A 72089-nucleotide genomic window follows, 5' to 3' on the forward strand; every position below is an offset into this window, starting at 1 on the left:
TAAAAGGGTTTGAGGTTTTTTTGACATGATATGACTGAAAATATTTTTTTCCAGATAAATGTACCATTTGATGTAGGTTTAGACCACTAATCTTTGTGCAAAATTTCAGATCATTCGCGCACCTTGTTTTTTCCAGAAAAAAAAAATTCTTATTGCAAAAAATGACCCAAAATGAAAAGCGTTTAAACACTTTTCACTCAAATCGGGCTAAGAAAAGCATAAAAATACGATTTTTAATTTATTTCAAAGTATATTTCTTAACTATCTTTGCATGTATTTCTGTTTAACGTGTCCCAGCACATTTATGTTAGAAATTAAAATGTAATGTTTTTAGGCTTTAAAACCTCAGTGGAGTCCTAAGTACTTTGAAAATATATTCTTTATAGATGTATCCACGGAGACTGAAAATTCTAAAATAAAACTGGATTAACTTAAAGAAACATCTTCCATTTTATTAATAAATAAATATGTGGTTTCGTGTATTTTTGTTTCAATTTTTACTCATTTCGCACTTGTTAATTTACATTTACCTTTATGCTACTAAGCTCCACTCAGGTGAAAAACTGAGTATGAAAAATAACAAAGGGCAATAACTCAAACATTATGAAAGGTAGAGTTATTATTCTTGTGCACTGCACACCTCCTGAGTGAGATATATCCGCCAAGAAGTTTCATGTTGCTATCTCAAAGGCTTTTCGAGTTATGCTCTGGACAAAAATTAAGTTTGAAAAATAACAAAGGACAATAACTGAAAAATTATGCAGGGTAGAGTTATCATTCTTGTGCGCTGCACTCAGCCTCAATATGATTTATCCACCAATGAAGTTTCAAGTTGATACCTCAAACACTTTTTGAGATATGCTCCGGACAAAAAGTATGAAAAATAACAAAGGGAAATACTTCAAAAATTATAAAGGGTAGAGTTATTATTCTTGCACACGGCATTCCTTCTCAATAAGACTTACCCACCTATGAAGTTTCATGTTTCATGTTGACATCTCAAAGAGATTTTATTCTTATGCACTGCACACCTCCTGAGTGAGATCTATCCACCTATGAAGTTTCATGTTGCTATCTCAAAGGCTTTTTGGGTTATGCTCTGGACAAAAAATAAGTTTGACAAATAACAAAGGGCAACAACTGAAAAATTATGCAGGATAGAGTCATTATTCTTGTGCACTGCACTCCTCCTCATTATGATCTATCCATCTATGAAGTTTCAAGTTGATACCTCAAATACTTTTTGAGATATGCTCCGGATGAAAATGTTGGACGGAAGGATTGACGTCCGTTCTGACGGACGGACGGAAGGATGGACGGACGGACGGACGGACGGAGACTATTACTATAAAAGGGCCATTAAGTAGAACTAGTTGGTTAAAAGCCTTTCTACAACGGACGAAAATTATGTCAAAACCACGCTAGATTGTTTAATGTTGGATATATAATTTTTTGTAATGATATATCATTTCCAATAATTATACATATTTTTTCTGTATGAGCTTCTGCGATTTATTTTATGCAATATTGCAAAACCTGTATCAGTTTCTGTGATAATCTTTTATGATTTAGTTCTAATTATATTGTCGTAAATTGGCTTTTCAAAGTCTTAATAAGATACTTTGTCCTAAACAGGAATTACTGTATCAAAATAAGGCTTTGTCTACTAAAAACGTGTTTCCGTGCGAATTCAACAAAAGAGAGAGAGAGAGAGAGAGAGAGGGGGGGAGAGGGAGAGGGAGAGAGAGAGAGAGAGAGAGAGAGAGACTGTGTATGCAGTCGGTCACAACTTCCGTTTGTTTGTCGCCCATACATAAAATGACTCCCTGCACATGATGTATCTTTTTGAACACGTGTTTTATCGTGCTCACCACTTAATCACGTTTTCATGACGTTTTCATGACGTTGAAAGGCCCCTGTTTAGTGCCAATTCCGTCAGAGAGACTACTCTTGGAGGTACTTGAAAATACGAGCAAAATTGTCAGTACTTCTAATGATATTGAACACGCCGTGTGAATAATGTAATAACATTTGGTGGTGTAGGTTTATCAAGTTTTTAATTATAGCTCAATCAGTGTTTGTTGTACTGTCAAGGTCGGGTTGTGTTATATAAGCTGCTCACAACTATTACTGATAAACTTAAATGTGCTTTTATAAAAAACCGAAAGTCTTGGAAATATGAAAAATCCCCTTATTCCCTTATTCGAAATTTCCATAACTGATACAGTTAACTGATACAAACAGATCAAAGAAATCATACATATATAATGTACATTTGTGTTCAGAAGTTTCTATAAATCTTGCTTTCATTGCTTTCTGTCAAATAACAACAATTCAGTCGTCTTAATCGGTAAATTATTCGCAGGCCTACATTTTGTTCTTATGATATACCATATCATACATATGATAACTATACGATACCGTTACATGTTATAAACACGGACTTTCGAAAAGCATTTGTGTTCACACATCACAATGTCTGATAATTTCCTGCAAGTAGGTCATTATTCTGGCAAGTAATAGGAGAAGTGCACTTACTAGTATCACATAACGCTCATTCTCAATAAAACACAGCATTTGGTGTTCCACTGGGTAGCTCTTATACGACGGTTTTCCTGAGGTCAAAATGTCTTTAGAAGGGCGGCTACCACTTTGTCTAATAGGGACCTTCTCAGTTTTACACTTTTATCTGGCATTTTTCTTTTACAAGTGCCATTAATGCATACATTACTGTCGCCACCTAGAATTTTCAACTTTGAAATTGTGTTTCAGAAAAATAAGTTCTAGTAAAAACGAAACATGTGTTATAAGTCATTGCTGCAGGAATATGCACTTTGATTATTAGTAAAATTATATTTGACTGTTAAAACCTCATTAATATCATGGATGATCAAATGTCGCCAAATGCGTATAAATAAATAGTAACAAACTTCAAACAATTAGGAGCGAAACAGAAATTACACAATTTAGGTTGATGTACCAGCAGAAATGTTAAAATATATAACAAGATATTGAAGTTCTCAACAACAACTAATTCGTTTCTGCAAAGAGCTTACTCGCCGTATTTCATTCTATAGATAATTATGATAAAATAATATCCAAAAATATAAATTAATTTACAAAAACTAAATTGTTTTCTTAATATTTACTTGAATTTGAATACAATGAAACATACGTGACATGTTACATGTGGATACATATAGAACTGCTTAGCAATAAATTTTCCGAATGTGAAGAAAGTGGAAAGTTGATTATTTTGAAAAAAAGGTTGCTATATACAACATTTGTATATGCATTCGACATCTCATATATTATATATGATATATATCCTTTGAATGAAGACATAAAATAATCATTTCCAAAATTGACTCCTTTTGCTTTACTGTGAAGAAATAAACAGAAAATTAGCGAGGTACCCAACTTTCTTGAATTTTCCTGGGTTAGAAAGTCACTCCAGATAGAGAATTTACAGATTTTGATATATTTTACAGACAGATGTTATTAATAGGCAGCCAATATGTTACATTATTAGATCTGAAATCTACGTTACCGAGGAAATACAGTTTCATTGCCGAAATAAATGTCATCCTGTTATATTATAGTTTCTTGTTGAAAATATTTCTGGCAAACTTGCAAAATACCCTCAACTTTTACTTCAGTGACATAACAATATTTTAACGCTGATTACTCGTATGCTAAAACTAAAGAAGTGAAAGAAATTTACATGTTTTCCTTTCACCACCGTCTGCATAATCATCGAGTGAATTCAATCACGTCACAATATCCGTTATGATACAGATTCACTTGTTTATTTTGCATTTCGTTTGATTCAGCAATGTTTTGAGAAAGCCCCCAACCTGAATGCAAATTGGGGAAGGAAAGCATGTACCCCTCCCCCTTCTATACCACGGTATAACAAATTTATGGTCATTCAAAGGTCAGACATTTTACATTGGTCACTTTGACATGGCAGATGCTATAGGTACTGCATTTGAGTGAAGCAGAGATATGGAGGTTATGGTGGTGCAAAAGCGAGTGGTCAACAAACACCGTGAGGTTGCTGTGGCGCTTGGTGTACACTTCGACATTATCATGAGAGCCTGGACAAGATACCAGCAGTGTGATACACCCGTCAGAAGGCATGGTGGAGGCAGACAAAGGGTGACGTTAGCTGCTTAAGACCAATTCTTGATTATCCAGACTCATCCAGATCAAGGACGATTTGCAACAGTAAAACATCATTGTAATGACCTTAATCCTTCTGGAGTCAATGTTTGTACATGTATTAAGATGTAGCGTAAAAGGTCATCTGCGTCAAGAAGACCCTGTATAAGAATTCCATTGACTCGTCGTCACTACAAGTCGCACTTGGAATGGGCAAGGGAACATGTTTGGTACACCAGAGAGGCCAGAAACTCGCTCTCTTCACTGAAAGTCAAGGTTTTGCATAGAATTAACGGACAGACGTGCGAGAGTCTGGAAATACCTGCCAAGCGGTTGTCTTTAGCAATGTGTCACACACACGCTACAGGTCCTGTGTTCACTAAGAAAAGATCAGAATGAGGATGAAGTGATCCTGATTTTTTCCATTGTTTTATGTTACTAAAATTAATCGTGTTTTGCTAGAATTAAATGGTAAATATTCAAAATTAAAAAAAATTGCTGATTTGCAAAGAAACCATTTTGGGATAAAATCAACAAATAACAAAAGAGTGCCTTTAAGTGAATGCTTGCAGCTACTGATAAATTACAAAATATATTCATAGATATTTCCTTAGGTCATGTGAGTTATTAATTTATTTTTAGGTCATGCGAGTTATTAATTTATTTTTGCACAGGAAAACAATAACAACAAAATGTTTAGCTCTATTAATTTTTATCTACAAACACTCAACAGGTACACTTATAATTTACACTTGGAAGGGCATAATATCACTTTAAAATGTTTGTTTAAGCCCAACTAAAGAAATTGCACCATAATTTGAAATGGATTGAAATTTATACAGGTTTAGATTTATTAACAAAGTTAAATTGGTCAGTCTAAATTTAATTTTGTAAATACATGTACATACTAATAAATTTTAACCACTTAAAAAAAACAAATAACAAAACAAATACAAAATAACCGGATCAAAATAAGGATTATTTTTAGAATCAGGATCAATATTTGGTTCAACTGTAAAATGCCGGTATCTTGCAAATATAACAATAAATTTATTCTAAAATTTTATAAAATTGCTATTGGACAAGTCCAGTTTTATCAAATTAAGATTAGATATTTAATCTATGAGGATAAAAATGAAGAATATTAGAGTTTTTAAATTTTATCCTGATCTTGATCCTGATCCTTAAATCTTTGTGAATATCGGGCCTGAGTAACTTGTAAATCATGAATGAGCTTGTGAAACTTTGGAACACAAGTTGCGTGACCAAAAATCTTAGATGTAGAGGTCTTCTCTTACACATACCTAATGCAAATCTGTAAAAAAATGTTTAATTGTCCTTCATTTAAATTGATTAAACATGAAATTTATATCAAAAATCTTTTTGTACGACGGTTATCAAATTATTGCCGTAAATATTCACACCAAAAACAGTTGGTGCGGTAAAGGTTGAATAGTATACATGTATTTTGTTATTATAACAATGTGTTATACAATGTAATTTACAAACAGTCGCAGAGGTACAGTGCGAATGACCATAGAGAGGATTTCATGATCAATCACAACGAAAATTGTTGTTTTTCCACTTTATATTTACCCCCCACCTTGACCCCTCTCCCATACAAACATGCAGGTACATGGAAATTACAATTTTAAAGTAAATCTATAATTTCTATACAATTTCAGCAAATATCAACCAGGAAGTGAAAGTACATTAATCCATTTATATCTTAACGATCAAATTACGGATGAAAAGTTTGGTTAAGGCTAACGGAAAATATCTAATCCTAACAAACGGGTATAATTGTTGTATTGAAGAAAAAAAATCAGAGTAATATGATACTAGTTTATGTTAAAGGCCCATTATGCACAATAAATGCTTTTATAATTATTTCTAAAACCAACCTTAAAAGTAAAAAGCTTTTTATTTTTGGAGTACTTGTATAGTTTCCAAAAAGATACTCATTGGCCAATTACCTGACCTTACTTTATCTTCTTTTGCTATTTGGCAATTGGTCTTGTTACAGTGATTTAGTATCTTGTATGGAAGTCAAAATACTACTTTGTTTACATTTTGCTACTTTTATGGCAAATAATTTTACATTTACTTCTACTTTCTTCAAGTACATGTATCAAGCATGTATAACAGCTCTAAATTCATTATATAAATGTTGAAACACTCATGTTTGCCCTTTCCAGGGAAGTAAAACTTTGTTTGTTTCTGAGGCATAATGTGCCTTTAAGGTATTTGAATGTTTTTTAAGTGCAAGATGAGCTCCTGTGATTGCAATTCTTTCTGTATATATTGTCAATACTCTATGCGGCAAGAGATGTTTTAATCGCTATTAAATATCTTCATAAATTAATTTGATTTGATCTATCTTTGATAATATAAAATCACATTTTCACATCCATTAAAAACTGAATTAGCTTTATAGTAAACATACTTTCTTTAATATATAATAAGAAATATTTCAATTATCTTCAAAGTAGATAAGAACATCATTTTAAATATAAATTACATGTACTAGTATATACAATTTTAATCTTTAGCCCCACTTGTCGAAGGCGTCGGGAATGGCGTCGGCGTCGGTTAACATTTTGATAAGGTCTAATTTCTCAGCAAATGTTAAAACTATTAACTTTAAACTAAGTATGCATTTTTATTGAAATTCATGTTAAGACACGTTTAAATAATTTAAACCGGCCCGTTTCATTATCATAATATATTTAGAAAGCTATACATCTATTGCAAAAATTATTGTTCGAATTATAAAGAAGAATACTATGAAAGAAATATGGTTGTAAAATGCCTTAAAATAACTAAATATTATTTCCGTGACGTTTTATTTCGTTTACGTACAATATACATGTGTGTTAAATGACGGAAACATTCTTTCTTACTACACTTTCAAGAATCAACCATAAGATAATTGAAGTAAAATTGTTTTACTGTTGATATTTAAAGATCATGTAACACATATTTTATGGTTTTAAATCATAAATATGATGCTCAAATTTAGATTTATCAATATTGTAGGTTCCAAAAAGCATTATTTATAAAGATATTATCGAATTTAAAATTTCATGTAAATAAAGGGAGGTAATAAAAACTTTATTTTCTATCAAGTTTAAGTCAAATTTTACAATAAGAAATGAATGCGTATATTTCAATGTTTACATATAATATGCACAAATATTTGCAGTAGTACATATTTTACACATTCTTCAATGTTTAAAAATTGTTTTATTTGCATAATTATGTGCACATATATAATTTCACTTAATGTGGTTTACCACATTGATCAAAACTTACAGGATTTTTTTTATACAAAAATGTAATAAGATATAGCGTTATACCCTTTAACATAAATAAATTAACATGGTAAGTGAAATTCAATCAAAGCAATGATAAATACTTCAGAGTATAGTCCTCACTTATTTTTGAATTCAATCAGGTCAAGTATAGACCTGCTCACATGCTCCCAAGACGTTTTAAGAACTGGTTCCCCATTTTCTAAGCTCCAAAGAATTCTAGCGTTTCTCTTGAACAAAGTTTTCATAACCGGAACCTTTTCCATGTCCCCTTCTTCTACATCCCATGCCTATAAGCTTGGTTGACCTCACTACAACTGTAATTGCTATTGATGAAGTTGTTAGATACGACAACTGTCATCACCGAAGCTTCCTCTATCAGTTTGTCTATTTCGTCATGAAGATGGAACCCAGGACGAAAATTGAAATCTCCTGTACATACCAATTGTCTATCTATCCCCGTCATTAACTTCAAGTTTTCGTCCAGTTGTTGAAGAATATTTGTTTTAACAAATTCCTCGTCGTCACTAGAATACGATAAAAACAAAGCGAATTTAGACCGACCATCCCCTTCCCATAAATTATTTATCACTTTGGCTGTTTTTCTTTCCTTTTGGCTTCTTTTGTATCGTTTGTACATTACCGATACGATAACAAGACCCAAAAGAAGCAATGTGGCTGTCGCGGTGCAGGAAGAAATAATAATTGTTCTCCTTTTACATATATTTTGTACCATTTCCAAAGTATTTTTATTTATGTCGTATTGTTTGTCATTTTCACCTTCACATTTCAGTTGTTGTAATGTTATATTGATCAGACTTGTTGTCAAAATCCATTGAAGGGAAGCTTTTGCGTTACAGACTGAGCAGGAAATTGGATTCGACTGCAAAAGTACGTTTGTTTTAGACTCGCGAACGTTTCTGCTCCATGATATTGTATTTAAAAGATTAATCGAATCAAAATTCAAAACATGAATGTTGTTATTTTTCAGATTAAGGATTTTAAGTTTATCGAGGCTTCTTAAATCAAAGTTTATCTGTTCTAATATATTATAGGAAAGATCAATTTCTTCAATCAATGGATTGTCCTTGAAGACGTCACGAGGAATACTATGGAAACCGTTTTCTGAAATCCGAACTATCCTAAGATATTCTAGTTGTGAAAACAGGTTTTGGAACATAGATTCATTTTCAGTTACCATTTTAAACAGCTGATTTTTTGACAAGTCTACACTAGTTATGTTTCCAAGACAAGATAAGATTGTTGGATGTAAAAACTCAAGTCCATTGCCAGATAGGTCAATCGTCTGAACTGATGAAAAACAAAATTGTTCACAAAATATTCGAACATCAAGTCTCTTTATTTTATTTTGCCCAAGTCTAATGTTTTTTACAGATAACATAGGGTCTTCATCTACTATCAATGTAGAATTATAGAGCCACAAAGAGCCTATATGGTGTAGGACATCGCTTAGGTTTACAGTTTCAATTGCTAAGAAACTCCTTAGGTCTTTCAAAGCTCGACTGTTAGAGAAAAATAATTTCTGGTTTCTGCTTACGAATCTTCCTGGAACAAATGGTACTGCTTTCAAAGGTAAAGTTGTATGTGATACATCAAGAATCTTAACGAGCTTAGTGTCATCGCGTGTTAGACTGTAGTCAGCCCAATCACTTATTATCGCATATGAGGCATTAACTTCTCTCAAATGCTTGAGTTTTTTAAAAACCTCATTCCAGTCGATAAAGTACAGCTGCGATTTACTTACATCTATGGAACTGATCTTCCTCGGAAGAAGAGTGTCTACGAAGTCGCTATCAAATGCGAAACCACCTTCATACAAATTCCAGTTCGAAAGAATAATATTCTCCAATTTTGGTAAAATATCTAGCCCTTTTAAAGCCAATTTTAAACTGTCTATGTTCAATTTGATGCAACCACTTAGATCAAGGGTTTTAACATTTTGTAATCCAAAAAAAGTTTGTGGGAATAATTCCGGATACCATATATGAACATGTAATGCAAGCAGGTTTTGAAGATTGGCAAAGGACTTGTCACTTAATACGACAGGAGTACGATCATTAGGATGATTATCTGTCACCTTCAAACTGTTTAATCCTCTCCAGCTGTCCGCAGCAAAGGCTGATGAATTAAATATCCATGCGCCAGGTGTCTCTATTTCTAAACGAAATTCTAAAATTCCTGTCGGGATATCTTTCGGTATATGATTACATGTTATGATTGCGTTTGTATTTTGTCTACATGACAAAGTACTCAGAGCTCCGTTTATTACAGAAACGTACAAAATCACAGTGAAAAATAAAGTTAAAACCATTTTCCTGTTTTGCATGCTTTCAAGAAACGCGAAATTTCACGATTGAATAAAATGTGACCGAGCTTACAAGTATTTCAATAGTTTAAGATTTCAGTTTTCAATGAAGTCTATAAAGCACAATATTTAAACAAGTTTACTTCCTGTTATGGTAAGTAAGGTACAAGTTAAAATATATAGACTCCCAAGTAAGGTACATGTACAGTCATTGGAAGAAATATAGGATCAAAAGACACGGTACTGTATAAATGATATAAACCACCTGATTAATTGATCGAATGAATGGAGAGATATCTATTAGAAATCGACAAATTTAAATCTTATTAATTATACAACTAAACTGAATTTTAACTACTGAATTTCAAAATGGATGGCAATGTAATAATCGATTTTGAATATTTAAAGGTACATAACTCATATGTAGTTTAAGGTGGACACTACAGTTGCATATAGCCATACGACAGATCAGAAGTTTATGTAAATTTTGTATGATAATAGATGAATATATAACTGATAATATGAACATTTTAATTGAAAAGTATTTTGATCACCTACCTCATTTTCGAGTTTTTTTTTTTGTTTTTGAGGTTTTTTTTCGTGTGCATTCATGTCATTTTAAGGGCAATCTGACAAACCTTACCTTTATTATTGGTTTTATTCGTGGCTATAACACTAAAGTCCACACATTTCCATAAAGGATTAGTGTTTGCTTTATTCTGTATAAAGACAACAAATAACAAGGGAAATCCATGTACATATAGATAGTAAGCGTGAAAGCGGCATAATATTTTGTATATAATAATAGCAAATAATAAATTGTTCTAGAGCACATTATCATTATTTATCATGTAAACGTTTAAACTAAATCACATATACCTGGTCGCAAACGCACTATGTTGGTTTTTTCGTGACGCGGCTCATATATTCTGTTGTTTTATCAATATTTTATCAATATTAAAAGGGTTTGAGGTTTTTTTAACATGATAGGACTGAAAATATTTTTTCCAGATAAATGTACCATTTGATGTAGGTTTAGACCACTAATCTTTGTGCAAAATTTCAGATCATTCGCGCACCTTGTTTTTCCAGAATAATTATTCTTATTGCAAAACAAAATTTTTCACTCAAATCGGGCTAAGAAAAGCATAAAAATACGATTTTCAATTTATTTCAAAGTATATTTCTTAACTTTCTTTGCATATATTTCTGTATAAAGTGTCCCAGCTCATTTATGTTAGAAATTAAAATGTAATGTTTATAGGCTTTTAAACCTCAGTGGAGTCCTAAGTACTTTGAAAATATATTCCTTATAGATCTATACACGGAGACTGAAAATTCTAAAATAAAATTGGATTAAACGTAAAGAAACATCTTCCATTTTCTTAAAATAAATAAATATGTGGTTTCGTGTATTTTTTTTCTTCCAATTTTACTCATTTCGCAGTTATTAATTTACATGTACCTTTATGCTACCAAAATTATCAGTCACCTTGATGAATCATACGTATACAATACATACTAAGCCGTTTCAAGAGCATTTTTTGCTTAACTTTCTAAAAAAATCAGTGATGTTCTTCGTATTCAGAAGGGCCCGAGTTAACGTTGCATAATTATTTTTGTAACTTTTCTTTAATATTATTTTTAACATTTGGTTAAAAGACAAAACTTTTATCTAATTGAAACTGTATTTTTTTTATTAACTGCATAGTTTCTATAGTGTTTATAGTTTATCCCTGCTACGAGTAAAATGAATGGATATTCGTTTTTACATATGTGCCGCGTCACGACAAAACCAACATTATGGGTTTGCGATCTAGATCAGCCTGCGCATCCGCGCAGTCTGATCAGGATCCGTGCTGTTCGCTTACAAACCCTATTACAAGTAGAGAAACTGATAGCGGAAAGTATGGATCCTGATCAGACTGCGCGGATGTGCAGGCTGGTCTGGATCCATGCTGGTCGCAAACCCATTATGTTGGTTTTGTCGTGACGCGGCTCATATATGAATTCAGATATATTTTGATTAATTCACTAATAATTTGCTCCTGAGATTTATAAAACCTTTACTTTTCAGTGTCATTTTCCGACAATTATATATACTAAAAATAATTATAGTAATTATATTGTCATATTTTCTTTCTCCCTTTGATATATCAATTTGAAACTAACACGCCTAATTGCTAATATTTACATGACTATTTATCTAAAATAAAGATATATATCTTGCGCAATATGTTTCTCTTTCATATTTGAGTTTCTGATATAATAAAAATCAGGTATTTGTCCGATATCAAATAGTAGCATTAATTATATAGTCTCTATCAATAATCAAGGACAACGGGTGTTAGGAATCGGGTGAACTCTCAGTTAATATATTTAATCTCTTGGATCAACTTCTTACTCATTGATATTATTGTAACGAATGGCCAGGGTTAAGCCTCCTTGAATAGCAAACAAAAGAATAGACGCTCGTTCAAGATAACGTACAAATAGTTCCGATTTCAGACCATGGAACTTGTAATTAATGAATTAGCCCAAAAACTAATTGAGAATGTTGTAAAACTTCATCTTAAACATCTGTAATGGAAGCTAAAGAATCAAGTAGCTTTGAACAAATAAATTATATTGGTCAAGATCGGCACAGTTGAAAAAAAAAATCAAATGATAAAGAAAAATAAAATGGTGAATAAACTGACACAGAAAGTGACTATGACGTTCTACATAATTTGTAGCTCTACTGTTCTTAAAACAAGTTAAACCTTGTAATTAAAAGTTGCCATGTTGAGCCTCGTATGATTTTTTTCTTTTCTTTTTGTGGAACAAAAGGCAAACATTAAAATAAAATTCAATCAATTCAATTGAATTAAAATAAAAAGATGTCACTAAAAGCATCATTTCATTTTAATTTATACCTTGTTTTATAATCATAATAACTTTGTATCAAACCTTCAGTATATCAGCAGGAAAACAACAACAACAACAACAACAACAACAACAACAACAAACAAACAACAACATCAAAATAACAAGAAAACAACAACAACAAAAGAAACAACATTAAAAAAGAAAGGAAAAAGAACTACATAATAAGTCAGTTTGTTGTACATGTTTTAACACTTTCAGCAGAACAGATCATAATTTATTATTCAGTTAGACTTGAACATAACAGTTCCTCGTCATTACTCAAACGTACCAAATTAAACAAAAAAACTTAAAATTGATAACTGCTTTAGTTACAGAAAACAAATTTTTTACCTAAACATAGTCCATTTTACATCTTTATAAAAGTTTACATGTCTTTAACACCCGCATGTTTTGAATTTCTTGCTACATAAGTTCAAAAAACAACAACATCATCAAAAGAAAATACAACGTTACTGTCCGTATCGTAAATATTTATATCATAAAAGCATTTCTGTCTGTGCCTTTAAGTAGAGCGGTAATGGACTATATGGTATATCTAGTAAAGAAACATAGAACTTTAACTTTCAAAGCCTAGCCTTGTCACAAAGAAATTTGACACTGTTTACAGGTCCAACAATGTTAGGCTGAAAATATTTTAATGCTTTGAATGTACACTTTATTTAAAAAAATCATTATTGTAACAAAATGTTACAGGCACGCATGATTTTTGTTTGTTTCACTTTGTGCTTTTTGAACAGTGTAACATCGGAATATGCACCGACGGGATGTGACCTAACTGGCGGGGGAACTGGTAAAGCCACTTGTGACTTTGCCAGCTGGAGTCCGCCGCTTGACGAGGGAGACTTTGGACCGGGGGATGTTTATCAAATTATTGTTGAAAATGTGGACGGAACTATACCAAATCAGGTATGAAACCTTTTATAATAATATATTCTCCGTTTTTATCAATTTGACTAAATGAATATTAATAATGTAATTGACCAACTAATTAATAAATCAATAAAGATTGATCAATTCAAACATACAAGTTAATAAATTGAGATTTATATTGTATAACAAACAAGCGTTCAGTGTTATAATGCACGTAACTAAAACAATATTTACACAGGACAAAACATACGTAATATATGCATGTAATCAAAAACACCTAACATTAATAATAATTGATATAAATAATAAAAAATGCACTTCGATTTGTTTTATAATTTCTTCAGGCGTTCAGTGGAATTGACGACAACAAAAATACAACAAAAGACACCGGGATAAAGTTTGAGTGTACTCTAGAAAATATCTTACTGTCACCGGAAGTATTTACCCCTAATCTGAGCTGGATGAAGTATCTTACTTTTAAGAATTGTTACGTTCAAGATGGTAACTGTCTATAGATAATTAAATATTGCAAATTTTTTTTCAATTGGGCATATAGTATGTTAAAGAATCGTACGTTGAATATTGCTTTAATTTATTCCTTTGTGCCTTTAGTATAATGAGAACCGTGTATTGAATAGTGCTAGAATTTTTTCCATTGCGCATGTAGTATTATTAAGACTCGTACATAAAATATTGCTGTAATTTAATAAATTAAGGTGCGAATTTAGTTTTATAAAGAACTGTACGTTGAATATTGCTAGAATTTATTCCATTGCGCATTTACATGTGTAGTTTTATAAAGACTCGTACGTTGAACATTGCTGTAATTTAATAAATTAAAGTGCGTATTTAGTTTTATAAAGGAACGTACGTTGAATATTGCTAGAATTTATTCCATTGCGCATTTACATGTGTAGTTTTATAAAGACTCGTACATTGAATATTGCTGTAATTTAATAAATTAAAGTGCGTATTTAGTTTTATAAAGAAATGTACGTTGAATATTGCTAGAATTTATTCCATTGCGCATTTACATGTGTAGTTTTATAAAGACTCGTACATTGAATATTGCTGTAATTAAATAAATTAAGGTGATAATTTAGTTCTATATAGAAACGTACGTTGAATATTGCTAGAATTTATTCCATTGCACATTTTGTGAGAACCGTGCCTGGAATGTTGCTACAACTATTTCCATTTCACATTATGTATTATATGTAATTGTTTATTGAATATTGTTATAATTTATTACATTGCGCATTATGTATAATATGTTTGAATGGTCATACATAGAATATTGTTATAATTTATTCCATTGCACATTTAGTACCATAAAGATTTGTACATTTTCTTTATAAAGGAGGCATTCCTATGTGCGTGCATTTCTAGTTTGAGAATCCTTAATCAGAGAATAAATTTTTTTCAACAGTCAGACTTGTTACAGAATACCGAAAAACTAATATAATTATTATAGAGAATGTCGTGACTGTGAGGCTATTAACTTCATAATTACTTAGGAACTGAAAACATTTCTTCGATTTCTTTTTTTTTAATTTCAAAAAAGTGTTCGAGCTATTTCCTTAATCCTTTACCGATTTTTAGTGAGTACATACATCAGAAACGTATTTATTCATTACATTTAAACATAAGCAAATTTTGAGTGATTGTTAGCGGATGAAGGTCTTTAAAACTAAGGCGGAAAGTTTTTTTCTTTATCACGCTCGTTGTATTATTATTATTTCACAGGTATTTCGAGTGGAATGCTTTCAAACATGACTGGTCTGGAAGAGTTTACAGTTGACGGAGGTATCATAGGTCCCCTCTCATCAGACGTGTTTTCTGGATTAACAAATCTTGTAAAGATAATAATAAATGCTGACTTTCTAGATGCTGATATACCTGCTGGGCTTTTCACAAGCCTTAGTGCGCTACAAGAAATAGATTTGAGATCCTCAGGCATCTCAAGTATATCAGCAGACACTTTTACCAATTTGGCACTTCTTACAAAAATTGACCTCTCGGAAAACTCGCTTACAACATTACCGGAAGGAATGTTTACGTCGCTTATATCATTGTCAACAGTGGAACTTGGCACAAACTCATGGGATTGTACATGTGATTTGGCTTGGCTATCTACGTGGTCACTTTATACAGGTATGGTATATAATATCAATATAAAGAGAGATCATTACCAGAAAAATAATAAATTAATTTTTCGAATCCGATTCAGTATGTTTGACGATTTTTCCTTATAAAATAAAAAATACGCTCATGACGTTGATTTTTTTTCAATAACATTAATTTAGAAGATCACGTAAAAGTTGCAATTTTGAAATCTCTCATTTTCGTATGTTCATGTTCATATTAATCCATTTACTATAAAGAATATATATCCATTACCTGTAAGGCTTAAATACGGTGGCTGATTTGGAACACTTTTTTGTCGTGTTGTAGCTAGCGACAGCACGAAAAAGCGCAAAACGGCACGTTGTCCCATTGTCGTCTTGTCGACCTATCGCTAACGATGGAGGCCAAACGCCGCGTTGTCGTGCGTACTTTTAGTATATATATAAGCCAAGCGACAGGACGACAACGAGCCGCCAGATAACGCGCCGTTTGGCGTGTTTCGCTTGCGACAAGATGACAGTGCGATAATGCGCCGTTTGACCCATTTCGCTAGCGACAAGACGAAGGGGATAACGATATAGGTTGTGTTGTCGCTATCGAAAAAGTAGAAATATTAATTTTCTCAGTATAATTTATATATAAAATAAACAGGTTATCAAACATTGTACAGGTACAATACGGAATACATTTGGACACTTAAACAGCTTGAGGAATCATATAAGACCCGTCTGGCGGTTCGACCATCTGTGTACTCGTTCAAATATATTCCCATATTGTACAATAAAATGTTAAATCACCGATAATTGTTATCAACACTCTAATGAATTTTGTCCACTTCGTATATATTTTCTAAAATTATATGGCATTTCGTTTATAAGGTGTTACTATTGACGTCACGTGTACAACACCAGCAGCCTACAACGGTATACCGCTAAGCAGAGTGGTCGCTTCTCTCGGGTGTATAAGCTCGGTAAGAAGTTTTATTATACTCACTTAAAACCTAGTCCACTTTTCAGAAATTGTATGCGTTAAGAGTTTCTCTTTATTCTAAAACAACACAAACGTTGCGTCACTTTTGGTGTGACAAACGGAAGGTCTTGATTGCATAAATGATAAAACTACGAAGAATCGCAGAAATTATCTTAACGCACTTGATAATTCGCTATTATATTCAAAGAAAACAAAATATATAACAAGCTGACACTATAATAGGACTGCAAGTTGGCAGAAAAAAAACATGATCTGTCGAATACATTTTACCGAGTTACTCAAACGAAAAATCTGGTTATTAATTAAATGGGTGTATGTTTGGCGCCAGACATTCAATACACTTTCTTTCATGGGCAACTCCTTCTACATTTCTCAAATGATATCAAACAAACTTTCAAAGAATTGATGATTGTCATCAAGTACCCTGGCGCATACTATCGGGATATTGTGATTTGATCTTTTTTTTGGACAGAATTAGTGCGCTTTATGGTTATTTCCTTCACATATCAAATGTAATTTTAGTGATAGAACTTGAGACAATTCCCTGTTTCTTGATTGTGATCACAGTAAATGTTAAACCAACTGATTATTACAGTAAATATTAAACCAGTTTGGCGCTTCTGACAGTTGAACTCCAACTTCACATTTATTCAATCTATATGCAGAATATTCAAAGTGAACTTTTTGTTATATGATATATTTCAACAGTCTATCGTTCATATATTTAGCATGGTAAGGTAGAAAATCTTCTTGTTTCATATAACGATAAAAAGGTATATCTCCAAATTAGAATACGTAAAACTTACAAAATCATACTCACCTAAAACCTAGTCATCTTTTTATATGAAAATTGTTTATGTTAAGAGTTTCTCTTTATTTTAAAGGAACACACACGTTGCGTCACATTTGTTTGTCGCATTTCATGTGACAAACGGAAAGTCTTGATTGCATAAATTATAAAACTACAATGAATCGCAGAAATTATCTTAACGCACTCGATAATTTGCTATTATACTCAAAGGAAACAAAATATAGCTAAAAGCTGACACTATAATAGGACTGCAAGTTGGCAGAAAAAAGACGAAAAAAAATCAAACAAAACATGATCTGCCGAGGTACTCAAACGAAAAATCTGGTTATTAATTAGATTGGTATATGTTTGGCTGGTATACATTCAATTTTCTTAGTGTAAATATTTTCTTTCATGGGCAACTCCTTCTACACTTCTCAAATGATATCAAACAAACTTTCAAAGAATTTATGACAGTCATCAAGTGCAATGGCGCATATTATCGGGATATTGTGATTTGATCTTTTTTGGGGCGCTTTTACATATTAAATATAATTTAAGCGAGAAAACTTATTTGCATCAATTCCATGTCTCTTGATTGTAATTACAGTAATTGTTAAACCAACCGATCATGACAATAGATATTACACTAGTAAAACACGATTGGCGCTTCTGATAGTTGAACGCCAACTTAATTTTTGTTCAGATTCGTCAATGTGAGTATTTTTATTATATATTTCAACAGTCTATCGTCATATTATGATGTATCCATTTATACATTTAGCATTGTAAGACAGACAATCTTCTTGCATTATATAACGATAAGGTATCTCTCCAAATAAGAATACATGTTTGCAAAATGATAATAAACTATGTAAATTATGTATTATTGTAGTCATATCTGTTGTAGATATCATCATCTAATGCGTCAGGGTCAACTTCCGATTCCAGTTCTTCCGGTTCAAGTTCAAGTTCAGGTTTGTATTTAGTACTCAATTCAATAAGTATGACATAATTTATACCGATATTCTTTGTAAAAACGGTCCAAAGTATTAAATGATAATTTAAAATTTCACGGTTATAAGGAAGTGTTTTACAGTATAACCATCCCAAAGCATTCATATTCATAATTTTCTCCATGTTTTTGTATGGGCTGTCAAAATATCTTTAAAGAAAAAAAAACTCCCCCATGCATCGTTGACAAGTGTAAATTGAATACATTCTATTGAACATTGCATTGAAATGGTTTAAAGAAAAGTTTAGTATACAAATATTAATAATGATATTTTCGGCAATTTATCAAAATTGCTGATAAAAGGAAGTTTAGTAAACGTTTAAATCGCGTTTGTTAATTAATCTTATCAGTATAATCGTTTGAAAAGTACAATGTTATGATTATTTTTTTTTAATGAATAATGAATTTAATGAATGAATGAATGAATGAATGAATGAATGAATGAATGAATGAATGAATGAATACACAATTTCATATTAAAGTTGCACGTCTCCGGGTGAGTAGAAATATTTCAAGAAAATCAAATTTGAGAAAAATGTACCAAGATTTTAAGAAAAGTAAAACGATTCAAGATTCAAAAAAGATATACATCTAATGTATGATTTTGCAGTATTTATCACCTTATATGATCTTCGTGACTAACGCTATTTTGCTTATTTTGACCTCTTTTTGGTAATTTATTTGGCTTGTAAATGCCATTAGCAATGTATATATTATTTTCTTTGTTCACTTCACAATACTTAATTAAATACATTTTCAAAATTTTAATTAAATAAAGCATTTATCTTGAGGCATGCTGCATTAAGCGCCAAATAGTTCGACCTTATCATTTAACATTTTACGTATACAATATTATTTTCACGTTTTCTGTCGTCTACATTTGTGTATCCAGTATACAGAATAGTTATTCAGCATTTAATAGCATTTCGCTGTTTCTATTTACTAGTAACAAAAATGAATCCTTAATTTATCTTTGCAGATGGTACTGACACTCTGACATATGTTGCCCTGGGCGTCGCCGGGTTCGCAGTACTTCTTGCATTTGCTCTGTCTGTCGCACTATGCTGTGTTTATAAAAAACTTAGGAACGGACGGCCAAGATTACGCGACAAATCATCTCGATTAACTTCAATATCAACGGTAAGTTTTATATGTCGCTTCTTCATCTTTAAACCAATTTAATTAATACCTACACAAGTAGCTAACTTTCTTATATGGGGTATTAATTATTTACTATTGGAACAATTTCTAATAAAATGGTTCTTATTGTATTAATGCATGCTCGTTGCATATATATTATTTTGACTTAATATGCGTTTTTGTTTCATGTAACCACAAGATGACCGAAGTCGCCGTCTATTGTGGCCGTTTTATGGTTATCAGAATGATGCTTCCATTTACTATATTCACGCCTATGAATTATATTTAAACTGTTGTTTGGGCCAATAATTTATTTAAAGCTGTTGAATGATAGATTTGATATAACTGTATAGAATAATTTGAGCCGCGTCACGACAAAACCAATATAGTGCGTTTGCGACCAGCATGGATCCAGACCAGCCTGCGCATCCGCAGTCTGATCAGGATCCATGCTGTTCGCTATCAGTTTCTCTACTTGTAAAAGAGTTGGTTAGCGAACAGTTTGGACCCTGATCAGACTGCGCGAATGCTGGTCTGTACCCATGCTGGTCGCAAACGCACTATGTTGGTTTTGTCGTGACGCGGCTCATTTTTTTTATATTTTACTATTCTGTTACCTCTGTATTGCTAGTATATATTTAGTTAAAGATTTTGATTGTTCATTAAGATTGTCAGATAATGGAAAGTCCCTCTATAGCACCGACAGCAAATTAAAAAAAAATTAGAAAATTGCAGACTCTGTCTGTACATGAGAGATATGAAAATTCAACAACTTTCACAGCCCTTAGCATCAGCTAAAATAACAGAGATCACATTCAAAACCAAATTAATTGAGCCCAATGATCCTGATAGACTATAATAATGCAACATCCTTGTATTGAGGTGCAGAACAACTTTTACAGGTCCGAACAGCACTTGACACCTGTTGTTATGGGTATAAAAATTGAATTTTGTTAATTGTTTGGAAATGTTATTTGCCTAATATAGACACAACTTTGATTACAGATTGGAGAACGACCACCTTCTTATAGAAGTCATGAATCTGAGCGCATGTTTGTAAACTCACCCGTACAATCACCAAGAGAATCCAAAGTATACCCGTTCTATGACGTGAACTATAAAAAGCCAAGAGTTACATCAGACGCCTAGATATTTCCAACCCTCAGATGATAATAAAGGGCACTACAGCGTTTAAAAAAGGGAATGTGTAACAAAAAATACAAAAATGATTTCGTGGTAAAAAAGCATCTTCAGATCGTCTGGGATTTGTGAAAAAAATCTATTTACATTCTAAAAAGAACGCCAAATACTAGTACAAGTGTTGGTTAATAGCCGCCCGTCTATTATTTAGTAATAACCCCAAACTCAGTAGTAGAAAGGTTCGATATGACTGATTTATCTTTATTTTATGTTAATACATATAAGTACGTCACGACAAAACCAACATAATGGTTTTGCGACCAGCAAGGATCCAGACCAGCCTGCGCATCCGCGCAGTCTGACCAGGATCCATGCTGTTCGCTTACAAACCCTATAATACGTAGAGAAACTAATAGCGAACAGCATGGATCCTGATCAGACTGCGCGGACACGCAGGCTGGTCTGGATCCATGCAGGTCGCAAACCCATTACGTTGGTTTTGTCATGACGCGGCTCATATATTCCTTGATTTCCCTTTTGGAGTTGAATTATCGTTAAAGTATCTCTTATTTTAACATCACATGATAAAATACATAGCCCGATATTACTATAAAATAAATGTGTTTTAACATATCTATTTAAAAAAGAAAGAAAAAAAGGGTAGTTTTAATGTTTTATCCTAAACATTTTTCATTATAAGTTATTGGTCAGTCACTAATATCACTAATAGTCAATCTCTTGAACTATATTACTAACTCACCGACAGAATGAGCATCATGTCACTTTAAGTTAATTCTATAGTGATGAAACCGTAGTGTCTTGGTTCATCAATTTAAATAAATGAGCCACGTCACGACAAAACCAACATAGTGCGTTTGCGACCAGCACGGATCCAGATCAGCCTGCGCATCCGCGCAGTCTGATCAGGATCCATGCTGTTCGCTTACCAACTCTATTACAAGTAGAGAAACTGACAGCGAACAGCATGGATCGCAAACGCATTATGTTGGTTTTGTCATGGCGCGGCTCAAATGCTTTTGCACTTCCCCGGTGCTTTTAGCTGTAATTTCATTAAAAGGAACTCGATCGCCTGTCATTTATAAAATAAGCTGAATGACTTTAAATTGAATGTTTGGTCTGTATCCAGCAAAATAATGTATGTTGTTTTTTTTCAACAAAATATTACAGAGAGACACATATTTTATCTTGCATTGAATTTCATGATAAATAAATCTAATTCAAAGTACAAATTGCATTATCAATAAGTTCTTCATCTTATTTCTTATGCAAATTATTGCGTAATTATTCAGTATATTTATTTATTTTACTAACGTACTGAAAAGGACATTGTCAAAATCAATCAAACGTGTATTTCATCCCTTTCATAAGTTGCATTTATATTAAAATTTTTAAAGCATTTATCATGTTTTAACAAAACATTTAATATTTGCTAATATGAATGTGCATTTATCATTTGCATTGTGGTATGAAAATTATAGATATATCATATTTACTCTTTTTTTTACCCCACACACTAGCTAGTATTTTTTCATGTTCAGTTTGTATTCAGTTTGTAAATTATTGTGGCAACCTTTTTCTAGGACATACATCGGGCAGTAAAAATATTTCTGTTAATAAATGATTTTCTCATTCTACACTTAAAAGCTCAGTTTTTATCTCTCTCAAATTCAAATTAATTGAGCCGCGTCACGACAAAAAAACCCAAAATTTGGGGCGTTTGCGACAGCATGGGTCCCCGCGTCTGAACAGGGGTCCCCTCTGTTTGCTTTTTTAACCCTTTTTTTAAAGTTTGGAAACTGGATAGCGAACAAAATGGATCCTGAAACAAGACTGGGCCCGGGTTGCAAAAGGGTGGTTTTGGGTCCATGCTGGTCGCACACCCATTATGTTGGTTTTGTCGTGACGCGGCTCAATTCTATACCTGATTATACTAGTATTTAAACAAAAGTAACACAATGTTAAATTATATCATATTTTTGCATAACACACTTTCACATAACACTTTGCTTAACATTTTCACATGAGCCGAATTAGAATTAAGAAATCTTCCATGGCTTGTAGCATGGCTCTTCCCGAATCATTCAGTACGCCCACTTCATTATCTAACATTGTAAGACCTTCTACAGATGCTCTCAATGGTTCAGCAAGTTTAACTGCTTTCTCCCAGTTACCAGCTCGTGCATGGAAAAGAACAAGTCCTAAAATAAAAAATACATTTACATCATTTGGATAGTGGAAACTAGAAAAAGCATTTCACTATATCTAATCGAAATATAAAAAATACAACAAAATGTAAAACATTAGGCGGCAAAGATCTTCTTCGCCTTTTTGTTAAATTATGGAAAATCTTGCTGTAGACCTTAAAAATTAGATATTTTACGTTACATGTAACTGCAAAATAAAATCTAAAAAAATAAAATATGTGTTTGTCGTGATTTATTCTTTCCTTTATAAGCAAATTCGTGTGCAATATTGTTTGATATTTTGAATTATTCTATTCATAGTCAATTAAAATTATATATTTGAAAAAAATAGATACACTTGACTGATATTTGTCCACATGAAATGCTTATCTATTCAATAAAATCATCATAATATAAAAGAAATTTTATCAGTTTAACAAATACCACTGTATTAAGTAACGCTACTATAAAATGTTAATCAGAACGTTTCTTGGAAAACAAGCACTGCTCGTATTACATTTACATGCCACTTGCTATATATTTTCAAGGTAATATAATTAAACACTAACCTGTCGAAACATAAGAAGCATGAAAGGTTTTGTCAAAATCTCGAAGTTCATGTCGTATTGGTGAATATACCTTTGCCATGGAGAGCAATCTGTAGTCAGTAAATGTTCCATGTACAAGGTCGGCAAGGAATAAAGATGTATGTATAAATTCATGGACAATTTGTTCGGCATAATGCGCCACTGTCTGTTCCTTATATGATTTAGGATCTTGCCAAATAAGCCCGAGAGCTGAACTGACACTCCCGCCTGCATAACCCGGATGCTCTGCCTTGTAAAACGCTATGCCCGCTACAACTTGGTTAATCACTTTGTGCAATTCTGGCATTGTGTCATTTATCAGTGACATCGCTGCTTCAATCTTTTCCAGTATATAAGCTTGTTCTTCTAATGTATACACATGAAGTCCCGCATCTACATATTCTTTGCTCATTTCTTGAAGACCAGAACGATTTAATGCATCGATCACAAGGGAATCATTGAAACTGTATACCATCTTATTGCGCTGAACAGGAATTTTTAGAGTTTGGAACTTTTCAAGAATTTCATAAAACATAAGCTTCTGTTTTTCTGGTGTTGCGACCAATCCGGAGAAACCAAGAAGACCAAGTTTTTGATTCATGAAACCAATGTCATAAGAAAAAGGCCAAAACAGTTTTTCAAAGACATTGGATTTTGAAATTTCACGTATTACTGCTTCTTTACCTAAAGCTGGATATTTTAGTTTAAAGTATTGTCGAGTTAAATCATCATGCCCAAAAATAGAGATAGTCTGTTTCCATTTACTGAAATACATGTTTTCTTCTAAAGGTGCCTCCTTGACGAATGTATCAGCCATTTTAAACCACTGATTTGTATTACTGTTTTTGAATTCTTTATTTAAAATCTGTATCTCCTTATTAGTCCCGTTTGTCAGTTCCTTGTTCACCGTGATAAAAGCAGAAACATTGCTCTCAGCGCAAATCATTATATGTGTTGGGTTTTTATCATCAATCTCTGCATTGTAAATCATTCCTTCTGGTGACCTTTTTGTTACCATTGACAAAGGTTCATATTTATCTGTTTCTAAAATCTCGCTAAACAGCAGTTTTGATGGCTCTTGATGTTTGACATTGTACACCATCACCTCTGGTGTTCTTTTTGTAACCATTGGCATGGGCCCATGTCTATTTTCATAAAGAATGTCGTTATATAGCATTGCAGATGGCTGCGGATCTTTGACATTGTACATCATCAATTCTGGTGTTCTTTTTGTTACCATTGACAAAGGTTCATGTCTATTTGTATCAAATATGTCGTTGAACTGCATTGTCGAGACCTGCTGATCTTTTGCATTGTACATCATTCTTTCTGGTGATCTTTTTGTTACCATTGACAAAGGTTCATGTCTATTTGTATCAAATATGTCGTTAAACTGCATTGTAGATGGATGCTGATCGTTTGCATTGTATATCATTCCTTCTAGTGATCTTTTTGTTACCATTGACAAAGGCTCATGTCTATTTGTATCAAATTTGTCGTTAAACAGCATTGCCGATAGCTGCGGATCTTTGACATTGTACATCATCACTTCTGGTGATCTCTTTGTTACCATTGACAAAGGTTCATGTCTATTTGTATCAAGTATGTCGTTAAACTGCATTGTCGATGTCTGCTCATCTTTTGCATTGTACATCATCACTTCTGGTGATCTTTTTGTTACCATTGACAAAGGTTCATGTCTATTTGTATCTGGTGTTACTGTAAACATTGACAAAGGTTCATGTCTATTTGTATCAAATATGTCGTTTAACTGCATTTCCGATGGCTGCTGATCTTTTGCATTGTACATCATTCCTTCTGGTGATCTTTTTGTTACCATTGACAAAGGTTCATGTCTATTTGTATCAAATATGTCGTTTAACTGCATTTCCGATGGCTGCTGATCTTTTGCATTGTACATCATTCCTTCTGGTGATCTTTTTGTTACCATTGACAAAGGTTCATGTCTATTTGTATCAAATATGTCGCTAAACAACATTGTCGATGACTGAGGATCTTTTGCATTGTACATCGTCACTTCTGGAGATCTTTTTGTTCCCATTGACAATGGTTCATGTCTATTTGTATCAAATATGTCGCTAAACAACATTGTCGATGACTGAGGATCTTTTGCATTGTACATCGTCACTTCTGGTGATCTTTTTGTTCCCATTGACAATGGTTCATGTATATTTGTATCAAATATGTCGCTAAAACAACATTGTCGATGACTGAGGATCTTTTGCATTGTACATCGTCACTTTCTGGTGATCTTTTTGTTCCCATTGACAAAGGTTCATGTCTATTTGTATCAAATATGTCGCTAAAACAACAATGTCGATGACTGAGGATCTTTTGCATTGTACACATCATTCCTTCTAGTGATCTTTTTGTTACCATTGACAAAGGTTCATGTCTATTTGTATCAAATTTGTCGTTAAACAGCATTGACGATAGCTGCGGATCTTTTGCATTGTACATCATCACTTCTGGTGATCTTTTTGTTACCATTGACAAAGGTTCATGTCTATTTGTATCAAATATGTCGCTAAACAACATTGTCGATGACTGAGGATCTTTTGCATTGTACATCGTCACTTCTGGTGATCTTTTTGTTCCCATTGACAAAGGTTCATGTCTATTTGTATCAAATATGTCGTTAAACTGCATTGTCGATGGCTGAGGATCTTTGTCATTGTACATCATCACTTCTGGTGATCTTTTTGTTACCATTGACAAAGGTTCATGTCTATTTGTATCAAATATGTCGTTAAACTGCATTGCCGATGACTGAGGATCTTTTGCATTGTACATCATCACTTCTGGTGATCTTTTTGTTCCCATTGACAAAGGTTCATGTCTATTTGTATCAAATATGTCGCTAAACAGCATTGTCGATGACTGAGGATCTTTTGCATTGTACATCATCTTTTCTGCTGATCGTTTTGTGACCATTGCTAAGGGTTGATTATTTTTCTTATCGAAGGTATTTTCTGTCGTAGAAGTATCGATGCTTAACTGATTGCTAAAAACCATTGATAATTTCTGCAGATCTTTTTCTGTTTGACTTTTGACATTAATTCTATTATTTGGTTCATATTGCTTTGTTTTTAGATACTCAGTAAATTCTTTGTCCTTTCTCTCCTCTATCTGTCTTAACGTAATATAATTATCTCGTACATTCCACCGGAAATTGCTTTGTTTATACTTGTGAACATTATGTACCAATTGCCGTTCCAACGGAACTGCTAACATGGCCAGAGCATCTGAAATATTCAGGTACAATATATATATACTTTATACTTTAAGATAAATTATGTATTTATGTTTTGTTGTAAACAATTGACAATCATATTCACTCCAATATATATTACAATAACCTAGTACCCTGTGTGTGTGTGTGTGTGTGTGTATGTGTGTGCGTGCGTGTGCGTGCGTGCGTGTGCATGCGTGCGTGTGTGCAACAATATAATATGAAAATTGCAGACTCGGTTTGATTGAGTCTGTTCATAATGATAATGTAAAAGTGCAAAATCCCTCACGCCCCCTATCACCGGCTTAAGCAGTATTTATTCTTCAACACTAACATGCTAAAATCAAGAATTCCGAAGGACCAGAAAACACTGAGGCGAAGTACCTGGGATGATTTTACCGATGTCACACGTGGTGTAGTGAATCTGGAAAACGGGTAATCTCTTGGAAGCAATTAAAGCAACACTATAATAAGAAAATAATTGGACTCGGTTTAATTGAGCCTGTAAATGAGAAATAATGTAAAAGTGCAACATTTCTCATGCCCCTAGTACTGGCTTAAGCGGTATTCAATCTTTGACACTAACATGTTGTAATCACATTCATAAGTTCTACATGACACGCCACTTTGAGATAAAAAAGTCAAAGTTGAATGTCATTGTGACCTGTAAAAAACATAAGATCAAAGTTCATAAACCTAGGAATATCAATATATGTACAAGAACCTTAGTTAGTCCTACTTGCGATAAGTAAAGTGGAGTGCGCTACTTTTCGGACAGCGTTTATAGATAAGGCTTGATAAAAATAGATTAGGATTAGTACGAACGAACTAACGAACGATGGATGGATATAGAGATACATTAAGTTTGCTCTGCGCATCTATTCAATCATATTTGTCGCATTTGTTTGGCTTTGCATCGGTTATATACAGAGATAGATGTATTGTTACTGCAAGACGAGAATGATCCCCGCAGTGCCACTAAAAGCTGTTGCAATATTTTTACCCCACAACGTTATGTTCCTTAAAAAAAGAATTTTGAGACTCTATTTACAGACGCTCGTTGTTGATACACTCCTGCACATCGGTCGAATGTTCCACTATCGCTCACTGTCTGAAGTAACGTGAGTGTATTTAGTGAGCTGCGAAGGGAGCGTAGTTGATAGTTATAACATTCATGCTAGTGTACAGACAAGGAAAGAAGGAAACCCATCCAATCCAGTACTTGAGTCTTATCAATTTTGCACCTCTGCTTAGATGGTGTCAAAGTAACGCACGATCGTTCATTTGAATAGAAACACATGCCGACTGGTTGAGTTATAGGCTATAAAGCTATTTCAAGTAAACTGCTTAAATGGCATCACGACTGGACAAAAAACTAAACAGATAAAACCACGATTATTGCACCATGTAAAATTGACATGAATTCGGGGTCGTTATCATAAAATCTGTAACAAATGATTATAAAGAAGAACAAAATAATTATAACAACGGTCTGATATGCATTTTTCCTTTGGGGGAGGGAGTTGTTGTGACATTACATATGCTAACGTTGTCATCATCATCATTACAATTACATTACAAGTATCATCAGATAAGCAAAACTATCGATATGTATAACAGGTCTTATAATTCTTTCTTTTTTAATTTTAATAGGCAGGTAAAGAAATATCCCAGACATAAATGCACACATATAAAATAGTAACAAGCTTTAAAAACAATATATTTTTATGCTGCCTTCGATTTTATACTGCTCCTTTAACCAGAGACATAGATAACAGAGATAGGCAACTGCCTAGCCAGTTAAAATATCACGCGTGCCTGCTAAACTTAAACCTTGTAGCAAGTAAAACTTATTAACCAGACATCAAAATCAGTAAAATAATACATTTTCTGAAAGCTTATGCATTTGTCTATGGCTGCAGGTAAAACATTTACAGTTCCCATTTAAATAAATGATACATCAATTTTTAAAGAGAACTACTTAAGGTAGAACGCGACACTTTGCGAACTTTCGAGTAGCGCCTTGAAAATTGGCATGCAAAAAGTTGATTATATTTCCGATAAGGTTCCGTTGATTTTATTTCAATAGTTTTAGCCAATTTTTGTACACACGGCGTCAAAGTTGACCATCAAAGCCCGTTTTTTAACATGACGTTGTTGCGTATCCTTGGCAACTGTTACGGGTATTTCAACGCCATTTGCGGACAAAATATCCTAAATTCTACAGCATTCGACGGAAATTATTTTTTCCTTTAAGCTGATATAAAATTTATCGTTTTACGCCAAAAAATGTTTGAAAAATGGAAAGAAAACTGTTAATTTTGTGTAAAATTTGACGTTCAGTTTTTTCGGCTTTAAAGCGGCTTATTAAAAAATTCCTGAAATAAATTTTTGATTTTTTTGCCACCAAATGCTAAGGACCACAATGGAAATAAGAGCTTGCTTGCTCTTTTTTGTGAATGTTGATGGTCAACTTTGACGCCGTGTGTACAAAAATTGGCTTAAACTATTGAAATAAAATCAACGGAATTTAATCAGAAATATGGTCAACTGTTTGCATGCCAATTTTCAAGACGCTGCTCGAAAGTTCCCAAAGTGTCGCGTTCTACCTTAATAATTTTTGTTACGAAACTATTCATATGACGGAAAAAACTGGCTCAGTGGGTATGTTCTGCTATGTTTTTCTAAGTGAAAGGTATGAAAAGTTACCAATATTTTAACATGCATCAATAGATAAAAGATTTACCTTTCAAATAGTATATAATATTAAAGGATCAAATGTACATCCATTAAGTTTTATTTGATACAAAATGCCTATTTTTTCACTTTTTGATAGGCATGATTGATATTTCAATAGAGTATATAAGAGCTGCTTATCTCTGTTATCTATGTCTCTGCTTTAACCAATTACTGCATGAGCATTTTGTGAAAATGGCTGTTTTCATTGAAAAATCTCCCGTTACAAGTTCAAATTGCTATAAAACTATAAAAAATGCTTCAATACTAATCAGACTAACAACATGCTCAGTCTTACATTTCCTGTTACATGGCAACGAGGGGACATCTCAAAATTGCCAAAAATCACTATTTTGCGTTGATTTTTTTATATTGATTTTGATCCTTTTTATTCTTTTTATAATATAGTGAGAAAATTTTGTTGCTTAGTTCCTTAGTTAGAGATTAAGAAGAATGTATATACATGTTTGTACATTTTAACAAAGTGACGAATGTTATAAGCGAAACATCGAGATTTTATTCTATTTAAGCAAAGCGGCTCATGTCTCTGTGACTGCGTTAGAAAAATGACTGGATAAGTCTTATAATCAGATGACCTGGCTAGCTGGCCAATATGTTGATGTATACCTAATCGCCCCCTCCTCCATTTTCGATTCGCTTACGGAGTACTTATTAACATTAATAATCTCTAAGCATTTAAAAAACATCAGATAAACCTTTGTGTTAAATTTTTTAAGGTCAAGACATTTATTCCAGCACCAGTCTTTTTGTTACTTATTGGGGTTGCATCGAAGATGACACATTGATCACTCCTTCGTGTTTTCGTAGAACCAGTCTTCCTCCAAGACGTCAATACAGTGTCAGAACGGATAAAGAAATGTTTTATGCACAAACGCAGATCTCATGTATTATATTTACACTAAATATCTCGCGAATTCACACTTAGTTCTGAAGAAAGTTATGTAGCCTCGAGGCCAATTCCCCCCACCCGAGAATCTCTAACCCGAACGCGTCGTTCATCATGCTTCATGTTAATTGATAGTATCGTCTATGAGTCGGCAACATTATGCATTTTCACAGTCAAATATATCTTACTTTACGAATCTAGACTAACTTAAAGATTACACAAGCTTGCAGGCGAGTTTTTACTTCCGCTTTGAACAACTCTGTTTCTCAAACAATTTTTTCTTGCAATCTTTGAATCGCTTCTCTGCCAGATTTTGTTTTTCATTGAAAGGCTAAATTTTACTTAAGATACTTCACTTTAGTTTCTGTAATTCACTTTACATTTGCGAGATTCTTATTTCGCATCATGTATGCAGACTTCATTTGTTCTGATCCCCTTTCAAAGTTCCATTTTGTTAAGTTACGCCCATCGTTTTCTCTTTTAGGGCACAGATATTTTTTCACCTGGATACCACACGCCGCTTTTCATGAAATGACACTAAAGTGTCACATTCCATGATCACCGCCGTATGAACACATCTGCTCAAAATTTTTACCATTGCACGTAAAAAAGTTGAATACTGCTTAAGCTGGTGCCAGGGGACATGGACAGTAGCTTGCACTTTCCAGTACTGTCCATGAACAGACTCAATCAAACCGAACATGCTCAATCAAACCGAGCCTGCAACACTTTCAGTTTTTTTACGTTTTTAACTTACTTTAGGGATTATTATTTCTTTCTTATACCTCGTGACACTTCTCAACTCAGTTTGAAAAAAAAATTAATGTCAGATCTATCCAAATTAAAAAAGTGTACATTAATGAATTTTAAAACTTTAAAAACTAACAACTTACCATAACAAGCCACCAAGATCACTAGACAAATTATTGTCTTCATTCCTCTTTAATACTGTAAAGGTCAGTGAATGAATAATGTGCTCATTGATGGTTCTTATATACGAGGTAGTGTCATATGTCATAGCAAATGTTATCATTGAAGCCGAAAATGATCCATCACTGCTGTTTACATTACATAGGTTCAAGTCACTATTTAGAAAAAAATGAAAAGTCCGTTTAATATCAAAGTTAATTTATTTGTAAAATTGCAAAACAAAAAACAATAAGCAAATAAAAAACAGAAAAGAAAACAAACATAATACAAAAAAAGAAAACAACAAAGCACAAAAGTTAAATGTTGCTACATGACGCATATATCTTTTGCTTCAACATCAAAAGCATGGGTATTATCCAAAATCGACAGCTTCTTTTAAAGCAGCACGCCTCCAGATTCATTCTAATTTTCATGAAATTTTTGAAAATGTATCTAAATGTGTAATACTGTGAAGTAACCAAAAAGAAGGAATTTACACATTATCAGCGGCACTTTCAATATCCATGAAAATTACCAAAAGAAAGGTCAAAATATGGTTAAATAGCCTTTACTGCGTTAGTAGCGCAGTAGAAATATAGCTGTAAATACTGTAAAATTGGTCATTAATCGCATTTAATATGTAAAATACTACTTGAATCTTGAACTTACATCTTAGTACATTTCTCTCAAGTTTGATTTAATTGAAATGTTTTGACTCATCTGGAGACATGTAGCTTTAGATAGATAGATACATAGATACATAGATAGATAGATTTCGGCATAAAGGTAAACATGTTACATGATAAACAAACACAATGTAGATTAAAACAATTACAAATAAATGAATAAATAAGTAAATAAATGAATAAATACTATATTATGTAAACTATGACATGTTCCCAAAACCAAGGATAGCACAAATAAGAGCAAGCTCTTATTTCCATTGTGGTCCTTACCATTTGGTGGCATGACAGAGAGGTATTTCATAAAGGAAAAAAAAATCTCACTAATTATAAGAAAAATCACATTAATGAAGTATATCATTTAAAATTATCACATTTTAAAATGTAAGGTAATGTAAATAAAAAGTCAGTATCACTTTAAGAAATAATCATGTACATATTAAGAAAAGATTACATTAAAAACAATTATCACAGTTGTTTTAAGTATGTAAGGAAAGGACATGCCATAGATTACGCTATTCAAAAAAAGGATAAAGTTTTTAAAGTCTTAATAAAAAATTTAAAACAAATTTCAAAAAAAAAAAAATGAAACAGTAAACCTGAGCCGAAAAATATTTCAATAAAAAAAAAATGAAAACATATAAAATTTTCTTGCAAGAAATTTTAAGAAAAACACTTACATGCTACTTAAAAAGTGACTTTTTAAGGCTTTAAACGATGAAATTTGTTAATTTCAGTTATACAAGTTGGAAAACTGTTCCATAGTTTAGCGCCAATAAAACTTAAAGACTTTGACCCGGAACCTTTAACCTTAGGAAGACAATACCCTCCATTTTTACTCAGTCTGGTGCAATAAGAATGCATAGATTCCTGAAAAACAAAACAATCACTTACGTACTCTGGGGCCATTTGGTTTTTAACTTTAAAAACATGACATAACATGATTTGTTCAACTCTTTCACAAACTGGTAACCAATGAGGGGTTTAAAATGGGAAGGGCCAATATGAACTCTGGAATCAAGGTTTAGAACAAATCTCATCATTTTATTTTGTATTGTCTGTAATTTATTTTTCAAGACCTGAGTTAAACCATTTTACCAGACACAGCAGGCATAGTCAAAGTGGCACTGAATTAAGGAATTGACAAGCAGTTTTTTTGGTATGCTGTGTAAGGAAAACTTTTCTTACGGTAAAAGGACTTTAACCAGGCGTTAGCCTTCTGAATTACTGAGTCTGCCGTGTAACCAAAGGACAGGTACTAATCAATAGTTACCCCAAGATATTTAATGGATGTGGATGCTTCTATTGCAGTGTCATTACAGTTTATGTTTAATTTGGAATGTGACCTAAGTTTTTGTTTAGACCCAAACACAATGGACTCAGTTTTACCTAAGTGCAACGATAACTTATTATCAATTTATTATTGACTTACTGAGGACAAATCTTCAGATACAGAAATTTCCACCTCAGGTAATTTTTTCCAGAAACAAGTATTCCAGAGTCATCAGCATATAGCAATAGTCTATTTTTCAATACCGCTGACATGTCATTGACGTAAATTAAATTTATTGAAATCACTGCCTAAATGTCGCCTAAAAACAGCAAATTGTTCAAAAGTGCACGTGTAACTTAAAAAGTACATAAGTTTTAAAGATTAGACTGTACAAAATTACACGTTTATTTTAGTCTTAACATTTCTTGATGGGCAGTACTTTATGTATATTTATGGTTTTAGACAGACTTGACATTTTAAATTTTTCATCAGAATATTTCATTGATAGGCGATAACCATTCATTTGTAGCAAAGATAAAACAGAAATATCGTACAATACAATAAATATAATACAATTTCGTGTGCTGATATGTTAGGAAATGCAGAGAATAAAAACAGTCTGCAAAGAAAAGTAAAGAGTAGAATTTAGTGAAGAAAAGGGTATAGAACAACAATGCAAAATAACGTTAAAAGAAACTTCAAGAAGAAAATATCGTCAAAGAAAGATACGATTGAATTTTCTTTATTTTTTTGTCAAAACATGTATTTACATTTTTACATTTCTTGATTATAAGTTTGGATTTGACTTGAAATGTCGTTAAAATATATATTTTATATAATACATCTTAGCATACAATTCTAAGCTTATATTTACGTTAAAGATATGAAATTAAGTCTTTTTTAACGTGTGTATTATAACTTTTCTTTCTTTAGCAGCAACATATTTTTTATCGTTTTTCACGTTTTGAGTACATTGACCCTTTCGTTTTCTTACATGAAAATAATCTTAAAGCTTTTTTCACGTTGTTCTTCTTCAAAGGCATCCATCTCGTCGTTTTTAGCTTTTTTTTGCAATTTATAGATAAGTTCAATGATTGAAGAGCACTTGCCATCGGCATAATAATAGAAGTTGAATGGTTTATGACTGCAATTTTGGTATATATTTTTGTCTACAAACATTGAAATAATAACCGTGCATTGATTTTTTTGTCATTTAGCTTCTGTTGAAATGTGTACACAATTGCATGATGGCTGATTGATGCCATGCCGTCGATGCATAACATGTGTCGCGTTTTCGCAAACTCCTGTCGTATCTATGCATCTTCGGGGCAAAATGCGAAACTACGGCAAAGTTAAACTTTTTTCGCTTCTTTGTGTTTTTTACATTTCCGCATCTCCATTTATTTGCGTTGTTGCGAATGAGGAAAGGCACAACAATGCGAAAAAGCAAAAATGCTGAGGCTAGACAAATAAGATGCAAAAACACGACACTTTCTATATATTGTATTTATGCCTAAATTTGTCTTTCTCTTTGTTGTTCGCCGCGAAAACAAAGTAGGAATACACGATGCGACTTACGTCAAAATGATCATTATTTGTATTTATATCAAAATATCTTTATTAGTTTATCATGATTTTGCTGAACATTCAGTATTTGTTACCTTTACTTCAGTAACTAAGAGTTTGCCTTTTCAAAACTAAAATGTTCTTTTGTATTGTGGTATGAATTAAATATAATTCCTTTTATTTCAAAAACTAGAATATTTTCTTGTTACCTTTCTTATTCCTTTTACAAATTTATGAAAATGTAACAAATACATGTAGTCGAACATAAGATAACAAATGTTATTGTGTAAGCGTTACTTGAAAACTTATTTCTTTATCAGCGAGGGATATCCCTTTATCAAGATTTTTTAAAGTTCATTTATGACACACATTGTGTAGCAAGTACAACAAAATAGATTGTCAAATACTCGTATATCTACCCTTCTCAAAATGACTGATGTTCTCATGTATTATTTTAATGCTCCATATGATCTCATTTGTATTTAGGATAAATCTCATAGATGGCTAATCGAAATTTTATTTCGATTCATAATAGCAACAAAAGTTACACAATGTAAAAAATAAACCTTTTATTATATAAAACATTTAATTATAATATTTAACTCAAAACTTTCACATAAGACGAATAACAAATAAGAAATCTTCCATGGCTTGTAACATGGCTCTTCCCGAATCATTCAGTACGCCCACTTCATTATCTAACATAGTAAGACCTTCTACAGATGCTCTCAATGGTTCAGCAAGTTTAACTGCTTTCTCCCAGTTACCAGCTCGTGCATGGAAAAGAGCAACCCCTAAAATATCAAGAAACATCCACTTAATTGAGACATTAAAAAAGAAAAAACAAATGAAATTGTTAGTGACAAAGATTCTCTTTGCCTTGTTCATTTCTTTTTAAATATGAAGTGAAAGTTTGCCTGTGAAAACTTTCTATTTTTCCTTAGATATTAACTGCATTTTTACATGTAACGACAATATGAGACTTCTTCTCAAAACTTGTGTTCGTTGTTATTTTGTTCTTGATATTACTACAAATCCACGTGTATTATTGCAAAACATGCATGTTTTATAAAACTATTCGAAGTCTATTTTTTACGAAATTTTAACATATTGAAATGTCCATAAATAAGGCTGGACCATTTGTAATTTAGGGTCGAACGCTATTCGTATTTCATCAACATGTCGCATGTTACATACTTAACTTCCAAGGTATTATAATGATATACCTACCTGTCGAAACATAAGAGGCATGAAAGGTTTTGTCAAAATCACGAAGTTCATGACGTATTGGTGAATAGACTTTTGCCATGGAGAGCAATCTGTAGTCAGAAAATGTTCCATGTACAAGGTCGGCAAGGAATAAAGATGTATGTATAAATTCATGGACTATTTGTTCGGCATAATGCGCCACTGTCTGTTCCTTATATGAATTAGGATCTTGCCAGATAAGCCCGAGAGCAGAACTTATACTTCCACCAGCAAAACCCGGATGCTCTGCCTTGTAAAACGCTATGCATGATACAATTTGATGAATAACTTTGTATAGTTCTGGCATTGTGTCATTTATAAGTGACATCGCTGCTTCAACTTTCCCTAGTATATAAGCTTGTTCTTCTAGTGTATACAAATGAAGTCCCGCATCTACATATTCTCTGCTCATTTCTTGAAGACCAGAACAATTTAATGCATCGATCACAAGGGAATCATTAAAACTGTATACTATCTTATTGCTCTGAACAGGAATTTTTAGAGTTTGGAACTTTTCAAGAATTTCATAAAACATAAGCTTCTGTTTTTCTGGTGTTGCGACCAATCCGGAGAAACCAAGAAGACCAAGTTTTTGATTCATGAAACCAATGTCGTAAGCAAAAGGCCAGAAGAGTTTTTCAAAGACATTGGATTTTGAAATTTCATGTATTACTGTTTCTTGACTCAAAGCTGGATATTTTAGTTTAAAGTATTGTCGAGTTAAATCATCATGCCCAAAAATAGAGATAGTCTGTTTCCATGTGCTAAAAAATTTGCTTTCTTCTAAAGGTGCCTCCTTGACAAGTGTATAAGTCATTTTGAACCACTGATTTATAAAACTTGAAAGCTCTATCACTTGATTGTTCTGGTTTGCCGATTCATTTCTCTCTATGGTAGTAACAGAGACATTGGTTCCAGCACAAATCATGATATGCCTAGGTTTTTTATCATTTAGCACGGCTTTGTATGCCATCACTTGTGGGGACCTTTTCTCGAACAACATTGACATTAGTTGATGATTAACTGTATCCAATGTGTTACTATATCGCATTACCGATGGCTGCATATCTTTTGCATTGTACATCATCACTTGTGGTGACCTCTTTTTGTACATCATTGACATGGGTTGATGTTTATCTTCGTCCAGTGAATTACCGAACAGCATTCCCAAAGGCTGCATCTCTTTTGCATTATACATCATCACTTGTGGCGACCTTTTTCCGTACATCATTGACAAGGGTTGATGTTTATCTGAATCCAGTGAATTACTGTACAGCATTCCCAAAGGCTGCATCTCTTTTGCATTATACATCATCACTTGTGGCGACCTTTTTCCGTACATCATTGACAAGGGTTGATGTTTATCTGAATCCAGTGAATTACTGTACAGCATTGCCGATGGCTGCATGTCTTTTGCATTATACATCATCACTTGTGGTGATCTTTTTCCGTACATCATTGACAATGGCTGAAGATTATCGATATCCAACGTGTTACTGTATAGCATTGATGATGGCTGCATATCTTTTGCATTGTACATCATCACTTGTGGTGACCTCTTTTTGTACATCATTGACATAGGTTGATGTTTCTCTGCATCAAATGAATTACTGTACAGCATTGCGGAAGGCTGCATATCTTTTGCATTGTACATCATCACTTGTGGCGACCTTTTTCCGTACATCATTGACATGGGTTGATGTTTATCTGCATCCAATGAATTACTGTACAGCATTGCGGAAGGCTGCATATCTTTTGCATTATACATCATCACTTGTGGCGACCTTTTTCCGTACATCATTGACAAGGGTTGATGTTTATCTGCATCCAATGAATTACTGTACAGCATTGCCGATGGCTGCATATCTTTTGCATTATACATCATCACTTGTGGCGACCTTTTCCCGTACATCATTGACAATGGCTGAAGATTATCGATATCCAATTTGTTACTGTATAGCATTGATGATGGCTGCATATTTTTTGCATTATACATCATAACTTGTGGTGACCCTTTTCCATACATCATAGATAATGGCTGAAGATGATCGATATCCAATATGTTACTGTATAGCATTGCTGATGGCTGCATATCTTTTGCATTATACATCATCACTTGTGGTGACCTCTTTCCGTACATCATTGATAAAGGCTGAAGGTTTTCAATATTTAATGTGTTACTATATAGCATTGACGATGGCTGCATATCTTTTGCATTGTACATCATCACTTGTGGTGACCTTTTGCCAGTAATTTCTATTGGCAGAGTACCGGTGCCTAAATTGTTCCTGTACATCATCGGTGACGGCTGCAGATCTTTTGCGTTGTACATCATTACTTGTGGTGGTTCTTTGCTGTACAACATTGACAGTGGCTCTAGATTTGTAGTTTCCAACTTGTTGCTGTACATCATGGTCATTGGTTCAACCTCTTTTAAAGTCATCATTACATTCCTTGGTGAATGTGAATTTGGACTCTTATTGTTTAATTTATTTCTGGCTTCATTCTGCTTTATTTTAAGATACTCAGTAAAGTCTCTGTCTTTTTTCTCCTCTAGTTTCCTCAACGATATGAAGCTGTCTTCGTCAAGATTTCGTACATTCCACCGGAAGTTGCTTTCTTTATACCTGTTCACATTTTCTATCAACTGCTTTTCTAATGGCACTGGTAACAAAGCCAAAGCATCTGAAATATTTAAATAGATACAAGACATCATAAACATGTGTAGATGTTTTGAATTATTAAGTTAACTATTTCCTCTGCTAATATACAATGCAATCTTTTATTTTCAGTTAGTTTTATTTTATTTTCAATTGCCGGCATAAGAAAATTATTAGTTATTTCTAACGAATATTTAATAGTTACAACTGACAATTCACGGGTTTCTTAGATTTCCTATTTTATGTGTATTTAAGTAATTAGTACTGCTACTTTAATCATTTTCTGTAGTTATTTTCAGGAAATACAATTAAATGTTAAAAGAAAAGAATTGAATCGTAACCATACAAAAGCTTTGATTAGTAGGAAATTGTCTAAATTTATTTGCTATGCAACATGAGCTAGAGATAAAACTATTAACTTCCAACTAATTTCAAACACTAATAATTATATATATATATATTTTTTATTTCATGACTGTGAAGTTATGTATGGAATATTACTTTTCTCGCATTTAGATTGTTTTTTCCCCCATTGGTTATATGTTATTAATTTGTGTACACGCCATTATAGTTTTTAGCAATAGACATGTTTGTGCCTTAATAAAATTTTGAAATAAAAATATTGAAGTGAAAAAGTGTAGTAAGAGGATTCGCTCAAAGAAACGTATTATTAAATTTTTGAGAGTATTAAAACAAAATTTATATATAGATCCTTATCACTTATATAATGCGAAAACCGTTAAAGTGGATTGGTCTACAATGGAAATATTTTGAACAAATTTTTATGAAAAACAACAAAAGAAAATATTAAATTATTTTTGAAAAAAAAAATGTTGATATTATTTTAAGTGATGTAGTATGAACATTTGTATGAATAATATTTTGTTCTAGGATCAAGCCTAACGGAAAAGAATGTGCCTAGCCAGATGATGGAACTGGCAAATAAGAATTTAAATATACGACGCTCTCCCTACTAAGAGGAAGATATTTTACGAATGACAAGAACACTCTTCTAGAAATCCGTATAATTTATTTAGCAGAATAATATTCCAAAAATCTAAACAGTTGTTTGAACACTTTTAAAACATCTCATCGTATAACATTCTATGTTTTAAATACTAAATTGAGCCGTGTCACGGCAAAACCAACATAATGCGTTTGCGACCAGCATGGATCCAGACCAGCCTGCGCATCCGCGCAGTCTGATCAGGATCCATTCTGTTCGCTATCAGTTTCTCTACTTGTAATAGAGTTGGTAAGCGAACACCATGGATCCTGATCAGACTGCGCGGATGCGCAGGCTGGTCTAGATCCATGCTGGTCGCAAACCCATTATGTTGGTTATGTCGTGACACGGCTCAATTGTTGGCGTTAGTTATAATTGACGTTTTAATTCCCAAAATGTTTGTCATAAGATAAAGTATTTGATACTGAAGTATTTAAGTTTTCTTAATAAATGAATGTCAATGATAATAACTAAGCTAGTCGCTATTTAACTATTATTGTTGCTATTTGTAAGCGCACAGTTATTTTTAACTAGGCACTTTTAAAGGGTAACGTAAATTATAGCATCGAAATAAATTTAAATATAGTCATACGTGTCCACTCATTACAAAAAACTAAATGAGCCGCGTCACGACAAACCAACATAATGGGTTTGCGACCAGCATGGATCTAGACCAGCCTGCGCATCCGCGCAGTCTGATCAGGATCCATGATGTTCGCTATCAGTTTCTCTACTTGTAATAGAGTTGGTAAGCGAACAGCATGGATCCGCGGATGCGCAGGCTGGTCTGGATCCATGCTGGTCGCAAACGCATTATGTTGGTTTTGTCGTGACACGGCTCAAATGATTCGTTTTCACCTTTAATTGAGAAGATGGCCGTCTTGTGATATTGAAATAACTGAATTCTTTATTGATTTTAAAAAGTAATGTCAGATTTGTTGTTTTTGCCGTTGTAACTTTTAACTTTGTGAATTAATGAAATGACTGTTTGGAAGAATTAAAAAAAAGGGAAAAAAGAAACCAGTAAATAAAAAATAAATCGATAAAAAACAACAAAAATTAAAAACACAAACAAAATTAAAATAAAAAATAAATCAATAAAAAAAAACAAGTAACAAACAACTTACCATTACATGCCACTACGATCACTATACAAACTATTGTCTTCATCTCTTACTATTGTTGTTTACTTCAGTTATGAAAATACCCTTAAAGGATGCTTCTTATATAGTGTAATGTGTTGATGGTCTAGTAAATAGTCGAGATGTCATGGCAAAGGTGACCATGTACGTGAATAAAGGGCAAAGGTGACGGCATTGCTGTTTCGCAATAGTATAAACACATCTATAGATCCAATGTGATGATCAGACAAAATGGAAGGTCCATCGACTATCAGATGTGTTTAAAAACAAAATGTTAATTTGTAACAATTCAAATGTAACAGTTGCTTAAAACACCAAAAGCATTTAGTACCCAAATTCGACTGCTTCTTATTTTCGAAGCTAAATCGTTTGGTATTGGCCGCTGCCAAACTATCGCCTTAAGAAATACTGCACCGAATACATCAAGTACTTGTTTTTGTTTTCAATGATTTCAACGTCAAAATGGCATGTAGTGTTTACGTTTTTAATGATAATAGAGCATATTTGTCAAAGATAAGAAATGTTACTTTTACAAGACAAATGTCATAAAGTTTAAGACGTCTATGAATTAAGTAAAGTACACCAAAGACACAGATAACGTTATCTTTATCATCGTCCTGGTTACTATTTGAAACAGCCGCCAGCTTTTCTTTCTGCCTAGCAGAAATTTTGTGAGTTCAACAAAGATTTTTACGCGCTCCAAACGAGTGGAAACTACATTAAATTGTATTATTTACTAGCAGGTTTCAATTAAATATGTATTGTAATTATCTAATCACTGGTCTTCGTTTTGTCACAATAATTTGTCCTGTGAAAGAACCTTAAAACAAAATAAGAGAAGGAAAGTATTGAACATCTAGGTGTGGTTATGTCTGTTCTGGATAAAAACATGTAACTTTTCTCGTGCATTCACAACTGTGGAGAAGCACGAGGACGCATTAAAAGGCCAAACCCACAGGGCGAGTGATTTTATAAATCCGAGCACTTCTGCACAATACGAGTACAATACACGAATAAAATGCATTCGTTTTATTATTGCACAAAAATATACGTTTGATTCTTTTTTTTTTTCATATAAAGAAACCGTCACGTGTGCTTAGGAAACCACTAGGCATCCATCGCAATTAGCTATTTTTGCATGACGCCCTAAATAAAGCATATTAAAAACGTGGAAAAAAAACACGACGCGCTCGCACGTGTGATTTTATCGTCTTCCTTGTTAATAGATACCTGCGCAGCAAGAATACACTATATTAAGCTTAAGCTATAAAATTATGATTCGAGGGGTCAGTATAGTTCTAAATGATCAGCGAAAAGTTTATAACACATAAAATATGTTTAAGATACATTGTATTTTGTTGTTAAGGGCAATCAAAACAAATAAAGTGTTTAATGTTTAGATTGTGAACGTTTCTTTATATGTGTCGTGTTTAATGTGAAGACTACAGAATGTATTAGTCTCGAACAGTCATCATGTTTTCTGTTTGCAGTCGAAAAGTTGCATCAATAGCAAGAAAGTGCATCTTCAAGTGTATTCTGTTGAAAACAATTCTGATTTGTATGCTCATTTTGTTTATATCTGCAATTATTATTTACAAACGTAAAACTGCATATACTCTTTGCTCGTTGTTTTTGTTAAGTACGCCAAGCTGAAAATTGAAATTTTAATGTAAAAGATAACAATGTTTAATCGTACAGATGTAAATAAGTGCGATTGTGTAATATCTCCTACATACTCACCTCTTGATAGATCTGTTGTTTAAACAATGTCAAAGTTTAATAATCAAGTATAACAATGTACATTTTTATAAATTTTCAAATTAAATCAAGAATTCAAGTATGCAATCAGTTAAATTTTTTATTTTTATTCCCACCATGAAGTTGAACATAAAATATAAATTGTTTAGAATGTGCCGTTATGACAAGGGTAAAAATTAGAACGATGATACCAAATAAAATGATGTAAATATACAATCTAAATTGAAACAGTGTTGAATGGATTTGTTTACATATATGTAAAATATTAACCATCATTGTTCACGGAATATCCGTTATAAGGTGTTGTAGTTTTTTGTGTTATTACGATAAAATATATAAATGTCTTGATTAGAATTGCAAATACGATTTTCAAAATGAAAGGAAATAGAATTGTTATAGATGAAAATGCACCTTTGATAGAGCCAGAAGTTGATACAGCCGTGCCTCATGAAAACGAGAAGAAACCAATTGACGGTATTACTGGGAATAATTTGATGCTCCCGCCAAATCAAATTATTACCAGACAGCATTTTCTCGTCTGGCCTGTAGCGTTTCTGTTTGTGACAGCGTATAATCTGACGTTTGCATCATTTGGACAATACGTATACATTAAACTACAGAACGAAAACTTTCCTGGAATTCGTGTCAACAAAACTACAGCTTATTGTGAAGTTAATACATCATCAGACAATTTTAGGATTCAGGAGGACGTTCAACAAAAAGCGGCAATATGGGGCATTTATTTCTACATGTCTGGAGGCTTCACGTCTATAATCGCTAACTTTATCCTAGGAGCTTACACAGACCGTTTTGGACGTAAGTTCTTGTTCATACTTCCATGTGTTGGAACAATAGTACGAACGTCTATGGCTATCGTAGGGATGCACTATGACCTCCCGCTGTATTATTACATTGCGGGCTATTTTCTTGAAGGATGTACTGGACAAATATTCAATATCTTTCAGATAACGTACCTTTATGCCGCCGACATAACAGAAAACGGTAAAGCACGATCTGTAGGAATTGTCATTGTGGAGTTGGCGTTTGGACTAGGCACTGTTGCCCCGACCTTGGCAGTCGGGTTTATCCTAGAAGAAACTGGTTCATTCCTCATACCATTTTACATCTCTTTAGGAATACTAGTTTTTACATTATTTCTGATATTCCTTTTACCCGAGACTTACCCTAAAGCTATACGCAATCAAAGAAAGTATACCTCAAAGTTTGAAAATCTTAGAGACGCGTCCGATCTTTTCTTTAGCAAGAAAAACGCTGGTCGTAGATGGATGTACTTCACCACAATTCTTGTGTTTTCGTTTACCGTATATAACTTATTTGGTCGCACCGCTATGGAAGGACTTTATCTGTTGAATTATCCTCTGTGCTGGAACCCAACGAAAATTGGAGTATTCGGAGCGTTGAGGTTGGCTCTACAGCAAATAATTGGAATGATGAGCGTGAAATTGTTTCATATTTGTATGAATGACGAGATGATAGCGATTATAGGTTGCGTATCGTACGCAGCATCATTTTTCATAGAGGCTTACGCTACAAACGATTTAATGATGTATTTAGGTAAGCGTCTTTTAACAACATATCTTGCGTTTTATGATACTATTAGATGTTAGCTCTACATATTTCAGTATGATCGCAAATAGTTTTGCAATTCTAGATTGAACTCATTAATTTTTAGTTCCCAAGTTCTAAATATAAATTGTAGTTACATATTCTCACATATATACTTATTATGATATCTTATCATGGAAGTTTTAAGCAGGAAACTTCAACGTCAGAGACTATATTGGCTGGAACTAGACTCAAGGTTATATAACTTTTTTCTGAGTTCTGTCTCAAATCTCAGCATTTTCATTGGTCAGTGATTATTCTTTGACAGTTTCTTACGAATCAAATACCTGGGATCTGAGTTTTGTATTCGTTTTTGCTGTGAATCATTAAGTTAAGACTAAAACGACATGTGCATCTGATGAAGAATATTCTAACACTAGTTATTTTGCTATATTTCCAGTTGCAATAGTTGGAACGTTTGGTTTATTGACTATACCAATGATTCGTTCTATATTATCTCAGATGACCTCTCCACAGAAACAAGGTGAGGACAATTTATACACGAAATTCACGAGGGTTCCGCTACTGTATAATAAACATGTTTTGAATAGTATTTCATTTTCATCATTCTTTTGAGTTTTGATGGGGCTGGAACATTTTTGTTTCACACTTGAAATATCTTTTGATAAATGCTCTTTAAATATGAAATATTCAAAATGATGGGAGTTTAATTAAAGTTGTGATGTTTACAAACTAGGAATTATTTTTTTGTTTGTTAAATGTGTTGGTTGATAAATTCTAGTGAAGTATTTTGAAAAGTTACACAATTACAATGAATATACAAGAATTGAGCCGCGTCACGACAAAACCAACATAATGGCATTCGGCCAGTCGGATCAGGATCAACATAATGGCATCCGCGCAGTCTGATCAGGATCCATGCTGTTCGCTTACAAACACTATAGCAAGTAGAGAAACTGACAGCGAACAGCATTGACCCTGAGCAGACTGCGCGGATGCGCAAGGTGGTCTGGATCCATGCTGGTCGCAAACCCATTATGTTGGTTATGTCATGACGCGGCTCAATTCATTTTTTTATTTGTCAAAACTGGTCTGACTAAACAGGTCTGGTGTGTTAATGATATTAACCTTATTTCTGAAGAGTTTAATTTTGTTCTGTTGTTAGCTGTACTTGGTAAAAGATCCATTTTCACCTTGATTCATCTATTTAATGATCTTTTTTTTTGTCTTCTGAAATTATTGTATGTGTAATGTGACTGATTTTATGAATTTGTTTGTTCTGTAACATATTGTTTATTTTTATGAACGTTTGTTCGAGCAGGAGCTGTGTTTGCCAGTGTTTCAGCTGTAGAGACTGCGGTTAATTGTATAGGGGCAGTGACCTCCAATTCTGTATATATAGCTACAGTAAAGATTCAGAGAGGTTTTACGTTTCTTTTGTTTGCTGTCTTCAGTGTTTTTGGCATGATTCTTATGATGTAAGTAATCATCGATAATAAATATAAGTAATAGAAAGAGCATCGAAAGACGAGGCTATCAGATTTGCACGAGGGAACGTAGTAATTGTGTCATAGTTTGGAGACCTTTTTATTGAAAATATGTCAGAATACTCGTACACTAATGCATACACTGTGTGTTAACTGGGGTGCAGGTATTAGTTACCCGTACTCCAGTTACCGCACTGTCTGTCAGGGATAAAAAAGAGCATGTTTGTTTGATTGGTTTATCCAAATTGGGGGTTACTTATTGTGACGACATGGAAAGGGTTAATGATTAAAAAATCACATTCAGATGCTCGTACATTGGTTATTTTTTCTAGGGTTTCATCTTGTGATGACAGAGAACCTGTCTATGATACAAAAGAAAAGAACATCAAGACACTCCGCAATCTGGTCTATACTCGGGGCCTACGCCATCTCGTACAAAGTAGATAGTCTCGTGTTTCGATGCTCTTTCTATTACTGCTTAACTCTTAGCTTTAGCTTGTTGGCGGTTACAGAATTTACCCAAGACAACTTTCAGCCGGCATAGTCGTGCCGTTTAATCATGGCCCGCAGTGTTCGCTAAAAGATAGACAGGTCCATTTTAATATATATGTAATGAGATATATATGTAATGAAATATATATGTAATGAGATATATATGTAATGAGATATATATGTAATGAGATATATATGTAATGAGATTAAAAAAGTAAGACTAACTTGGGTAGATGAAATATCTCAATGCGTGTGTAATGATTCTAAGTATGTCTGAAATCTACATTTGTTATGATTTTATAACTAGCATTTATGATATTCTAATAATCGGTCGACAAACTGTATTTCTTCCTCTGAATTTTGTGATTTTTGTTCAGCTCGAAACAATTCGAGTGAGATACAGTCGGTTTATGATAAAGGTTATATGTAACTATTTTATTATTTATTTATATGTAAATGAATTTAAAATTAAAGTACATGATGCAATTAGTAAATGATTATTATAATGTAAGGTAACTATATGAATAATTATTTATGAAAATTTAGGAAATTTATCATATGCAAAAAAGAGCAAAATATTTTAGAAAATATAACGACCTGTAAGACTTTATCGCCCCTCTTGAAACTTGTTTTATCTAGATAAAGTTGCTGTTTAAGGCATATTTGGTATACTATAGCCTCCTATCCATTACAGTTGTAGTACGAACTTCAACATGATAAATGTGATTTACAATGCAACCAGAAGAAAATGAAAAAAGTCTTCTTTACTTATCCATGATAGCGACTCGCTTATTAAAACATTTCATGGGACTGTAATGTATGTGAGAAGTTAGCAGTGAACAGTGAGCTAAGCAAAAAGGCATTTCAATTTATATAGGGAAGGTAATGATCTGCTGTAATGCTCAGCTGTTTTGGGCATCTAGCAGGGCATTCCTAAATATAGTGTAAAAATGCTCTGCTGCAATACTCAGCTGTCTTGGCAATCTAGCAGAGCATTCCTAGCTTTAGTGAAAAAAATGCTCTGCTGGAACGCTCAGCTGGCTAGGCAATCTAGCCGTGCATTACTAAATATAGTGTTAAAATGCTCTGCTGGAATGCTCAGCTGGCTAGCTAAGCTGGCTAGGCAATCTAGCAGGGCATTACTAAATATAGTGTAAAAAATGCTCTGCTGGAATGCTAAGCTGGCTAGGCAATCTAGCAGGACATTACTAAATATAGTGTTAAAATGCTCTGCTGGAATGCTCAGCTGGCTAGGCAATCTAGCAGGGCATTACTAAATACAGTGTAAAAATGCTCTGCTGGAATGCTAAGCTGGCTAGGCAATCTAGCAGGGCATTACTAAATATATTGAACAAATGCTTTTCTGGAATGCTAAGCTGGCTAGGCAATCTAGCAGGACATTACTAAATATAGTGTAAAAATGCTCTGCTTGAATGCTAAGCTGGCTAGGCAATCTAGCAGGGCATTACTAAATATAGTGTAAAAATGCTCTGGTGGAATGCTAAGCTGCTAGGCAATCTAGCAGGGCATTACTAAATATAGTGTAAAAATGCTCTGCTGGAATGCTAAGCTGGCTAGGCAATCGAGCAGGACATTACTAAATATAGTGTACAAATGCTATTCTGGAATGCTAAGCTGGCTAGGCAATCTAGCAGGGCATTACTAAATATAGTGTAAAAATGCTCTGCTGGAATGCTAAGCTGGCTAGGCAGTCGAGCAGGACATTACTAAATATAGTGTACAAATGCTATTCTGGAATGCTAAGCTGGCTAGGCAATCTAGCAGGGCATTACTAAATATAGTGTAAAAATGCTCTGGTTGAATGCTAAGCTGCTAGGCAATCTAGCAGAGCATTAAGAAATATAGTGTAAAAATGCTCTGCTGAAATGCTAAGCTGGCTAGGCACTATAGCAGAGCATTCCTTAATATAGTGAAAAAATGCTCTGGTGGAATGCTCAGCTGGCTAGGCAATCTAGCAGGGCATTACTAAATATGGTGTAAAAATGCTCTGGTGGAATGCTAAGCTGGCTAGGCAATCTAGCAAGGCATTCCGAAATATAGTTAAAAAATGCTCTGGTGGAATGCTCAGTTGGCAGACTGATTCTGAGTTCCAGGATTTATTGTTGCCAAAGTTTTATTGACATTTTCGACTTCTAGGCAATTCTGAGGCACTCGCAGACTTTCAGGAATTTTTGGTGCAAATAGAAATAATGATATTTTTGACTTCTAAGGACCTTTAACAGACTATTTCATTGTCCTGCGACTTTTTGAAGGACACTCGCAGACTTTCAGGAATTGTGGTGCCAATGCTGATATTGACAATTAAGACTTCTAAGGACCCTCAAGAGTCCATTTTGGTCGTCTGCGACTGATTCTTGGACACTCGCAGACTTTCAGGAATGGTTGGTGCCAATGGAAATATTCATATTTTTGACTTCTAGGGACCTTTAAGAGTACATTTCATTGGCCTGCAGCGTATTGTTGGACACTCTCAGACTTTCAGGAAAGTTTGGTGCCAATAGAGATGATGGCAATTTTTACTTCTAGGGACCCGCCAGAGTCCATTTTTATGGTCTGCGACTGAATCTGGGACATTCGCAGACTTTCAGGAATCTCTGGTGCCAATGGAGATAATGACATTTTTGACTTCTAACGACCCCCCAGAGTTCATTTCGCTGGTCTGCGACTGATTTTGGGACACTTGCAGACTTTCAGGTATTTTGATGCCAATGGAGATAATGACATTTCTGACTTTTAGGGAACCGCCAAATTACATTTCTTGGGTCTGCGACTGATTCCTTGAGACTCGCAGACTTTCAGGATGTTTAGTGCCATTGCAGATCATGACTTTTTTACTTTTAAGGACCCTTAGTCATAAGCAGAGCATTTTTACCCTAAAATGTCATTATCTGCATTAGCACCAAAAATTCCTGAAAGTCTGCAAGTGCCCTATAATCAGTCGCAGACCAACGAAAAAGACTCTGGGTGGTCAAAAATGTCATTAATTGTAATTATCTCTATTGGCACCAACAATTCCTGAAAGTCTGTGACTGTCCAAGATTAAGTCGCAGACCAAAAAAATGGACCCTGGATGGTCCCTAGAAGTAAAAAATGTCATTATCTGCCTTGACATCAAAATTCCTGAAAGTCTGTGAGTGCCTCAGAATCAGTCGCAGACCAAAAAAATGGATTCAGAAAGGTCCAGTAAGTCAGAAATATCATTTTCTGCATTGACACCAAAATTCCTGAAAGTCTGCGAGTGACTCAGAATCAGTTCGCAGACCAACGAAATAGACTCAGGAGGGTCCTTTGAAGTAAAAATGTCATTATCTCCATTGGCATCGAACATTTCTGAAAGTCTGCGAGTGTTCCAGAAACATTCGCAGACCAACGAAATGGACTCTGGATGGTCCTAAAATTCACAAATGTCATTATCTGCATTAACACCAAAAATTCCTGAAAGTCTGCGATCGTCCCAGAATCAGTCAGAGACCAAAAGAAATAGACACTTGAGGGTCCCGTAGAAGTCAAAAATGTCATTATCTGCATTGGCACTAAAATATTTCAGAAAGTCTACGACAGCCAAATAATCTGTTTGCAGACCAACGAAATTATATACTTTATTTAAGAATGCCCTGCTAGTTTGCCTAGACAGCTCAGCATTCCAGCAGAACATTTTTACACTAATTTTCAGAATGCCTTGCCGGATTGCCTAGCCAGCTGAGCATTTTTAACACTATATTTAGGAATGCCCTGCTAGATTGCTTAGCTAGCTGAGCATACCAGCACAGCATTTTTCGCACTATATTTTGGAACGCTCTGCTAGATTGCTTAGCCAGCTGAGCTTGCCAGCAGAGCATTTTTACACTATATTTAGGAATGCTCTGCTGGATTTTCTAGCCAGCTGAGCATTTTAAACACTATATTTAGGAATGCCCTTCTAGATTGCCTAGCCAGCTAAGCAACTCAGCAGAGCATTTTTACACTATTTTTGGAATGTCCCGTTAGATGCTTAGCCAGCTGAGCATAAACAGCTAAGCATTTTTACACTATATTTAGGAATGCCCTGCTAGATTGCCTAGCCAGCTGAGCATACGAGCAGATCATGTTTACACTATATTTTGGAATGCCCCGCTAGATTGCTTACCAAGCTGAACATAACAGCAGAGCATTTTTACACTATATTTTGAAATGTCCCGATAGATTTCTTAGCCTGCTGAGCATAACAGCAGAGCATTTTTACACTATATTTTGGAATGCCCCGCTAGATTGCTTAGCCAGCTGAGCATAACAGCAGAGCATTTTTACACTATATTTTGGAATGCCCGCTAGATTGCTTAGCCAGCTGAGCATAACAGCAGAGCATTTTACACTATTTTTTGGAATACCCCCGCTAGATTGCTTAGCCAGCTGAGCATAACAGCAGAGCTTTTTACACCCCTATTTTGGAATGCCCGCTAGATTGCTTAGCCAGCTGAGTATAACAGCAGAGTTTTTTTTTACACTATATTTAGGAATGCCTGCTGGATTTCCTAGCAAGCTGAGCATACCAGCAGAGCATTTTTACGCTATATTTTGGAACGCCCCGCTAGATTGCCTAGCCAGCTGAGCATACCAGCAGAGCATTTTTTACACTATATTTAGTAAATGGCCTGCTAGATTGCTTACCCAGCTGAGCATACCAGCAAAGCATTTTCTACACTTTATTTTGGAATGCTCTGCTAGATTGCTTACCCAGCTGAGCATAACAGCAGATCATTGTTTTCCCTATATAAATCGTAATGCCTTTTTGCTTAGCTCACTGTTAACTGCTAACTTCTCACATACGACTGTAATTATGTTATGTTTTTGCCATTTACATAAGTTTGTACTTAGTGCAACTTTTATTTCTTACTGACACAATAACAAACATTTTTTTAATGTTTTTCAGTATCTTCACAATAGGCTCAAGAGGGTCAAAGAAAAAGGTGTTCACCGAGTAAAACACGTTTACACGAATATGCCCTACTTAGTTGTCTCCCTTGGACTAATAATAAGCGGCAAAACGTGACGTCCGTAGTTATTTTGTACCAACGGTTTTGTTTTCTATAGGATTTTCTGAAGTTATCGTTATCTAGTGTACTTGTACTACATAGTGATATGGAGACTAGGGGAATATTCTTTTTTTTCTAAATGTTGCAGTTTTATTGTGAAAAAATAAAATAAATGAATTACATGTAAGCTTATGAATGTGGTGATAAATCATATGGAAACTTTTGGTTTTACGACAGAAATACAAAATTGAAATCGTCAGTTACAGTTGTTGAATTAAGTTGGGCACTTTTATCAGCAACTCTCATATTTTTTATTATTTTTTTATTAAAATACTTTTAAATAAATTTTAAAACATTCATAAACATCCCCAGTTGAATTCATAAATGGGGTTTTTTCATTTTCAAAACTATATTTTAAAAAATGAGAAATATATCATAAGGCCGCCAATATAACTTTAGATAACAAAAATAATTATGTCAGTTTAAAAAACCTAGTACATGCTTTGTAATAACGATTTTTTTTCCGATTAATATAAATTATTGTAAATTATATAAGCCTTATGCAAATATTATTTATTATTAAGTTTTATTTTATGCAAAAATTTTAATAATTATATGTTGTCATTTAATAAAAAGTCTTAAAGTATGTTATATTCTGTATAAAATCAAACACATGTCCGAATAATAAAAAGGTACATTATTCATCAGAAACAACTTTTTTTCCTTCTTTAGAAAGGACAAACATGTTTTTTTTAATTGTTTAAGAAATGGATTAAGAGCATAGTAGATGCTCGTTTCACAAGGAAAATAGCGCTAAATTTGAAATTATTTGCCATAAAGGTAGCAACATGTAAACAAAGAAGTATTTTGACTTCCATACAAAATACTAAATCACTATAACTGTACTTAATGCCTAATGCCAAAATGCAACAGAAGAAAAGCTCCTGCTTATTGTTCCACAATATAAATTTACCAGAGCTCATTTAAGCCACCGCATGGTTCCTGGGCAGGCTCTCAAGCAGTTTACCAGTACCAGTTGCCTTCATTTTTGCAAGGAATTGATAACTTCTGTACATTTCTCAGAAGAGGTACAATTCGAATGGCCACATAAAGGATTTCATGGTCAATTACAACGAAAGTGATCTGCACCTTCCGGGAATCGAACCCGGATCGCCTAATTCACAGTCCAAGGCTCCACCTATCGACATAAATGGACTAAAAAGACAAATAGTGCAACTGTTATTATGATAATATGACCTGATTTGAATAAAATGAATGGTACAATAAACGCCACCAAAAAAAAAGACTGTTAGAATTTTTAAAATTAATTAAGCCATTATCATTGGATGAAAAAGTAGAGCAAAGACTAACGTTCATTATTCATACCCTTTACATGCTAAATTTGTTTTGTTTAAAAGGGAATTATTTTCTTCAAGCTTAAAAAGATTTTTTGGTTTCTTCGGGGCAACTAAGTAAAATGAGTGTGAATTCCCCCGAAAAAATTTTCAGCAAATTTCCTTAAAATTTTTTTATTTTTTAGTCATTTTAAAAGGTGCAATTTTTAAAAAGACAGTTTTGTTTTTTGTTGACAAAATTAAAGATATATAAATTGGGGATTTTTCCCCTTAGCACTTGGGGAATCAACTTTATTATAAGTACAAAAACAGGCGGGCTTTTCTTTATGACAATATCTACCTTATAAAAAAAAATAATATATAAAACACTACCCAGTATGTATCATCTTTAAATGGGAGGTTTAATCTAAAAAAACAGAAAACTCAATAAAGGGCAGGGAAAAAACGTGATGAAAGAAGATAGGTTACGACAGAACAGGCGCCCCTGGTTGCGGGGGTCTTGGGCTCTTTTTACTGGGGTGTCCCTGGGAAATTTTTTGGATTGGGAAAAACTTAAAAAATTTAAATAGACACAAACCAAGTAAATTCAAACAGGTAACGATGGTCAATTCAGAAAATGCTAGTCGCGAGGATTTTACGCGATTGACGCTCGTACAAGAGCTTGCAGCCGGCTACAATCTTGTGTTTAATATTGCATCAAGTGTGCCTTCAATTGCTGTAAATATCGTATTTGGTTCCTACACTGACAGATTTGGCCGTAAGTTCTTAATGATCATTGCAATGACTGGTACGTTACTGCGCGTATTAATATGTGTTCTTGGTATATACACAACGATGGACTTGGGACTATTTAACATCGCGTTCGCAGTCGAAGGGATCAGTGGTCAGGTATTTTCATGGCTCCTCGCTAGCTATGCCTATGTTTCAGACATAACAAACAGGAAGAATCGTGCAATAGGTATTGTCCTAAATGAGGTTTGTATCGGATTAGGTGTATCTCTATCAACGCTTATTGGAGGCTTTCTTCTGCAAGAATATGGTTTTAAAAGTCCACTGTGGGTATCGGCAGCGCTTATCGTAACTGCAATCGTGATAACCGTGTTCGTATTACCCGAATCTTATCCAAAGTATAAACGCATAGTGTCCTCGGATCGATGCAAGAACCAACGGCAAGCAGTGGAATTTTACTACGCATCATGGAATGATGGGCTTAGGTTGAAATACATATTAGCTTTACTTATATTCTTTTTCACAATGTTAACAGTACTTGGGCGCTCCAGCATTGAATTATTATACCTACTAAATGCACCTTTTTGTTGGACACCCCAGAAGATTGGAATATTCAGTACAATAAAAATGGCGCTATTTCAGGTTGTTGGGATGTTTTCTATCGCAATTCTCAAATTATTTCTTGAAGATACCTCTATAGCTATTATCGGTAGCATTTCGCTTGCTGTCGCTTATGTCATTGAAGGATTGTCGACCAATGATATAATGATCTATGTAGGTATGTTGTCTCAATCTTAACGACAGATGTCGTCATTTTCCGCCACTTTTAAAAATCTCATAACAGTCTAAGAATAAACAGAGTTTATTCATTTTTATTTTATAAAAACGAAACATGTATGCAGGAAAACTCTGTATGCTATTTGGATTGTCTTAGAAAACATATGGTTAAGTACAATACTGTATTTTATTGGATGAGTATAGAGCGGTTAAACCTATATCGGACGAGGTGATAGCTAGGTTTTGCTGGTCTTGTACAATTCATCGTAATATTTGAGAAATGTTATGCTTTTATTTCAGTGTCACTGGTTGGCTCTCTTGGACTATTAACAATTCCAATGATAAGAAGTATTATGTCCATAATGACAACCCCTGACAGGCAAGGTATGCAAGTGGTCTTATTTGGCTTCTGTTCATTTCTTTCACCACATTTTTTAGTTTTTGAGCTTTCGGCTGCAGAAGCATAGGGGTGACATGCAAGATTGTTTTTCATATTATCTCCTCTTGGCAATGAGATAATGAACAATGAAAGGAAATTGAATAATATATCGTGGTCTCGAGATTAATTATCTCTATGATAATAATGATAAAAATAATGATGATAGCATTTGTATATAAGGGTGATGGTAATGTTGGTAGCAATAATAGCAGCGCAGGCAGCGGCAGCATTAGAAGCAGTAGCCCAAATATCTTAAGTTTAAGTGTCCAACAAGTTTCTTATTAAATTGGTCTTTCTGTTCAAATAAAAATTTCTATAAACAAGAATTCTTTTTTCTTGACTTCTTTTCGTTTTATAGCTCTTGTCGTTGATACCATTTTCGTTGTTTTCATCTTAGGGGCTCTTGCGGCAAGCATATCAGTTTTAAACCAAAGTGCACCTTTTGCAAAAGTCATTTTTAACGTATCACCAGAAAACGGTTAGAAACCCCGGGTGCGCGTTTTTACGAGCCTTTCAACCGCTAGTTTCTGCTTTTTTTTTAAGTTACCTGTTTTTCAATTTTTGGGGCGTCTACAAAACCAAAAAAGGGGGTTTCGACCACATGATCCAACCGCCTGCCCCGCGCAGTCGATCAGGGTTTATGTTTTTCCCCCTATCAGTTACTCACTTTTTATAGGGGTTTTTTTAAACAACAGCATGGATCCGATAGACGCGCGGATGCGCAAGCGGTCGGATCAATGCGGCGCAAACCCTTGTTGGGGTTTTGTCGACGCGGCCATAAGTTTTTTTACAAAAAACCAAATTTAAATGTTACTATTTTTTTTGGGGGTTTTATAAAACGGCGGGGTTTTGGCAAGGTTCCTCCCTTCCCCAATTCCAAATAAAGTCTGTCATTTTCAACCAGTCGTGGAATTTTGCAATTAATCATTTTTAGTTATAATGTCAAAAAAAAGAAACATAGACACAACTTAAGTTGGCTTTGAGCTTACATGTACACACTGGTACAGTGGAAATCTAAACCTTAAGAATAACCCCTGTATATTGTTTACCTCTAAATATGTATATATATTGGTTTTAATGCCAATATTGAGAGATTTATATTTTATATAAGATACAATCTTAATGCAGATTGTATAAGTAACAGCTTCGTCTCTCTCGTCTCTCTCTTCTCCTCTCTCCTCTCTCTCTCCCTTCTCTCTCTCTTTCCCTCTCTCTCTCTCTCTCTCTCTCTCTCTCTCTCTCTCTCTCTCTCTCTCCTCTCTTTCTCTTCGTCTCTCTCTCTCTCTCTCTCTCTCTCCCTCTCTCCTCTCCGTCATCTCTCCCTCTCTCTCTCTCTCTCTCTCTCTCTCTCTGCTCTCTTCTAAATGTAATACTCGTGGCTTATATAAACATAGTATGTATTTATCTTCAAAAAGAGGCAATTTAAAGATCCTGTATGTTGTATTTAAGTTGTAGCCACACCTTTAATGAAATTTTTTATGTATCGTATTATTATGCTTCTACAACCAATTTTCAAACATCGAAGAATATGTAAAATATGCTACTGGCAATATATTATGTTATCATTCTCATTTTTTCTATTGAAAAAATTGACTTAGACTTAGTAAAAATAAATGCTCTCATTACCTCTCTTTATAAACATGAAATGTAAATTCGGCAATATCTTTACAAATATTGCTTTTTGGAACTTACAATATTGATAAATCTTTATATGAGCATTATATTTATGATATAAAACCATCAAAAAATGTGTAACAGGATCTTTAAAAGTACATTCAGTTAAGTTTTAGATTTATGTAAATTTGCAATTACTTAAAGTATACTTTTGAGCGGATTTCGAACTTGTTTTTGACAGGAGAGGGTCCTTATGAAGTGGTAAAAAAATGTGGTCCAATCCTTTTGCATATTGTGGGTATACTGTAGAGATAAAATGTAGGAATTTTTGTATTACATAAGCAAAAAGATATCATCATAACTAAAATTATGATTAACTAGCTGACATCTATATTTTTTCGCCATTCAAATAAAATGAGCCGCGTCACGACAAAACCAACATAATGGGTTTGCGACCAGCCTGGATCGAGACCAGCCTGCGCATCCGCACAGTCTGATCAGGATCCATGCTGTTCGCTTACAAACTCTATAACAAGTTTAGAAACTGATAGCGAACAGCATGGATCCTGATCAGACTGCGCGGATGCGCAGGCTGGTCTGGATCCATGCTGGTCGCAAACCCATTATGTTGGTTTTGTCGTGACGCGGCTCAAATAAAGCGTCAAAGGATCATTAAAGGAGATATTTAGTAGATCAAATTTAACAAAGTTTTCTCGGGCACTAGATGGTAACAAAAAGGGCATATCACATTTTTTTAGAAAATATCATGAACGACAAAAATTATGATCAAATTCGATAGAATATATCGATTTAGATAGGAAACTATAATGTGTCACTTTAAAATTGTTCAACCATTGTCCTGTTTTACTTTTATAATGGACTTGGCCTGCTTTGCAATTTTCAGTATCAACATAAACAAAGCAAATATAGTTGTGTCGTAAACTTGTAATTATTGATGCTCGTTTCTATGCCAATGTTAACACGTGTTTTTGGTCATATCCCGGCAGTCGATCCTATTATCGGATTTCCTGGATAACTAACCACTAATTACCAATTCCTCAACAAGTGATCGACTACTAATATCACATTGTAATTTTTGAATCAGCGATGAGAGACAAATGACCAGAAGACTCAATCTCTAAGATACATTGACATGGAGAGATTCTGCCTCGACTGAGGATAAAACCAACTGCCCCTTGATGACTATTCCGGTGATCTCTCTATTGATCTTAGCCGTTAATTTAATCAAATATAATTGAGCCGCGTCATGACAAAACCAACATAATGGGTTTGCGACCAGCATGGTTCCAAACCAGCCTGTGCATTCACAGGGTCTGATCAGGATCCATGCTGTTCGCTATCAGTTTCTCTACTTGTTATAGAGTTTGTAAGCGAACAGCATGGATCCTGATCAGGCTGTGCGGATGCGCAGGCTGGTCTGGATCCATGCTGGTCGCAAACCCGTTATGTTTGTTTTGTCATGACGCGGCTCATATTATGTGTGTTTTGTTGGTATGTTTGTTTGTTGTTTCTTTTTCCTGAATATGTGTATTTACGCAGATTTATCATTACAGGTTTCTAAAGTTTGGCAAGTGGACTAAAGAAGCAGAAAAGCGGAAAGAAATGACAACAGTTCGTTCTATATCTTACACAGACAAGACAAAGTTATAATCAATTCCCTTGACATAATTTTATTTAATTGTACTTTTAAAGTATATTTAAGTTTTATTTCAAGTCGATTTGGTACATGTTTATTCAAAACCGGTTCTGCGCTTATCGGTTTAGAATTCTTCGATGTCCTTTTCTTTGTGATAAAAAAAACAACAACAACAACACAACAAACAAAAACGGGCATCATTGGGTAGATTCAAAAACGTGTTTTTTTTTGTTTTTTGTTGTTTTTTTTTTCATTTCTAACATATGTTCATAACTTACTGAAAAAAAGTTTTGAAAATGCATCTATCTAGAATTGACACAATTAAATTCATCATGTTTGTTTTAGATTAGAAAAAAGATGCGTTAATTGATATTCTTAAATTATTGTTTTTGTTGTTTGTTGTCGTTTTAAATGGCGATATTTTTTAAAAAAGGGAGACTACCTTTATATCTTGATGACTATATATATCTGATTGGGTTACTTCCCTTTAGCCGTTTTCAACATGCCGTGAAAAATGCGAACACATGCGTTTTCTAATATCCTTTCTTCATTCTTGTATCACTAGATACATAATAATCGTTTTTCTCTTAAGCAATAGGGATCTTCTGTGTTTTTTTCTAAAGCAATAAGGATTTACTGTTTTTCTCTAAAGCAATAAGGATTTACTGTTAAGAAGGCTGACAGCCTAATGTATAAGGGTCATGGAGATCTTTTCAAGATGAAAGCCCCTGTGATAGATCCTTGGTACTGGTTTAGTATAGCCCTATTTTTTTATATATATAGACGCGGTAGAGTTTGCGTCTTTAGAATAAAAGGTCCAAAGTTCGATATCCGGGCATAGAGGAAAGCTTGGACGCCGCGTACACGCGGCGTCTAGTAGATATGCATTCGCCTATTCAGCAATGCGGAAATTTTAGACTTGTTTTGGGGTATTGTTGTTTTGTTTTAACAACATCACACTGTTTTCAAATTTTCTAATAAAAATAGCTTTTCTGATGTACAACATATTACCGAGCTTTAATGAAATAAAATATACGTTTAAATGAAGTGATGGTGCCATGTTTGAATATCATATTCTTTTTGTCCATATCTAATTTTATTTACATAATAAATAACGCGCCAATAAGCCAGTCTATAAGTCGACCGTTGGCTGAGAAAGGTAACGACTGAGGCAGTATTAACCGAATTACTTAACAACGAGCACATACCAAGAATATGGAGAAAAAAAGATTAGTGCTTTCGGATAATCAACTGTAATAAAGAACGATTTTCAAAATTACATGTGACTGGTCACATCATTGGCGGCGTCTTTGATGTGCAGCATCAACATTTAACTTGTTTAAAGTCTGTGGTATCAATGATGCGAATACAATGCTAACACTATGTGGATTTTTGTACAAACTGTGCTATTTGATATCCTGTACACGTTTAAATTAATGTGTATATAACAAATAAGCCACAGACAGGTCTTTTTATTCAGGTATTGCATTTTGCCGCCTTTAAAAGTTCAAGGATTTTTGAAACAATAGATAAACATTAAAATCATTCAATTGACTTCTTCTCACCTTTCCGCATTCCAACGCATCTAGACATTAGGCTGATTATTCGTAATATAGCCTTGAAATTTTCATACATCAAAATCAGAAATTGTAAACGAAACAATCTCTGAAAATATGACTTTGTTGACTTACTCATGCACCAGAATCATAATCAGAGTTGCGGCGCCTTCTTCAGCAGTGATAAAAAATCTTTTAAGTTTGTATAATTTAAAGTTTAAACCTTGTAATAATTTAACGACTTGTTCTTGATCTCAACATAATGCATGTACGTTAACTTTAGAAATATATTCGTAAATTGATTCGGAGGAATGGGATGGGGGAATGGGGTAAAAGGGGGCTGGAGTTCTATCTTGAAAGTATACGAGGGGAGTTCGATTAGCATCCAAAAAAAAATCCAGTACTTTTTTTATTTATATATGCTTTACATTTTGTAATCGATTTATCTCCCGTTAACTGAAGATATATGTAGATAAATGCTATGTCACAAGATAAGTCGACTAAAAAACAGTGTATTCATAACATTTTTATTGTAAGCACCACCCTTAAACGAAACAAACATGTAATTTAAATTTAATATATAATTAACTTTTTAATTTCATCTGACAAATTAAATTGTCGATCTAAACTATTAAACCAGCCTTTCCAAACATGTTTATATACCTGATACCACAGATGTTCTACAAAGGCATATTTATTAGGTCCTCCTCGACTATCCCGCTTTTTTAGTTCTATACAACCTCGTTGTTGATTATAACCTAAATCCAAAAACTTAGAATAACATTTATAATGCATCCAAAACAATCGATTATTATTGTCATTAATAGCATAAAAGAAGTATTTGGAGTTCGGTACATACACGGCATTTTCATGCGTTTCCGGCAGTTCACCTTTGTAAAAATACGGCGAATTACTTTCAGTTGCGTTCTTCTTTTGCGAAGGACCATAATACGTGAATATTCTATTGTATAAAACAAACTGGCTTGTAACAAATATTGGGCCTGTTCTTTCAATAATCTTTGGAATCATTCGGTACGCAGGCAGACTTTCAATCAACTGTTTTAAAAAAGGATGCCCCTTTCTGCAAAGCATGAATGCATTGTTGATCTGGTATGGAAGGTCGTTATGTATTGAGATGAATTCGAACGGCTCGGTTGGGAAAATGCAAGCATATTTTTTCGTCAACGCAGCAAGTGGTCTTAAGCATTCAATGTCCAAATCCGCGTAAATTCCACCATACTCATATAACGCAATATATCGTATAGCATCGGCTCTGTGTATATTTAACGGGTAAGAATCCCAAACATTCAATAAATGTGGATATTTCTCAGCAACAAGTTTTCTTGAAGAAGCATCCGTCCAGAGGTAAAAATCCCACTTTGGATTAAACTTGTGAAACGACATTACCATGTCTTTGTAATGCAGGGGAATGAGTTCAGTCTTATACGTCTGGTGAATTATATGAGGGATCCGAGGCGTTTTTCTACCATCAGTTGGAAAGTCCGCGGTTATCTCAGGTTCGAAGGGTTGGTAATCGTCAATGTTTACCGACATAGGCAGTGGAACTGAAATAAACACAACAACAAAAATATGATAAATAGGAGACAATAGTGTGTAAACATGTAAACAGGAGAACAAAATAATGTAACACATTCATCAGTGTGATTGGTTTAACAATAGTTAAGAGAAAATATCTTTCTTTCTTCAACAAATTCTTCATTACTACAGACAAAAACATGACAACAGTTCACTTTATCCGTCAGATTTAATTGAATTTGTTTTGTTAAGAATTTTAAACTGTTCTTTGCTTGTTTATAGCGGAACGTCTTAATGTTTTTTTTTAAAAATAACCTAACTCCATACTAAAAAAAATTAGTTAAAATATAAAAGCCTAATTCAGACTGTGTAACCCGTAAGGCGTTATAGAAATTTGGATAATAAACTCCAAATTAGGAGGTATAAAGCCTTAATACTAATTAGGTCTTAACAGTTTTTTAAATAGGAGTTTTTACGTCCTAATTTAAACTTCATAATGCCAAAACTAAGCTTAAAAGGGGTTAAAAAAGTTTGTTAAGATCTAATTAGGACACAACTGCTTATTTGACTTTTAAAACTCCTAATTAAGAATTTGCAAAATCTTTTTTAGTAAGACATTGTTGTCTGTATGGTGTATTAAGTGGGTTATTTCTGGGTTGTGTTTTACGTCGCATCAACACAGTATAGGTCACATTGCGACTTCCCAGTTCTACTGGTGGAAGAAGACCTTAGTTGTCCTTTCGTGCATTATTTCAGGAACATGTGTAGAACCACTGATGTTTCGTTAGCTAGCTGAATAACTTCCTCATATGAAAGAATTCAGAGTTTCTGCCGGAAATCGAAGCGACAGCAGTAAAGGCAAGTGGTTTGGTTAATAAGGTTCTATTTTTAAGTACTTTAGTCTAATAAGGGGTATATAAAGTCCCTTTTTCTTTTTCTGGAGTTAAATTTAGGCTTTTTAAAAAAAATCGTAATCGGTTTATAAAAACTTGAAATTATGTTTTTTTATGACTTTTCTGTTCTAATTAGTTGTTTACAAAGTTGTAATCAGGCTTTAGTTTAATGTAGACATAAACTTTCTTTCACGTTTATGCACTTCTGCACATGTACTAAAATGCACATGTACACTATCTTTCTGTCACGTGTATGCACATGCACAATAAAAAATAATAATAATAAAACATTTCATTACTATTCATTTTTTTACAATATTAACATAATAATTAAAAACGGAATTAAAAAAATTAAACACCTTTTCGACATAAGAATTGATCACTTTAAATTCTAAAAATTGTGTAGCCACTCGTTAAGAGCTATGTACAAATGATATGCTGTAACGTTCGGAAAAAAGAAGATATCAATGAACGGAAACGAAAGGAAGACGATAGCTGAGCTATAAGCAAACAAAACTGTATCAGGTGATGTTTACCTAAATAGCTACTTGACTTTTGTGTGAGAAGCAATAAAATATTGCCTTATTCCGATCTTTAAACTAGACAATATTATATATGGTGGCTGATATGCGCCATGTCGTGTTTTTGCTCCGCTAGAACCCAGGCAAAAAAACACGACAATGATACCACTTTGTCGTATCCTTGTGTCTTCGACTGGCGCCCCGTGGAGCGAAACTACCACAAAATCATTACTTCGTCGTGTTTTGCTGTTTTCACCTGGCGCCCCGAGGAGCGAAAAAAGATATGCCACAAATCAGCCACCATAGTTATCTATTGTAGAACCATACAAACAATAATATTACAATACTAAGTACTTCCAACTCAATGATTTTTTTTATCAAAATTATTAATGCTCTATCCTTGGTTGGGTTTTTTTTTCAAAGTAAACATAAGTTATTTCTTTGTGTATGTTTTATATTCGTTTATTATTCAAATTTATTGATTACCTATACAAACACGCAAAAATCGTGTCCTAACGTATTGCCAATATGAAAAGTGCTCGATAATATTAACCTATAACCAATGATAACCATTGATGCGTTTCTGTAAAATTTGCATACACATTTAAACAGAAAAAATACAAAGGAAATTTTCTTTTTGATTTCTAATAAGCATTAGCCATGTTTGAATGATTTAACGAATATTTCAAATAAATCCAAATTATTGAACAAGTAAACAAAAAATGTGTAGATCTATAAGAAAAATCAATTGGTTCAATATTGTTTGTTTACTAGAACATTCCATATTGTATTTATCTAAAACTGCAAACTTATTTCATATGCAGCCTCAATGGCGGAATATTCCTATAGATGTTGGTGATTAAAAATGTTGTTTATCCATGTATCTTTAAAGAAGCTCCACTGACAATAAAAAAAAACAAACTAAAACATGAAATTTGAATTTCTTAAATAGATCAGCTGAGCAACCTAAACCAGAAAGATATGTAAAAGCTATTCAGAAAAATACTCAGAAATTTATTGAAAATTGTATTAGTGTGCTCTACTTAGCCTGATATGAGTGATAAAGCGTTGCAGCGATTTTGAGTTTTGAGCCATTTTTCACAATATAATTATGAATAGTTACTCTGAAAAATTAAAAGAGTGAATGGTCTGAAATTATGCACACAAGTCTTTGGTCAAGACCTTCGCAAATGGCACATCAATCCCTAAAAATCATTTCCAGTCCCATCATGTAAAAAACAACAACAAAAAAAAACAAAAACAAAAAAAAAACAAAAACACGTCAGTGGAGTCCCTTTAAAGCAGTTAGAAATAAATGTCCTTGAACACATCTAAGTTTAGGCATGGATTTCATTTGTTGAATATCCAACATATCATATTTCGAAAATATAGAAAAAAAAGCGGATATTGAAGTGCGTTGTGTGTATAATGTATAAAGTTGCATACGGTCATTCAATTTGAAATAGAAAATTAAACACTTCGTTGAGCACGAATTAAAATACCAAAATCTGTGTATGCTTTTATTTTGGTTTCGGATTTAAAATCTTGCTGAATCTTTACTCAACCATTTAAAAACGATTAGCAGCTAGAAAATATGCTACCATACTCGAATGTTTATAGACATATAAATGAAATGGATCATCTAAAAACGACTTTTCAAGAGTTTTAAAGTAACCGTTGCGGATGTTAAAAATATTTCAGTTAATATCAAGTATTAAGCGATAAAAACGTGTTCTACTTACTTGAATAGATTCGGAGGATCGTCATTTTATATAGCAGATAACACAATAAGCATATCCCGGCGATTTTCTTTTTATTCACGCCGAGAAGTCGTCGTCTGGCAGCCCTTAATTTGTTTGGAATTGTCATGATATCCAAGCGTTAATTCATCTCACTTATAAACATTATTTAACTCTGTCCGACATAAGATATTTAGTAGCCCCGTACACTCTAAAATGGTAATGTTCTATACGGACTACTATTTATCGATGTATAACTAGTTTTGTATCTCGTGTTTACACTGTTCTATAAGAATAATGTGTGTTCGTATTGTGTCGTGTTATTCTATGCAGATTATTTATCGTGTTATGTATACATAAAAAAAAATAATTAAAAAAATATCTGTGTTGTTTTAGTAAAGTATTAAAAGGCAACGATACATTTTTTTCGTTTAGTTCCTATTTCAAAAAACTATTGATTCACCGGTTAAAAATGAATAGGAAAAAATGAATGAGATATGCGACCGACAACCATATTTAGATATCAATTTACATGATAAATAAAAACGACGTTTAGATAATGATTTCAAAGTGAGAGTCTCAATTATAACAAACTAATACATATACAGTAAAAACTCAAAAACCGGACCCTCTGAAAACCAGGCGATTTTAGAAATTTTGTATTTTTTCCCTATAAGTTCATTAAAAATATCCTCTTAATACCGGTACCTCTTAATTCCGAAAACCGGATGATTTTCTATTAGAACAGTCCCTGGAGACCTTTTGTGTGAAGTTCTTACATCACCTGTACTAAAATAGATTTAAAAAAAACTAATTTTATCAGATGAAAAGCGAATTAGCTATTTTTCAATGATTTGGCGGCCATCTTGGATTTCTCAAAACGTACCATGACTTAACATGTCTACCCAAAATTTTTGTAAACTTTAAATGGTATGCTTTACATTGGTATAACATTTCTCTATGGACCTTTTTTGCACACAAAAGGTCCCCAAGTACTGTACTATACTGCTTCTGATACTAATTGTATATAAATTGATGTTAAATTGAAATTGAAGTTTCTGTGTATACAAACATACAACAGATGACATGTTCAATTACCAGTTAATGGTCTCCTGGTTTTTAACTAAACACTTGTATTAATTTCTTATTGGCAATTGAATTCTAGCTCTTTCATCATGATTGTGTCTTTCACTGGATAGGTATATTTTTTCAAAATATTTTAATTTGTTGTTGTTTTTTTTATATAAAATGTGGAAGAGAATTGTGAAACTTTGTTACTCAAAAAGAGATTGTTGTATATGATTTGCTGAAAAGATTGGTCTTGGAGTTTACATTATTTGGGCATTAATTTTATGTTAGAATGATTATAACAAATTCCTTTAATTATAGATTACAAAAGCAAAAAAAATGTATTTTCATTTCTAATTTTCTGAATTATATTTATGAATTAGCAAAACAAATTTACTCAAGACATTATTGCAAACAGGAATTAAAATATGGCTAAGATAAAACCTCTGTAAACCGGAATCCTTGTGAAGTCCAGACATGGTCCGATTTTCAGAGTTTTTACTGTTAATACATTCACATGTGTTGTGAAGTTTATATCTTTTGCCTATTTTTTAATAACTTCTGGTTGATCATAGCCACTTTTAAATATTTCAAGAAACTCAATTTATCTTTTAAGTAGTATCTAAGGCATGTTTATTTTCAACATATCTTTATTTTAATATATCTTAATTTAGAAGTTGGATAATTTTAGGAAAGACATAATTAGGAAATCAAAACATATACATTTTATAAACCGCTACGAATTTTGTTTAATATAATAGTCAATAAATGAAAAAAATGGGAAGCAGAAAAAACAACTCAAATTTGACAGCCAAACTATAATTATGAATTACAGAAAAAATGCATGTGAACAAACAAACAAAAAATAAAACACACATTTGAAATTATTTATTTAATCAAAAACGTTTGCAAATCGAATGGCATGAACGTATATGAATGCTTAGTAACAATATCATCATTAAACATGAAACGAGTTTTACTTTTGGTCCACTTGAAAAGGGATTCTGGATTAAAAACAATGGGAATTTGACTGACACGTTCAGATGAAATAAACCGCCGGAATAATGTTAAAGAAATTCCATTATAACCCAAGTTGTCTCCAAATAAAGTCTTCACATTTGCTATAATAAGTTCTTTAGGTACTAATTGATTAAGAAATAGAAATGTATTTTGCATCGGTTTGAAATCTGATTGTGCATAAAAAGTAAAGACTGGGTGCTGAATATAATCGTCTGTTAAAATAGATTCAAGAGATGGTTTTAAATTTTCAGACGTTTTACGTTTATTTACTGATTCGCGAACCGCTTCAAAATTGAAGTATAAATGCGACAATGTAGGTACATTATCAAAGGTATTTTCAACAAATTCAGTGACAGTTAAATCACTTTTAGATACCACTACACGGTCAATTGTTATATCTAGAGAGCCTGGTTTTAAACTAACCACGCCATGAGGTTGTGTTGAATACACATTCAATCTGTTTACTTCATCTTCTATAACTGCTACTGATGTCATTGGGTAAATATTAGCACCAAATGATAAATTACTTCTATATATTCGTTTCTTTAACTGCATTCCGTTTGAATCAGTATAAAAAACGTTTTTATTATCAATACCGGTTTTTAGTCTTATAGCAAAGTCTCCTAGAAAATCACCACCAGACAGATTGTCATATATGTCCATCTTTAAACGCTGACCATTTAGTCCTTTTGTTTGCTCTAGTATATATCTAATTTTGATGAATTTATAATCAAATTCTACTGAACAATATGAGTTTCCAGATAGTTTACGTACCTGTAACACCTCTGTTATTTTTACATAGTCACTGATGTTAGTAAATGTATATGCATCACTCGCGGTGGTGTAATGTATCAGTTCGATCTCAAAATCCCTACATTTATTTTCTTTCTTTGAACATATCACTTCTGGTGAACCACCAGTGCTTGAAAATTCCACACGCATTTCACTATTTTCACATACGAGGCGTTCGTCATGTTGCGACAGTTTCACCTTAACTTCATTTCTAAATTCGCCGGTTTTTCCCCCGTTTTTAAAAAATACGATATTTTGGAAAGACTCCCAAAGGGGGAAAATTGTGCAATAAATGGGAAAAACGAAATGTTGTCCACCCCTTTTTTAAAATCATAGTTTTAAAACCTTTTTCCGTAGTTTGGGAAACATTTATAAAAGCTGACTCATGTTTAACTGAAAATGATATTAGTTCAGTTCGTGGCTGCGTAAAAGAGTTAATATAAGATAAGATAACTTTTATTTCGCTGAAAATAAAAACCTCCAGAACTTTTCTGGTTTAAAGTTTCAGCATTATCCCTAAAAAGTTGTTGGAATAAACTTAGATTGTTGCAATGGCTTTACTTTCAAATTGTCTGGTCTTTTTGTGATTCCCGAACCGATTCGCATGGTTTTGCTAATTTAATGACTTAAAGGAACGCCAGAAATGTCTTGTGTTTCTACATACACCGTGGCAACCTTTGTTTATAATTTTTATGACGGGAAGTTTCAGAGGTTCCTGTTATTGCTCATGATGCTGAAATATTTCCCAACTGACGCCCTTGGCTGTGTAATAAGTTTTGATATGGAAATTAACCTAAACTTTATTTGATATTGGTTGAATTCTTTCAATAGTGTTTGGAATTGTGAACGCTATTAACATTTCGGTAGCTCTTACAGACTCCTGCAATTCACGCCCTAATCGTTTTACAAATTGACGGGTTGTGAAGTATCCACTCCAATATTTAGGCCCTCTTGTGTACGGAAACAAATCTCCACTTACTGTAGGGAATTGTTTAACACTTTTTGAGGCAACCTTCTCTAATTCTCTAAAGTATTGTGAAAGAGTTCCAAACTGAATATCTATCTTCCATTTACTTTTATCATTAATATATTGCATTAGTTTTTTCAAGTTTTTATATTGATTGTCCCATTCTTGTGAAGTAATATACACCAAATCGTCACCAACTGGAAGGAAAAGCACATTATGTAAATACATTTCGCTCTTCAATCTTATTTGAGATACAAGCTGTTCTGCAAAATCCATACTTGTGGCATTTCGTGGAAGTGACTTATCAAATGACAGGGTAGTTTTTGTTAAAGCAAGTTTTGAGCAAATTTTGGCAGATGGACCACAACTTCCTTTGAAACCAAGATCGTCAAAAGGCTCAACCTGAAAATTTAAACGTGATTCATTTGTAGTTATGGTACAAAGCAAAGTTATTAAAATGCCGTTACATTTAGTCTTTTGTTATCCGAGTCAAGTGTTTACAAAATACGCAGGAAAATCACAATGATACATATACAATGTACATGCATACCACTCTTATTGTTTCTTTCAAGCCGAGCAGGGTAAGCCTTTTGCATGTTGAGAATAACAAAACAAATTGAAAGGAAACATTTATACATTGTTTTATGTGAATTGTCAGATAGATAATATTATCTACCTAATTCCTCAAGCGTTTCCTCCTACTACACGTACTCATGATGGTAACTAAAATATGATCTACTATTACACATTCCGTTTAGGTCGATCGCAAACTTATAGGGGCCAAATTTGAATCTACTTCCTGGAATTAGAGCTATTGGTGTTGTAAAAAAAAATTGACCTGAAAGGTCTCGAACCAATAATTGTCGGGTCGGTGGCATACACCTGTGTTTTTAATCACCTTATATTGCTAACAATGATGCCGACATAATAAAAATAGATATAGATATAACTTACATGTACAAAAGAATCCATGTTGTTTATTAAGGACTGTTTCAGGTTGAATTCCAACAATCGGTTTTTTCTAAAGAACACCTTTGTTCCTTTATGTATATGATTATACACCGAGTGTCTTATTCCAACTTTTCTCCTGATGTAGTGGATAGACGAGGACGTTCCAAATTGGTCCATGTTAAAAGAGACATTCGGGAACACGTCAAAGTGCTGCCTTATCCAAGAATACCCTTCTATTAACTGGTCTATATAAGAGTAGTAATGGGTCACACATTCGTCTGCAGATACCCATGCTCCTAGTGATATTTCAAACCGTCCCGTTTTCACAAGATACTTCAAATTGGCTTTCATTTCATCACTCAGCTCTTTCCATATTCTGTCTAGGAAACAGGTATCTGTCCAGATGAAGGTCATGTCCTGGTATTTCATAAGCTTCTCCACGGCTAAAGATAGTACATGCTTAGTTTTATTGAAATAATATTGATCGTAAGTATACTTATATCCTGGATCATTGTGTGAATGCAGTAAAACTATCACTTTAAGTTTGTCATGTGTTTGCTTACCCTTTGTTTTTCCTTTATCATAACGCAGAAAGTCTCCTTCCTCCGTATGCTCTAAAGCATCTAAAACAGAATCCCAGCTGAAAGAATTCTCCGATGCAAACGTCCGTGTGTTTGACATTTTCAATCCAATTAATCCTGTTTGTTCAAACTGAGCCAGAACAAAATATATCCCGAGAAATAAGAGAGTAAAGAACAGGGCAACGATTCGCCTAGTACGTTTACGTTTGCTTGTAAAGAATACAGGAAAACATCTTGCTATCCTTCTTGCGGTTGTCTTCATACTTGTAAAAGTGTACTATTTGAAATATATAAGTTCAACACGCATTTAATATCCAATATTTTCGAATTGTATTGTTAAAGATTACTTTTACAGACCGATGCAAATATCAATACGCCATACTTGCATTAAAAACAATAAACTAAGCACCTCCGACCTACAAAAATGAGATATCTATCTTCGACATACATGAACGACATTCTACCTTTTTTCTAAAGACAAGAACATGATCTCCGTTTAACTATACATTACGATATTGTGTTAAAAACCGAACGCATAGTAACTGTACTAAAGGCACATTTGCTTTACTACAGTATGACAATATAGAATTATATTCCGTATAAAATAAAATCAAGTACCTCAATACAGTCCTTCAATTTTATTTATTTTTTTGAAAAAAAATCAAACACGGTTTATTTCCAGTACTTTTTCCCATACCGTGTTTTTTTAATTCCTATTTAATTATCGGCGTTTGTATTTTAAAATTCCTATGTAAAAAATAGCTTAAATGCATATGCAATATATCGTATGTTTCAATGAACACAATTTTCCACTACCTTTTACTCAAGTTAACCATATTGCTAGGTAGAAAGAATGTTTTTGTATTTACACGTCAATTTAACTGTGATGTCAAAAACAAGAACATAAATGGAAGTTCAATATACAGCACTCTGTTAGAAAGATTTGTTTGAAATCAATAGACCCATCGTGTCAATTGTATTTACTTTCTATTGTGTAATTTAGGTTTTTATTTTGGACTTATTTGTGATAGTTAAAATGTATGCCTCGGAAAAGGACAATTTTTTACATTTCATTTTTTTTTATTTGAAAATTATCGTTATTCTTTTGATATGACATCATTTTAGCTCGACTATACGAAACATATGGGAGAAATGTCCAACTCACATCGGGGCCAGTGTCAAGCTTATTTTTCTGCAGTAAACCTTATTTTTTACCTTTACTTCTTTAATGATATATATATATATACAAGTAGAGATTTTGATGCTAAAGCATCAAGTCGCCGGATAGAAAATGATTGTATCATCATAAATATAAAAGAATATCAGTTTAATTAATGGTTCAGGTATAAAGAAAAGAGGAACAATATGTTGAGTAACTGTTTATTCACAATAAAACATCATACATGTATATGAAGCAAACTTGCTTAGCAATATTGTCAAGGAACTGCTATGATTATTAAATAAGCAAGTATTTCGTTAGTTTACGTAACTTATTATGATTTATGCTAAAGATTTTATTGATAGTATAGATCTCGATATTAAATCAATTAATATTGCTTGATGGCCTACAGGTGGTAAGTAGGACGAAGTTGTGCCCTAGTAGGCCAAGTTCGAATCTTTGAAAATACCTTTTGCAGTTTTCATAAAACTTTTTTTTTTATTATTTCTTTTAACTATATGAAACATAAGTTGATAAATTGTGTTTCATTTCTAGCATTTTATTTATTTCATAATTTTGATTAATTTTGTAAGGCGAGTGATATTCTTGTAATTCTACTTGTAATTCTACCTTATACATATACCGATATACCAGACATCGAAATCCGTTTTGTATACTTCAGAATCGAATATTTGAAAATATATATGTTTTAATTATTGCATGAAACAATGCAATTCTACCGTAAAAGTGGTATCTGCATAAAAATTTTTTTTTTGTTGATATCAATATTCCTGTCGTTACATACGATATAGTAAACGTTTAATTGCCTTTCAGTTCGATAAAATATTAACAAAAAGATATTTTATTAGTTTTCTTTATTATGTATCTAATACGATCCGTCATACCGTTTTGGTAACCTGCGCGACGGAAATTGACGGAATATAACGTAGACGACGATTACCACTTTTTATTTCAATAAATGTGCCTCTTTAGCATAAATCTATTTTGTGATGTTCAACCTAAACTAAACTATTGAACTTTGACAGAAAGGGCCAAGTTTAACCCTTTACCAAGAAAAAATGAAAAGGTTTTGAAAATTTATTTAATTCTTTAATGTGCAAATTATGAGTATACAGACCTTTCTAATGATATAAAATATGAAACTGATTAATGAAAGATAACTTTGTAATTATTTATACATTTGCATCTAATTAGCCGCCATACCGGTTTCCAACTACATGTATTCACAAGTTATTTGTATGTCTTGTCAGCAATCTGTTACTATTAATAGATTCTATAACACTAACATTACAACGGGTAGTCACGTGATTCTTACAATAGAACAGGGAGAATCTGTTTATAATAAGATAAAATAATGAAATATAATAGGTCTCATAAGA

The 72089-nt window shown here is 33.4% G+C and overlaps 8 protein-coding genes and 1 long non-coding RNA gene across 9 annotated transcripts; 4 read left to right on the forward strand and 5 right to left on the reverse strand.

Moving 5' to 3' along the window:
• Positions 1–7755: 7755 nt before the first annotated feature.
• LOC132746784 (uncharacterized) lies at positions 7756–10012 on the reverse strand. Its single transcript, XM_060736033.1, has one exon. It carries the CDS (start codon positions 9823–9825, stop codon positions 7756–7758), a length of 2070 nt encoding a protein of 689 aa, XP_060592016.1. The 5' UTR covers positions 9826–10012.
• Positions 10013–13327: 3315 nt separating this feature from the next.
• Positions 13328–18524, forward strand: LOC132746785 (immunoglobulin superfamily containing leucine-rich repeat protein-like). Its single transcript, XM_060736034.1, has 5 exons — positions 13328–13638; positions 13947–14103; positions 15349–15756; positions 16608–16699; positions 18420–18524. Exons 1-5 carry the CDS (start codon positions 13417–13419, stop codon positions 18522–18524), a joined length of 984 nt encoding a protein of 327 aa, XP_060592017.1. The 5' UTR covers positions 13328–13416.
• A 424-nt stretch (positions 18525–18948) lies between these two features.
• Positions 18949–22482, forward strand: LOC132746777 (uncharacterized). The gene is made up of 3 exons (XR_009628032.1): positions 18949–19020; positions 19504–19664; positions 20670–22482. It is a non-coding gene; the product is annotated as an uncharacterized LOC132746777 (long non-coding RNA).
• A 301-nt stretch (positions 22483–22783) lies between these two features.
• On the reverse strand, positions 22784–31499 carry LOC132746778 (uncharacterized). Its single transcript, XM_060736027.1, has 3 exons — positions 31385–31499; positions 23578–26861; positions 22784–23023 (listed from the first exon to the last, which is right to left on the reverse strand). Exons 2-3 carry the CDS (start codon positions 25841–25843, stop codon positions 22842–22844), a joined length of 2448 nt encoding a protein of 815 aa, XP_060592010.1. The 5' UTR covers positions 25844–26861; positions 31385–31499; the 3' UTR covers positions 22784–22841.
• Positions 31500–35476: 3977 nt separating this feature from the next.
• On the reverse strand, positions 35477–41121 carry LOC132746779 (uncharacterized). Its single transcript, XM_060736028.1, has 3 exons — positions 40964–41121; positions 36153–38855; positions 35477–35716 (listed from the first exon to the last, which is right to left on the reverse strand). Exons 1-3 carry the CDS (start codon positions 41004–41006, stop codon positions 35535–35537), a joined length of 2928 nt encoding a protein of 975 aa, XP_060592011.1. The 5' UTR covers positions 41007–41121; the 3' UTR covers positions 35477–35534.
• A 1701-nt stretch (positions 41122–42822) lies between these two features.
• Positions 42823–51641, forward strand: LOC132746772 (lysosomal proton-coupled steroid conjugate and bile acid symporter SLC46A3-like). The gene is made up of 4 exons (XM_060736023.1): positions 42823–44311; positions 44763–44846; positions 45645–45801; positions 51233–51641. Exons 1-4 carry the CDS (start codon positions 43111–43113, stop codon positions 51282–51284), a joined length of 1494 nt encoding a protein of 497 aa, XP_060592006.1. The 5' UTR covers positions 42823–43110; the 3' UTR covers positions 51285–51641.
• A 1649-nt stretch (positions 51642–53290) lies between these two features.
• On the forward strand, positions 53291–55118 carry LOC132746786 (proton-coupled folate transporter-like). The gene is made up of 3 exons (XM_060736036.1): positions 53291–54197; positions 54497–54580; positions 55033–55118. The coding sequence occupies exons 1-3, from the start codon at positions 53291–53293 to the stop codon at positions 55116–55118; spliced, it is 1077 nt and encodes a 358-aa protein (XP_060592019.1).
• Positions 55119–59973: 4855 nt separating this feature from the next.
• On the reverse strand, positions 59974–64480 carry LOC132746780 (uncharacterized). Its single transcript, XM_060736029.1, has 2 exons — positions 64155–64480; positions 59974–61027 (listed from the first exon to the last, which is right to left on the reverse strand). Exons 1-2 carry the CDS (start codon positions 64279–64281, stop codon positions 60036–60038), a joined length of 1119 nt encoding a protein of 372 aa, XP_060592012.1. The 5' UTR covers positions 64282–64480; the 3' UTR covers positions 59974–60035.
• A 3344-nt stretch (positions 64481–67824) lies between these two features.
• On the reverse strand, positions 67825–70404 carry LOC132746787 (alpha-mannosidase 2-like). The gene is made up of 2 exons (XM_060736037.1): positions 68953–70404; positions 67825–68400 (listed from the first exon to the last, which is right to left on the reverse strand). The coding sequence occupies exons 1-2, from the start codon at positions 69790–69792 to the stop codon at positions 67825–67827; spliced, it is 1416 nt and encodes a 471-aa protein (XP_060592020.1). The 5' UTR covers positions 69793–70404.
• Positions 70405–72089: the final 1685 nt, after the last annotated feature.

The sequence above is a fragment of the Ruditapes philippinarum genome, unplaced genomic scaffold (assembly GCF_026571515.1).
Source record: "Ruditapes philippinarum isolate M1 unplaced genomic scaffold, ASM2657151v2 ctg796_1_1_1_1, whole genome shotgun sequence".
Taxonomy (NCBI): Eukaryota; Metazoa; Mollusca; class Bivalvia; order Venerida; family Veneridae; genus Ruditapes; species Ruditapes philippinarum.

Bases quoted from the DNA above. Each gene is read 5' to 3' on its own strand.
- LOC132746784 (XM_060736033.1), bottom strand. From the start codon at position 9,825: ATGCAAAACAGGAAAATGGTTTTAACTTTATTTTTCACTGTGATTTTG.
- LOC132746785 (XM_060736034.1), top strand. From the start codon at position 13,417: ATGTTACAGGCACGCATGATTTTTGTTTGTTTCACTTTGTGCTTTTTG. The intron at 13,639-13,946 runs GTATGAAACCTT...TAATTTCTTCAG, and splicing joins ACGGAACTATACCAAATCAG to GCGTTCAGTGGAATTGACGA. The intron at 14,104-15,348 runs GTAACTGTCTAT...ATTATTTCACAG, and splicing joins GAATTGTTACGTTCAAGATG to GTATTTCGAGTGGAATGCTT.
- LOC132746778 (XM_060736027.1), bottom strand. From the start codon at position 25,843: ATGCAAAAGATCCTCAGTCATCGACAATGTTGTTTTAGCGACATATTT. The intron at 23,024-23,577 runs GTTAGTGTTTAA...TTTTTATTTTAG, and splicing joins TGCTTCTTATGTTTCGACAG to GACTTGTTCTTTTCCATGCA.
- LOC132746779 (XM_060736028.1), bottom strand. From the start codon at position 41,006: ATGAAGACAATAGTTTGTATAGTGATCGTAGTGGCATGTAATG. The intron at 38,856-40,963 runs GTAAGTTGTTTG...TAAATATTTCAG, and splicing joins GATCGTAGTGGCATGTAATG to ATGCTTTGGCTTTGTTACCA. The intron at 35,717-36,152 runs GTAGGTATATCA...TTGATATTTTAG, and splicing joins TGCCTCTTATGTTTCGACAG to GGGTTGCTCTTTTCCATGCA.
- LOC132746772 (XM_060736023.1), top strand. From the start codon at position 43,111: ATGAAAGGAAATAGAATTGTTATAGATGAAAATGCACCTTTGATAGAG. The intron at 44,312-44,762 runs GTAAGCGTCTTT...CTATATTTCCAG, and splicing joins CGATTTAATGATGTATTTAG to TTGCAATAGTTGGAACGTTT. The intron at 44,847-45,644 runs GTGAGGACAATT...TTGTTCGAGCAG, and splicing joins GACCTCTCCACAGAAACAAG to GAGCTGTGTTTGCCAGTGTT.
- LOC132746786 (XM_060736036.1), top strand. From the start codon at position 53,291: ATGGTCAATTCAGAAAATGCTAGTCGCGAGGATTTTACGCGATTGACG. The intron at 54,198-54,496 runs GTATGTTGTCTC...CTTTTATTTCAG, and splicing joins TGATATAATGATCTATGTAG to TGTCACTGGTTGGCTCTCTT. The intron at 54,581-55,032 runs GTATGCAAGTGG...TTTTCATCTTAG, and splicing joins GACAACCCCTGACAGGCAAG to GGGCTCTTGCGGCAAGCATA.
- LOC132746780 (XM_060736029.1), bottom strand. From the start codon at position 64,281: ATGACAATTCCAAACAAATTAAGGGCTGCCAGACGACGACTTCTCGGC. The intron at 61,028-64,154 runs GTAAGTAGAACA...TGTTTATTTCAG, and splicing joins GATCCTCCGAATCTATTCAA to TTCCACTGCCTATGTCGGTA.
- LOC132746787 (XM_060736037.1), bottom strand. From the start codon at position 69,792: ATGAAGACAACCGCAAGAAGGATAGCAAGATGTTTTCCTGTATTCTTT. The intron at 68,401-68,952 runs GTAAGTTATATC...TTAAATTTTCAG, and splicing joins ACATGGATTCTTTTGTACAT to GTTGAGCCTTTTGACGATCT.